The sequence below is a fragment of the Prunus persica genome, chromosome G2 (assembly GCF_000346465.2).
Source record: "Prunus persica cultivar Lovell chromosome G2, Prunus_persica_NCBIv2, whole genome shotgun sequence".
Taxonomy (NCBI): Eukaryota; Viridiplantae; Streptophyta; class Magnoliopsida; order Rosales; family Rosaceae; genus Prunus; species Prunus persica.
Genome location: NC_034010.1, coordinates 23,424,903 through 23,493,653, shown reverse-complemented (window position 1 = coordinate 23,493,653; position 68,751 = coordinate 23,424,903). Strand labels below are relative to the sequence as shown.

Sequence of the window (68,751 nt, the reverse complement as noted above, 5' to 3'; positions counted from 1 at the left end):
ACTAATATCTCTTGAGGTTTGTCGTGTTTTCACAAAATTCTCAGAGGTCTTAGAAATTACATAAACACCCCCTCAGGTTTCAAAATTATTTTACATAACTCCAAAAATTCGAAAAAAAAAACCTAAAATTGGATGTAATAGGACTTTTGCATAGACTAAAATACCCTTCATGATATCAAAACTGTTTGGATACAATCGCACCCTAATCTCTAAACCCTAAGAAAAATAAAATAATTAAAAAAATCATAAGACGCATCGTACTATTCCATGAGAAAAAAAGAAGACATTTCCTCTGTTCCATCTCTTGACAGGACCCGCCCCGGATTCTCCATCGGAATCAGTGACAAACTTTGCTTCCTGTCCGATATCTACTTGACGTCGGACCTACTAAACTAAAAAGCCATGTAACCCCAATTTAAAAGGATAAACCGTTTGACTCCTGCCGAAAATTCGGCAGAGTTTCTTCTGTAATTGGAACGATTCCCACATTTTTAGCCTGAAGAAAAACAATAAAATAACAATTAAGACTCGTTTATAAGGTCATTCTAGTACATTTCGAATGGTGAAACTACCTAGGGAGACTGACGGCCATTCGAGAGGTCAAACTTCTCATGTTGGTCAACCTGGCCAGCGGGGCCCACGACCTTTGATCTCTAATCCGAAAGTTCCTACGGGTTCAACAAAGCCTATTCAACATGTCATGTAAGTTTGGTCTTGATTTAGCGGTCGGATCTAAGCCAATCGTACGATTAGACGGGCGATCGCTTCGCCTAACCCTAGAATCATTGAGTCAGAGTATCTGGGACTCCGATTCTCGATCCACATATTAGGTGCAATACATGTTCGATTGTCAAACGGTAACCCGTTCAAAATCTGAGCATATCGTCGTGCTCAGGACGACAAGAGGAACATTTTAAAATGTAATGGGCCGACACCCAGTGGTCCACCCGCCGCCGGCAGCGCCTAGGTGACTTGAGTAATTTCCGGCGACCAGAAAACTCCAAATCACCAGGCAATACCTATACCATTAGAATCAGATGACCTAGGGAATCAACTTTTGTTCTTAGACCAAGGCGAAAAACCAACCGAAACTAGCTGGAATGAAGCTGAAACTATCGGCCAAAAATGGGTATTTTGAGCTATCTGCAAAACCTCAAAATCGATCTACAATACTACATAAACAGATAGAGCATGATGAGGGGATGAATTTCCATACCTCGCACGACGGAATTGGCCGTCAGAATAGCCTGAAAATGCAAGAACACCGTTGGAAAAACCTAACCCTTTTCTCAGCTTCGAATCGAGCTCACCGACAACAAATCGAATTAGGTTTTGGGTGGGTTTTGTAGAGGAGGACGAGATGAACATTTTTCGGGAAGGTGGTGCTGCCAACCGGTGCATGGCGGCATCGATTAGTGGCCTGGAAGTTGAACAATCACTACTGCTACAGTGACTGCTGCGAATGGTAGAAGGAGGAGAGGAAGAAGTCGCGGGGGAGAAGGAGAATATAAAGAGAATTGACCCGTACTGTAGTAACGGCACTGTAGCGATACTGTTTGCTAAAGTAACAAATTTTAAAAATTCCTTTTTGCCCTTTTCGTTTCTACACCTTTACGCGGTCATTACAACTCGGAATTGAGCGTGCCGCCTATCTACGAACTCGTATGGACGAGCTCCACACAATGGTGTCACTCATTTACCCAAAATCCTTCCGGAACAAAAAGTGACTAAAGTGCCCCTACCATCCAAGGGCAAAATTTTAATTTCACAAATATATAAATTGAATAAAAACGATTAAATTGGGTCGGGGATGTTACATCTCTGCTCCATCATCAAAAATCCTTTGTTGCTTTGAAAAGAGAATTCTCAGATCCTACTATCTCAGTGCACCTTGATCTTTCTGTTTGTAGAGTTAGGATTTAAGTTGGGTGGAGTTAATCCAACAAGCCAAGAAATAGGACGTCAAACCCCTGCACCAAGTCAAGACGTTGGGAGCAAAACCCATGTAGCAAACGAAGAAGCTGGTACTCAGCCATTGTGAAGAAGTTGCTCTAGTTTTATTTTTTTCGTTTCAGTTAGGATTGACCTTTTTTTTTTTTTTTTGTTTTTTGTGTGTGATTGGAAACATATTGATTCCGAATCTGGCATATGGAGAAGGCGTGGAAGAGATGGAGAGGATGAAGGAAAGCGTGTTTTTTTTTCCTTGGAGCAAGCGTACAATCCGTATCTGATGGGTTGGTTTTTTCTGTTTACTATTTTATTTGCAGTATAAAAATGGGTAGAGATTACTGTACAATTCTATCCAAACAGTATTCTAATACCATGAAGGGTATTTTAGTCTATGCAGAAGTATTGTTATATCTGGTTTTAGGTTTTTTTTTGGATTTTTGGAGTTATGTGAAACCAATTTGAGACATGAGGGGGTGTTTGTGTAATTTCTAGGACCTCAAGAAGTTTTTTGAAAACATAAAAAACCTCAAAGAGTTATTAGGATAAATAACTCCCTGAATTTTCACCTATTCTTTTAAATTCTATTGTACTTTGACCATTATACCACAATGACAAAAATTTTGAAATTTAGTGGCCCATTGTTTAGAGACTACAGTACGGCTCAAGTCATGATAGCGTGTGGCAAACTAATCTCTAATTGAACTTGAGGCTCAATGACCCTGGGGGGGGGGGGGGGGAGGGGGGGATGATAATCAAGAACTGAGTCTGTAACGAGAGAGAGGAGGATATTGTTGTAAGCTTTAGATAGAGAAGTTTTTATTCTCTTTGTATTTTTCTTTAGGGGGTAACCATGCTTAGATGGGTTAGAGATCATCATAGAGGTTGCCTTTTTTTCTTTTTCTTTTTGTCAATCTGGTAATATCATCATTAAACCAAGGCGAGGAACGAATACCAGTTACAAAAGCACAAGTCTAAAAGACGAAGGAGAAATAAAAAAAAACAAAAACAAAAGCCTAGAGTAACGATGCGAAAGCAAGCAGCAGACCACAGTGTTTCAGAGTATTGATCTTAACGAAGACAAAAATATCTTAAGTGATTCGAGTCATGATGTTTGATTTTATATTGAATTACGCAAAAAATAAGAAAGGGAATTTCAAATGTAAGATGTGAAATTGAGATGGAATATGAAAAGGAAAAAAGAGACAACAATATGAGAAGTCGAACACATGGATTACTGCGGAGGCGCACAATCCATCTTCTAATGATGCTTTAGCATTTAAAATTTTCACATTAACTAAAGGGAAAAAGTCATTTTTGGGCCTTTTAGTTTATCACTTTTACCACTAAGACCCCTGTAGTTTCAATTTGATCAATTTTGTCCTTGTAGTTTGAATTCTAAGCAATTCAAGGATAATGCCCAATTTTTTGGTCAAATTACTCTAATGTAGAGGGTCATTTTGATCCAATCTTGCATCCCCTCCACAACCATTCCCCAGCTAGAGAGAGAGAGAGAGAGAGAGAGAGAGAGAGAGAGAGAGAGAGAGAGAGAGAGAGAGAGAGAGAGAGAGAGAGAAATGCCCTTTCATATTAGAGTAATTTGACAACAAATTACAAATTGTCCTTGCATTGCTTAGAATTCAAACTACATGGACCTTAACGGTAAACAACAAGGACCAAAATGACTTTTTGCCTTAACAAAATAAATTCATTCTACATGTAGATGCATGTCAAAATTAATAATAGCACTGATTCCATATAAAATTCTAGGAGATTACAAAAAATATTTTAAAAATAATTTCGGACGGTAAGGGGGCGTTTGGTATCCTATTAAAATAGGGAACTCAAAACTTTGATTTTTATTAAAAACAAGGAGTTTTTAAATCTATTTTTATGATTCAAAAACTTGTTTGGTATGAACTTGAAAACTATTTTCAAATCTTAAAAATTTGAGAACTTGTGGGTTGTTAGAAAAAATAGATATTTTTTGTTTTTAATAATTTGGGTGTTTTTTAGTTGTTCTTGAGTTTGAGTTTTTTAAAATAGGGCTACCAAACAGGTTCTCTTTATTTTGGACTCAAATTCTGTTTTTGAATTTAAAAAGTTGAACTCAAGTTGAATACCAAATAGACTCAGTTTCAATTTTAGAGGAAAGAAGAACGTGAAGAAGTGATAATAATTTTCACATGTGCTTGAATAAGTCTGTAGCTAGCATACATGGAAAACTCATCATTTGCATATTTAGAGTCCAATAAGATAAACATGCAGTGATGACTTTTTTAAATAAAATAAAATAAAATTCAAGCCGTTTTTTCTTTTTGCTACTCTTTTGACGTTTTCAAAAGATGATGTACCTTGAATTAGGACATGAAGGGAAATCTCATATAATATTTCGAAGGATTAGAGAAAAGACCCTAATTGCATTGCCATAACTTGAGATGTTTCTTTTTGGTAATCTTGATAAGTATAAGTTGACTCTGGTTGGCATGGTGAAATAAATTTCTTTGCAAAACACATGTGCATGCCATTATAAGGGTGTTGAATATAGAAATTGAGATGGAACATGAAAAGAAAAAAACAGATAAACAAAGAAGCCGAACACTTGGATTACTGCGGAGGCTCACAATCCATCTTTTAACATTTAAAATTTTCACATTAACAAAAGGCAAAAAGTCATTTTTAGACCTTGTAGTTTATCACTTGTATCACTAAGGTCCCTATAGTTTCAATTTGATCAATTTTATCCTTATAGTTTGAATTCTTAGCAATTCAAGGATAATGCCCATTTTGTGTGTGTCAAATTTAGGGTTTAGGGGGGCATTTTGGTACAATCTTGCATCCCCTCCACAACCATTCTCGGAGAGAGAGAGAGACATGCTCTTTCCATTAGGGGGGATACGAACCTGTGACCTCTGGTTTGCAAGTCAATGTCTTTTTTCACTAGGTTAGACCCCGTTAGCATCTTTTTAAATACTCTAAAAGAAGCATTTTTGCTCACCACCATTCTTAACACTTGACACGTGTCCCTGGGCATATAACAATGGTTCTATAAAAGATTTATGTTAAGGATTGGTTAAGGACTTCTACTCTTAGTCATTAAAGATTTATGTGATAGGAATTGGTTTTTAAATGTAATTTCTGTCATTTACAAAATTCCACATATATAAATCTAAACACTGAAATTATTAATTGTCATAAATTTAAATGATGGAGATCTAAATTCCATCATTTTAGAATTCTATGTAAGTATGTGTTTTATAATTTAGTTTTCGACTTTCGATACTGATTTACTAGTTCTATCGTTGCACAATGAATCTGTATTGTAAGTTTGAGTACATGTGGTAAAAAATATAGCAGTTAAATAAAACATTTAGAATAGCTAAAACTAAAAAATAAAACATTCAGAAAGTAAGGCATATTTTTTAATGTAATTTATTTTATTCAGTGGTATTTTGTTGTACATATGAAGTAATGATTTGGCTATGAATATAAATTATTATTTCTTGAAACATAGTGATATTGTGAAGGAATAATGCAACACGCACCAACTTATTTACCTAATTTTGCTCACCAACTGATGTGGAGAATGACATGTAGTCCACATCATGTGCCATGTCATCAGTTTTAATTTATTTCATTTTCTTAATTTCTTCATTGAAATACACAAATCCTACACTTCCTCCCTACCAGAAACTTTCAACATCGCCATGGTTGGACAATTTTCAACTCGAACAGATTTCCCTATCAGAAATTCCCTGATTGCCTTTCACAATTTATCTTAATTCTCTGAATACTTCACATATTCGAAAGTGTTTCAAAGTGCAATTCTGGTGTCGCACCCGTGTTTAATATCTCCGAGGATATGAAACCCAGATGGCCAATTCCTCAAAGTGTTTGAAAATAAATGGAGTTTTTGAATGCTATTGAATAAATGATAATTTTCAGATGCTACTGCTTGAACAAGTCTATGGCTAGCGTAATTGCTATACTCATCCTTATTTATTTATCGTCAAACTTAATTTTCAGATGCTACAGTTCCGCACAATTCCAAGTGGCTTAATTAAAATTTGGTTAACCTGTTGATAATGTCTTGAGTTATTGTTGCTTATTTATTGGAAGTTAGTTAACGGTTGGTGATTATATCTCGGAGATCAATATTGACAAGTTAGTCGGGTATTTGTGTTGAGTCTTTGTTCTTCTTGTTTTATTTTTCGTCTTGTTTTGCTCGAGGACTAGCAAAATCTAAGTTGTGGATATTTGATAATCGATAAATTTACACATTTATGTACTCTTTATACTTAGTTTTTGTAGGATAATTGGATTTTTAAAGGACTTATTACTTTATTTTCTCCATTTTCAGCTTTCCGAAGCAGTTAATTGATTTTCAACGAAAGTACAACATTTTGTTGGATTTTTTAGTAAAGCCAATTGGAGATTGAAGCTAAGACCCTGAAGATGATTGTGAAATTTTTCTAGAATTTTAGGAGCAGCCAATAAGAACAACCTTTGAACTCAAGTCAGCATAAGTGCAATCCCGTCAGATTTGAGTTACTGTACGAAAAAGGAAATTTGAAGGTCTTCCCGATTTTTCCTCAAGATTTGCGATATATGGTTGGATCGATAAGACAAAGATCTACAATTTACATATTTTTTCTGAATTTTCTTAGAGGAGGAACGACCCCAAACGTGCATGCAAAGCAACTGACGTGTTATCCCAATCAAAGTAGGAATATGAGTCAATTACTTACCCATTCTGGATTTATGTTTTAATTAAGTTTTTCTTCATAGCCTAGCTAAGGTAGGAATAGACATGTGGAGTTTTATTTAAGCATGAGAAACAACTCCTTTAGGAAAACGCAAAGACTTGGAGAAATTGGAGACACCGGAATAGTACTGCAATTGGCCAAGTTTTATTATTTCTTTCTTATGTTTTTAGTTATGCCAAATTCTATGATTATGTGTAACTAATTTTCTTTTGCTAGGGCATGATGCAGCCCTAGTATGATAATCTAGTTTTCTTATTTTACCTATCTATTTATTGTCATTTGATGTTGGATTCTTAATCACTGCTTATTAACTTGGTTGATTTTCTTGATGATTGATCACCATCTAGACTTTTAATTGAGTTAATCTTATACAAATTAGAGTAAATACCATACTTATTTTAAGGCTTGCTTCTTGTGATTAGGATTTGTGATTATGCTAGGGTAAATACTATGCTCCTAGGGTTTACATGCTTGTTGGAGGTTTTCATTGACCTTAATGAGTCTATATGTGTTCATATTTGACCTAAATACCATAGGCGAATTGCATGTAGGAATATACGAGTTAGCCTAAATACCATAGGTAATTCATGAAAAAGGAAAACTAAGCGGCACATCGATTGGATAATTAATAGATAGGTGAGTAAGAGGCTACATCGGATTACTAGTGGTGAATTCATTGTCCTAGTGCTTTTATCAATTTGAATTTCTCATCTTTGTATTTCTACTTGTTTTGTCTTTTAATTTCGTTGTTAATTAAATCACTCATTCAAAAACCCTTTTTGTGTTACGTGAGTATGCTATAATAAAAATTATAGTTTTTCTTTTGCATAAAGTCATATGCAAAAACCTTTATATTATAAATAATATATATATAAATAGAAAGCTTTTTAAGGTAAAATAAAACTAAAAAAATAAATAATAGGTAGATAAAAATAATATAAATTAATATTATGAAAGCATGCCTGGTATAGTGAAGCACATCAAAGACGTTGTCCTAAAGCCTTTCTAACCTTCATACTTGCATGTACTGATAGTCTACAAGACTACAAGATATGACCCCCAATACACAGGCTCAAGGTCTCGTATGAGCACGTTCACAGTCGGATATAGGTCTCCAAGTTGCAGAATTGTTGCTAAAAAGTAATAATATAAGTAGACAAAGTATAAAAGGTAGAAGAGGAATCAGATGGTGGTATGTGATATTCTGATAGTATACAAAATTTGAAGGAGGAGTGGCCTTTTATAAGCATCCAAGAACATGTAACCTTCACTACATTAAACAAGAAAATTAAGGCATTCAATATAGAAATAATACCTGAAAATTAAATATGTATAACCCCCATAATAAATAAAATAAAACAACCAAAATAATTAAATAAATCAAAACGGTTAAATTTTTTAAACATTTTAAAAATTCCAACATATGCTACGTGTTTATTGGATACCGGATAAAGATCTTCTCCTAAAATATAAGGAAAAAAGTCGAAACCCTATTTGGGTAGAAAATTTGAAACTTTGAAAATTAGTATTTCAACAATGGATTATAACTAGCCAAGGAAAGAAAAAGTTGTCTGAAAAACGAGCCAATAAAAAGTTGAAGTTGGATCATGTGCCTTTATTTCAATTATGTGAGTACATCCTATTGTTTTGATTCATATATTTATGAGCAACAATACTTAGTCAAATTTCATGTGCTTACATTGGAGTGAACATTTTCGGTGAGATTTGAAGTTAAAGCTTGTTTTTATTTGATTATTTAACTTTTGTGAGACTTAAGTCGTGGGTTGTATATGTTGGCTATTTCACACACGACATTCCAAGTTGGTCGATTAAAATTTGGTTAACCCGTTGATAATGTCTTGAGTTATTGTTGCTTATTTCTTGGAAGTTAGCTAACGATTGGTGATTATATCTCGGAGATCAATATTGGGAAGTTAGTCGGGTGTTTGTGTTGAGTCTTTGTTCTTTTATTTTTATTTTTCGTCTTGTTTTGCTCAAGGACTAGCAAAATCTAAATTGTGGGTATTTGATAATCTATAAATTTACACATATACGTACACTTTATACTTAGTTTTTTGTAGGAGAATTATATTTAAAAAGGACTTATTATTTTATTTTCTCTATTTTCAACTTTTCGGAGCAGTTAATTGATTTTCAATGAAAATATGACTTTTTGGTGGAGTTTTTGTGTAAATCCATCTAGAGATTGAAAGACCCTGAAGATGATTATGAAAATTTTCTAGAATTTTTGGATCATCCAATAAGAACAGTCTTTGAACTCAAGTCAGAGTAAGTGCAATCCCGTCAGATTTGAGTTACTATACGAAAAAGGAAATTTGAAGGTCTTCCCGATTTTTTCTCAAGGCGTGCGATATATGATTAGAACGATAAGACAAAGATCTACAATTTATGTAATTTTTCTGGAATTTTCTTAGAAGTGAAACAACCCCAAACGTGCATTCAAAGAAACTAATGTGTTATCCCAATCAAAGTAGGAAGATGAGTCAATTACTTACCCATTTTGGATTTATGTTTTAATTAAGTTTTTCTTTACAGCCTAGCTAGGGTAGGAATAGACGTGTGGTGTTTTATTTAAGAATGAGAAACAACTCCTTTAGGGGGACGCAAAGACTTGGAGAAATTGGAGACACTGGAAGAGTACTGCAATTGGCTAAGTTTTATTATTTCTTTCTTATGTTTTTACTTATACCGAATTCTATGATTATGTGTAACTAATTTTCTTTTGCTATGGCATGATGTAGCCCTAGTATGATAATCTAGTTTTCTTATTTTACCTATCTATTTATTGTCGTTTGATGTTGGATTCTTAATCACTGCTTAATAACTTGGTTGATTTTCTTAATGCTTGATCACCATCTAGACTTTTAATTGAGTTAATCTGATGCAAATTAGATTAAATACCATACTTAATTTGAGGCTTGCTTCTTGTGATTAGGATTTGTGATTATGCTAGGGCAAATACCATGCTCCTATGGTTTACATGCTTGTTGGAGGTTTTCATTGACCTTAATGAGTTTGTATGTGTTCATATTTGACCTAAATACTATAGGCGAATTGCATGTATAAATATACGAGTTAGCCTTAATGCCATAGGTAATTCATGAAAAAGCAAAACTAAGTGGCACACCGATTGGATAATTAATAGATAGGTGAATAAGAGGCTAGATCGGATTACTAGTGATGAATTCATTGTCCTAGTGCTTTTATCAATTTGAATTTCTCATCTTTGTGTTCCTACTTTTTTTTTGTCTTTTAATTTCGTTGTTAATTAAATCACTCATTCAAAAACTCCTTTTTGTGTTTATCTGAGTATGCTGTTATAAAAATTATAGTTTTTCTTTTCCGTAAAGCCATATGCAAAAACCTTTATATTATAAATAATATATAAAACAAATAGAAAGCTTTTCAAGGTAAAGTAAAACTAAAAAACAAATAATAGGTAGATAAAAATAAAATAAATTAAGATTATGAAAACAGGCTTAGTATGTGAAGCACGTCAAAGACGCTGTTCTAAAGCCTTTGTAACCTCACTACGTGCATGTACTGACGGTTTACAAGACTCTAAGATACGACCCCCAATACACAGGCTCAAGGTCTGCTGTGAGCACGTTGCCCAAAAATAATAATATAAGTAGACAAAGTATAAAAGGTAGAAGAGGAAAGAATCAAATTGTGGTGGTGATTGTGGTATGGGATATTCTGATAGTATATCAATTGTGAAAGAGGAGTGGCCTTTTATATGAGAAATTATAGAATAGTACGATATCACCACATCAACTAATGATACTTCCATTCAAAATTCACCACATGTATTATTTTTTGACAATTGAATTCACCACTCATATTTACTTTGAAAATAAAAAACCCAAAAACCACCCGCTTCATCGACAGCAACCCCGCACCACTGTATTCCATGACTACTGCCTCATTCTTTGTGTGAATTTGATGACATCCCAACACATGGACATTTCCACTTTCATAAACATTAGAAGAAAAAAAAATATTTGATTCGGCTATTGATACATGGAAAGCTATGCTACGTGTTTATCGGATACCGAATAAAGATCTTCTCCTAAAATATAAGGAAAAAAGTCGAAACCCTATTTGGATAGAAAATTTGAAACTTCGAAAATTAGTATTTCAACAATGGATTATAACTAACCAAGGAAAGAAAAACTTGTCCCAAAAACGAGCCAAGAAAGAAATCAATTTGCTCCAATTTGGAGTAAAGTTTGTATATATGATCTATTTGCTCAAACACAGAAAAGAAATCAATTTGAACAATCTACAAATTTACACTGTAAAGAAAACAATTGTGTGTCAAATTTCTTTTCACAGTTTGACCCAAATGGCTATTAGGAGACTCAATCAGACTTAGCGACTACTCACACATATGCATCAAATATTAGATGAAACTTGCCATTTCCCTTTGTACCATGACATTCTACGTAGTTGCCCCCTCTAACCCATTCAATGCCCATGTGTCTTTACCATTCTCATGCGCAGCACGTACTTCCTCCTCTATATAAAGGCCATGCAGCATGCCAGCCAGAGCCAACTTATACTTCTCAAGATTATTACCAACAACAACCAAAAAACCTCAAGTTATGGCAATGCAATTACGTTCTTTTCTCTTAGGCATACTGCTACTAATTGGCTTTGCTTTCACAAATAGCGAAGCTGATATTAGGGCTCCACCCACACATTTTGACACTGCTTCTCTCAATAGGAGCAGTTTTCCAGAAGGGTTCATATTTGGTGTAGGTTCTGGATCTTACCAAGTAAGTCCTTTTCTGGGCTTTAATTTGAGTTTTGATTAGGGTTTTCTTTCAAATTCAGACCACGCATCTATCCATGCAAGAATACTGACATCTTCTTCATTGTGTGTCTTGTGTATTTCAGTATGAAGGTGCTGCAAAAGAAGGTGGTAGAGGACCAAGCATTTGGGATACCTTCACCCACAAATATCCAGGTTTGTCCAATCAAATCATCAATTAGTTAAAATAGCAAAATCGTGCTACTTTTACTCTTATGCTCTAAATAAATAAATTTTCTATGATTAATTGCAGAAAAGATTAGCGATAGAAGCAATGGAGATATCACTGTTGATCAATATCACCGCTATAAGGTTCATGACCCAATGTGCACACGTTAAATTTTGAAGCATGAAAAAAACTCATCACATTGAAGATAAGCTCCCGATAATTTTTATCTGATTTCTTTTTTGTTATGCACTGTAGGAAGATGTGGGGATTATGAAGAATATGGGGTGGGATGCTTATCGATTCTCTATCTCATGGTCAAGATTGTTACCAAGTAAGATTTGTGACCAATCGTCAATATTTCTGCCTTCATGGTTTTCGCTTAAGTAATGTGTCCAAGTTTACTGAATAATATAACAAAAAAATTTGTTTCATACTTAATTGAAATAACTGAAGCAAAAATAAATATGTTTTCAAGGATAAATTAAATAGAAGTCGAAGTTCGAAATATAACATATAGTCCAGCTTTTTAAAGGTTCAGTTTAAATGTTATCGGTGCACTTATTTCTTTATTTTCTTGTTTTGTTTTAATTATTAGATGGAAAATTAAGTGGAGGAGTAAACAAGGAAGGAATCAAATATTACAACAATCTCATCAATGAGCTCTTACGCAATGGTGAGTCATCCCATCTTACATGATCAATAATTTATACAATAAGATTTACATGCACACGTAAAAAAAAATCGTTTTATCGAACTTATAAACTCGCTTTGATGATGCTATTTATAGGTATAACGCCATTTGTGACTCTCTTTCATTGGGATCTTCCCCAAACTTTGGAAGACGAATATGGTGGTTTCTTAAGCCCTCATATTGTGTAAGTGAAGAAATTAATCCTCTAAATCGTATTGATACTTTAATTAATAAATACAATTATGACATTTACATTATGAAATGTGTATATACAGCAATCATTTTCAAGATTACACAGAACTTTGTTATAAGGAATTTGGTGATCGAGTAAAGCATTGGAGCACACTGAATGAGCCGTATACCTTCAGTAACAATGGTTATGCAACCGGGTCCCTTGCGCCGGGACGATGCTCCACTTGGCAGCAGCTAAACTGCACCGGTGGAGATTCATCTACTGAACCATATTTGGTAACATACCACCAGCTCCTTGCTCATGCAGCTGCCGTAAAATTGTACAAAAATAGATACCAGGTGCAATTAATTAGTTTGTTGCAACAAGAGAGCAACTACTTTACCATTTTGTGACTCTAAAACAAACTAACTAAATGTTCTTGTGCAGGCGTCTCAAAATGGAGTGATAGGGATAACACTGAATTCACATTGGTTTGAGCCCCTATCGGAAGAAAAAGAAAATAAAAATGCTGCATTACGAGCTTTGGATTTTATGTTCGGATGGCAAGTGTATTTCAAATTTGCTTTTGAATATAATATTTACTACTTACTAGCGAGCAATACATAATATAATGTCAAGTTAATGATTGAAATTTTTACATTCTTGTAGGTTGGCTGAGCCATTGACAAGTGGTGACTATCCGCAAAGCATGCGATCTCTTGTCGGAAACCGATTACCAAAATTCACGAAAGAACAATCCAAGTTGCTAATTGGTTCATTTGATTTTCTTGGACTAAATTACTATGCTGGTTACTATGCAAGCGATGCACCTCAAAATAACTCTATATACGCAAGCTACACAACAGATGCTGGCGTTAATCTTTCATGTGAGTACAAATTCAAAATTTAACTCAAGCAATTTAAGTTTATAAACTAATTAGATTCTGATATTCATATGTGTTGTGACAGCTAAGCGTAATGGAGTCCCCATTGGTTCAAAGGTACATCAAATTACTAGATTAAGCCTTATGATTTCGACCATTAATTATTTTGCACTTACAAATGTTACTCCTAAAAATCTAAAAATTTTCAAATTTTGGTGCAGGGTGCTTCGGAATGGTTAAATGTTTATCCGCGGGGAATTCAAGATCTTTTACTCTACACAAAGAAAAAGTATCACAATCCAATCATTTACATTACCGAAAATGGTAATTTTTTTTTCTAGCCTTAAGTAATTGCATGATCAATGTTTCACATATTTGGTGTAAAACACACACAAGTGGTACAAAGTCTAAATTTAAAACTACATAATGATATATTATATTGTAGGTTTGGATGAGTTCAATGATCCGAAATTATCACTTGCTGAAGCCCTTAATGATATGCATAGAATTGACTACTACAATCGCCACCTTTATTATGTTCAAAGTTCTATTGAGTAAGTGTATTAACAAATTCATTTATAATATATATATATATGTATATGTATATATGTATATGTATATGTATATGTATATGGTTTAGCTTTAGATTTTGAGTTATTGATTCATATTATTGACATTAATATATTTAATTTCCTCTTCTTCTTCTTTTTAGCAATGGTGTCAAAGTGAAGGGATTCTTTCCGTGGATGTTGCTAGACAACTTTGAATGGAGTTTGGGATTCAGTGTTCGATTTGGTATCACCTATATAGATTACAACAATAGGCTTAAAAGATATCCAAAACTCTCGGCGCATTGGTTTAAAAGTTTCCTTAAGCAGTATTGAAAACTTCATATCATATTCATCATTCAATATTTGTATTTAATTCAATAATGTGAATTTTATGTATGTACAATAATGCTAGAGATTCCAAATTTGTGTACATATAATAATTTCAATTTTAGTCCTTGTCTAAGATTAAATTTCCATTCAACCCTTGTGTAAAATTAAACATTGATTTTTAGTCCTTTGATAAGTGTCAACATACGCATAATTATGAAACTGTTATAAAAGTCTTGATATGGAGCCCACATTACTGTTCATTACTGTTCATCACTGTTCATTTGACGGCTTTGATATTATTCATTACTGTTCATTACTGTTCATTTGGCAGCTTTGATAGAGTTTGTCTGTCACGGGTGAACAGTGATGAATAGTGATGAATAGTGATTATTTCAGCCTATAAATAAGAAGAGAAACGGAAAGAAGAAGAGGAAGAAAAAAAGAGAAAGGAAGAGAAAGAAAGAAAAGAGAGAAAATTCAGTGAGCCACATATGTTGTAAACAATAAGTTTGTAGCCATATTATTTTATAGTGAAAGGTTACTGCTGTTGCTCTCCGAGGACGTAGGCATAGCCGAACCTCGTTAAAAGCTGTGTCTTATCTATTCTACGTGCAGCTCAATATCCGCATATATTCCAGGTTATTTTATAACACGTTATCAGCACGATAATCTCTCCTTTTATTTCTGAAATTTTTCCAACTCAACACTATATATTATACTATATCTATCTGCTTCTCTATTACTAACCATTAACAAAAATGGACCTTTTGTAATACTAAACATATTATCAGTGGGAGACCGTTACTAATACTAATTTTTTCTTATTTTATTCGGTGGTGGTTTTAACCCCACATTTAATTTTATTTATGGTATGGTGTAGGCTTATTACCCATACGGCAATATTTATTTAAAGGGTGGTGCGGGTTTATCGTCCACGCCTTTACTTTTATTTAAATGAATGGAGCAGAATTAGTGCTCATACAAGCACATTTACTTTACCGCACATTTACTAACCATTAACAAAAATGGACCCTTGGTAATACTAAACATATTATCAGTGGGAGACCGTTACTAATACTAACTTTTCTTATTTTATTCGTTGGTGGTTTTAACCCCACATTTAATTTTATTTAAAGTATGGTGCGGGTTTATCGTCCATACCAGCAAATTCATAACACTTTACTTTTATCTTCAATTAATATACCTGAATAATGAGGACCTGAAATTCCTATTAATAAGTGGCTTAATATTCAATTAATATACCTGAATAATGAGGACCTGAAATTCCTATTAACAAGTGGCTTAATATTCAATTAATATACCTGAATAATGAGGACCTGAAATTCCTATTAATAAGTGGCTTAATATTCCAGATCTCGAGCCTAAAGTTTTGGATGGCAAATTTGGCAAAACTAGAGTTTGCTGCCTTGGACCTTTCCGGGGACAACTATTTATCATGGGTCCTGGATGCCAAAATTCATCTACGAGCCAATGGCCTCGGACAAACAATTGTAGATGAGAATGATGCTTCGCCTGAAGAGAATGCGAAGGCCATGATTTTTCTTCGCCGCCACATCCATCAAGCGCTGAAGAGCGAATATGTGGTGGTTGATGAACCGTTGGTTCTGTGGAAAGCTATAGGTGAAAGATACGATCACCAGAAGACGATGACTCTCCCAAGAGCTAGATACGAATGGACCCACTTGAGATTTCAAGATTTCAAGTCAGTGTCCGAGTATAACTCTGCTATGCACAGAATTACCTCATTAATGAGGCTATGTGGGGAAAATATATCTGAGGAGGATATGCTCGAAAAAACTCTGAGCACTTTTCATGCTTCAAATGTCCTCCTTTAACAGCAATACAGACATAGCAGTTTCAAGAAGTACTCGGAACTTGTCTCTTGCCTCTTGTTAGCTGAGCAGAATAATGAGCTCTTATTAAAGAATCACCAATCTCGCCCAACGGGCTCAGCACCACTTCCTGAAATAAATGCTGCATCTCAGGAAGTGAATGCCACTTCATCTCGTGGCAGTATCCACAAACGTGGGCGAGGGGGCAAGCGTGGCCACTGGCAATGGAGTAGAAAAAATCATGGTGCTCGTTCAGAGGGCTTAGGTCCAAGGAGCGGTCCATCCATGAATGGCAAAAATGCATCCCGTAATAAGGGAAAGGCACAGATGAGCCATGTGCCTAGAAATGTTGAAAGCCCTTGTCACAGATGTGGTGCAAGGGGACATTGGATGCGCGCATGTCGTACACCCAGGCATTTGGCGGATCTCTATCAAGCTTCACTTAAGAACAGGAAAGTGGAGATAAATTACATTGATCATGCTCCGCCAGCCACAGATGGCTCATCAGAAATATCACGTAAGCTAAACAAGACGCATCTAGATGTTTCTGATTTTGTTACTGAAAAAGGGAATGAAGGTTATGAGTCCGAATTAGATTAAATTCCTTAATGTACTATTTGTATTAGCTGAAGTGTTGTTTAAATTTCAATCCAATAAAAGTGGTAATGCTGTCTTCTTTATTAAGTCCGAATTAGATTAAATTCCTTAATGTACTATTTGTATTAGCTGAAGTGTTGTTTAAATAAAAGTGGTAATGTTGTCTTCTTTATATATTCCAGCTCATTTTACTTATTTGGTGGCATGGATGTAAATTATGGATGCCCTCAAAACAAAGGCTATGGCAGAGATATTTGTCTCGCAGACAGCGCAACTACTCATACGATCTTTCAAGATCAGAAGTATTTCTCAAAATTAATACTTACAAAAGCAAAGGTAACAACCATATCAGGTCCTGCAGATCTGATCGAAGGTTCAGGAATAGCCCAAATTATGTTACCTAATGGAACAATATTGTCCATTCCAGATGCTTTGTATTCATCTAACTCCAGAAGGAATCTGTTGAGTTTCAAAGATATACGTTTGAATGGCTACCATGTTGAAACAAAGAAAGAGGAAAACATGGAATATCTTTGTATTACCTCCAGTGATACCCAAAAGCGTATACTGGAAAAGCTTTGTGAGCTCTCATCAGGGTTGTATTACACAACCATACGGACAATTGAGGCACATAGTGTCATGGACCAAGAGTCTACTGACTCAAATGCTTTTAAGCTTTGGCATGACAGATTGGGTCATCCTGGATCCACCATGATGCGCAGGATTATCACCAACTCTAAAGGACATCCCTTGTTGACTAAACACATTATGTTATCAAGCGACATCTTTTGCCAAGCTTGTTCACAAGGGAAGTTGGTGATCAGACCATCACAACCAAAGGTTGATGTTGAGTCTCCATCATTTTTGCAGAGAATTCAAGGGGACATTTGTGGACCCATTCATCCCCCATGTGGACCATTTCGGTACTTTATGGTCTTGGTGGACGCATCTACCCGATGGTCACATGTTTGTCTTTTATCTACTCGGAATATGGCATTTGCTAGGCTTTTGGCTCAGATAATTAAATTACGAGCCCAATTCCCAGATTATCCCATTAAGTCAATCAGACTCGATAATGCTGGTGAATTTACATCTCAGACTTTTGATGACTACTGCATGTCATTAGGCATTGATATTGAACATCCTGTTCCCCATGTGCATACTCAAAATGGCTTGGCAGAAGCTTTAATTAAACGCCTTCAATTGATAGCACGCACTTTGCTAATGAAAACAAAGTTGCCAGTTTCTGCTTGGGGATATGCCATTTTACATGCAGCATCGCTTGTGCGATTGAGGCCAATCGCCAATAATCAAGGTTCTCCAATACAACTTGTATTGGGAAATCAACCAAACATTTCACATTTAAGAATCTTTGGGTGTGCGGTATATGTGCCTATTGCACCATCGCAACGTACTAAGATGGGCCCTCAACGCAGATTGGGAATTTATGTTGGTGTTGATTCACCATCTATCATCAGATACTTGGAACCCCTGACGGGTGATATTTTTACCGCACGATTTGCGGATTGTGATTTTGATGAGACAATCTTTCCACCTTTAGGTGGAGAAAAATCTGTGTCTAAAGAACAAGGCAAACTCATTCCTGAAAAACGATATGAATTATCCTGGAATGTATCCACATTGTCTCATCTCGATCCTCATACTGCTCAATGCGAAAACGGAGTGAGAAGGATCGTTCACCTCCAAAGTATTGCAAATCAGATGTCAGATGCATTTAATGATGCAGCACAGGTGACGAAATCTCATATCCCAGCTGCAAATGCACCCGCACGGATTGATGTCCATAATGGACAAAGCAATGTGCCAGCAAATGGTTCATCTGCTGCACGCCTAAAACGTGGCAGACCACTAGGCTCAAAGGATTCAGTTCCTCGAAAGAGGAAGTTGATGGACAAAATGAATCCACATGAAATAAATAGAGAGCCCACAATTCATAATTCAAATGCCCCCAAAGAGGGACAGGTACTTCTTGACAAGGAAAAAGTCATTGGTGAAACAAGTGCCCCTGGAGTGGCAACCGTACCTGAAAGTCAAGAAATCTCCATAAATTATACGTCCACTAATGAATTGTGGAGTAGAAATGAGATGATCATCGATGATATATTTGCATTCTCAGTGGCTGCTGAAATCATAAAAAATGATGATATTGAACCACGCTCTATTAATGAATGTACACAGAGGCAAGATTGGCCCAAGTGGAAGGATGCAATCCAGGCAGAATTAAATTCTTTGGAAAAGAGGAGTGTTTTTGGACATATTAGTCCAACTCCACCCAATGTAAACCCTGTAGGTTACAAGTGGGTATTTACAAGAAAACGCAATGAGAAAAATGAGATCTCAAGGTATAAAGCGCGACTCGTTGCGCAAGGTTTTTCACAAAGGCCTGGAATTGATTATGTGGAAACGTACTCTCCAGTAATGGACACAATTACATTCCGTTACCTAATAAGTTTGGCGGTTTCAGAAAAACTTGAAATGAGACTCATGGATGTTATTACCGCATATTTGTATGGAGAATTGGATACAGATATATATATATGAAAGTTCCAGAAGGATTCAGGTTGCCTGAAGCAGCCAGAAACACACCACGGGGCATGTTCTCAGTTAAATTGAGAAGATCATTATATGGGCTAAAACAATCTGGACGAATGTGGTACAATCGTCTCAGTAAGTATTTACTGAAGGAAGGATACACAAATGATCCTGTTTGCCCATGTGTGTTTATTAAGAAATCAAAGTCTGGATTTGCGATAGTGGCAGTATATGTCGACGACATGAATCTAATTGGAACTTCTGCAGAGCTTCAAAAGACTGTTGATTATCTCAAACGTGAGTTTGAGATGAAGGATCTTGGAAAGACAAAATATTGTCTTGGCTTGCAGATTGAACACAGTGCTAATGGAATTTTGGTGCATCAATCAACTTATACTGAGAAAGTATTGAAACGGTTTGGCATGGATAAAGCCCATCCACTTAGCACTCCAATGGTCGTTCGATCGCTTGACACTAAGAAAGACCCATATCGTCCAAAAGGGAATGATGAAATGGTCCTTGGTCCAGAAGTACCATATCTTAGTGCAATAGGTGCTTTATTGTACCTCGCACAATGTACCAGACCAGACATATCATTCTCAGTAAATCTGTTAGCAAGGTACAGTTCTGCTCCAACAAGGCGACACTGGACCGGCATCAAACATGTTCTACGATACCTTCGTGGGACAACAGACATGGGGTTATTCTATTCCAGTGAATCGACCAACGCCCAGAGTATTATTGGTTATGCTGATGCAGGATATCTCTCTGATCCACATCAAGGACGATCACAGACTGGGTATGTATTTACATGTGGAGGAACTGCGATCTCATGGCGTTCAACAAAACAAACATTAGTGGCCACATCTTCCAATCACTCGGAAATACTTGCCCTCCATGAAGCCAGTCGTGAATGCGTTTGGTTAAGATCGGTAATCCATCACATCCGAAGCACATGTGCCCTACCCTCAACAACAGACACTCCAACAATTCTGAATGAGGACAATGCCACTTGTATTGCTCAGATTACAGGAGGATATATCAAGGGCGACAGGACCAAACACATATCACCAAAGTTTTTCTATACACATGAGCTCCAGAAGAGTCAAGAAATCAAAGTCAGACAAATCCGCTCAAGTGATAACCTGGCAGATCTCTTCACTAAATCATTGCTGAAATATACATTCCAAAAGTTAGTACATGGCATCGGATTACGACAACTCTGCAAGCAATCAAGTTGGAGCATGCAAAATCAGGGGGAGCATTCAAGAGTCCTCTAACATAGGACATATGCACGTTGTACTCTTTTTCCTTCGCTTAGATTTTCCCACTGGGTTTTTCCAAGCAAGGTTTTAATGAGGCAACCAATCTAGGGTCATGTGGTCTCCAAGGGGGAGTGTTATAAAAGTCTTGATGTGGAGCCCACATTACTGTTCATTACTGTTCATCACTGTTCATTTGACGGCTTTGATACTGTTCATTACTGTTCATTACTGTTCATTTGGCGGCTTTGATAGAGTTTGTCTGTCACGGGTGAACAGTGATGAATAGTGATGAATAGTGATTATTTCAGCCTATAAATAAGAAGAGAAACGGAAAGAAGAAGAGGAAGAAAAAAAGAGAAAGGAAGAGAAAGAAAGAAAAGAGAGAAAATTCAGTGAGCCACATATGTTGTAAACAATAAGTTTGTAGCCATATTATTTTATAGTGAAAGGTTACTGCTGTTGCTCTCCGAGGACGTAGGCATAGCCGAACCTCGTTAAAAGCTGTGTCTTATCTATTCTACGTGCAGCTCAATATCCGCATATATTCCAGGTTATTTTATAACAGAAACTCATTTGTTTATAGTCATTTGATTGATTGTCCCGAATTTGAGTTATTTATACTAATACTCCATGATGTTTTTTTGTAATTTTACAAAATTCTCTGAGATTCTAGAAATTACACTAATGCCCACTCTAATTGTAAGATTCACATTTTTTTTAATTTAAATTTTTTATCAATGGAGGAAGGGAAAATTCACAAAAAGTCAGCACATAGGCATGACACTTCGTAAGAATTTTATGTTAAGTGGACGACGAGGACTAGAAGTCCTTAATTAATTCTTAAGAAAAATCTAAAATTGATCAAAGATTAAAATAGAGTGTTGCTAAACGAACCTTAAAATTAACTGAGTATATCCTACTATCAAATTATTTATTGAATTACTAATTTACCCTAATATAAAATGACCAAAAATGATATATTGAATTGTAAAACAATTGTAATTTTAATAAATACACCTTGCTTACCATATTCAACCCTAATCAAATGTAAACCAAAAACCGTACTTTCAAAAACTTTAGTATTAACTCCAACAATTTGTTGATAATTTCTAGAGTAATGACGACTTGGTTATAGGCTTTCACAGGCCCTACTGATCCTATCACAACCATGTAATTGGGGAATATGCATTTTTTTTTTTTTGGACCTGCTATTGTTTGCACTCATGAGTATGTGAACAATTTTCAGGTGTTGGTTTACCCTAGCAAACCCTTTGGCCTCTTTATAAGACGATCCATATTTTTCGATACGATTTTAGTGGTGAAGATCTTGAAGGTTATCCAGGTGTAGGCCTTTATGACAAATAGACTCCCATACAACTATCCCAGGCAATAAGCTTCCATCAATAGATGATCGACTAATTGTAAACTAATCAATACACTCAGCCAGATTCATTGTCGGGCATTTTAAGTTTGCAATTAAGAAATCACTTGAATATTTATATTATCTAATATCGTTGCATGCTATTGACAGTGTGCCTATGGATGAGGAAGAGAAAGGTGTGCTTGACTATTCATCTGAACCACTGATGGTTGATGGAAACTTTTGCAAGTCAAAACTCTCTAGTATTGCTCGTGGCGAAAGTGCAATTAATAAGCTGTATGGGTTTAGTGTTGTGTGAGAGTGTATTAGGGTGTACGGGGTATTTTTTATAGTTAAATAGGGTGTACTTAGTTAATTTTACATTTTGATTTAAATATTATGATGTTAGATCATATGGTGTCCTCAGTTAATTTTAGAATTTGTTTTAGGGGTGGTTGCGGTTCGGTAACCGCGAATTTTTGCTCAAACCGCAAACCAACTGCTTTTTGCGGTTTACCGCAAAAGCAATCGGTTACCGTGAATTAGTGGTTTAAAACCGCAAATTCTTTTTGTGTCATAAAAATCCAATTTTCCACATTTTAGGCCTAATTTTGATGCTTCTTTTGAAGCCTTTTGATTTCAAGCATACTTTAACCAAAAAATATAAATTCACAACCTTAACTTCTCAAGCATATATAAATTCACAACCTCCTCCTTAACTTTTCAAGTATTCCAATTTCAAATCTTTTAAAGTTACAAACCAAAAGAAAAATGCAATGCAAAATGAATTAAAATTACAACATAAAAGAAAAATCATATTCAAAGTTAATTAAGGTTACAAACTAAAAGAAAAATGCAATGCACCAATGTTACAAATTAAAGTTACAAACTCAAGTGTTGGTGGTGGTGAGTGGATTTAAAGGACCTCGTTGTGTTGTTTGAGTATCAATGCTATCTACAAAATGCAATTTTTTAAAATAAAAAAATATAGTCTCGGTTTGCAATAACTGCAAGTTTTGAAAATCAAATATCGTAACCGCAACTGCAAATGCGATGCAGTTCTTCATACTGCAAATACAGTTTGGTTTCCCGCGATTGCAGTTCCATTGCGGTAAATTGTCGATTGATTTTTGCGGTTTTCGGTCTAAAATGCCACCCCTAGTTTGTTTAGCAACACTCTTAAAATAAGAATCTTGGTAAAATTGGAGCGAAATTACAGGGACATATTTGTAATTTCATTTTGTATTTTTGTGCTTTCCTCCTCTTCTCCAGCTCCGACAGTCCAACTGAACCACCGGCGCACACAGATCTTCAAACCGGCGAGAGAGAGAGAGAGAGAGAGAGAGAGAGGCAATGGAGCCGGATCAACCGTCGATAAAATTCGGGACCCAAGAGGCGCTCTCGCACGTGCGAGCCCTGACGGACGTGGGGGCAATGACTCGCCTCCTCCACGAGTGCATAGCCTACCAGCGATCCTTAGATCTGGACCTCGACAACCTCCTCTCCCAGCGCACCGACCTCGACAAGCAGCTCCTGAGCCTCCACAGGTCCTCGACGGTCCTCGACATCGTCAAAGCTGACTCCGATCACGTGCTCGCCAACGTCACCTCCACGTGCGACCTCGCCGACCACGTCAGCGCCAAGGTCCGCGAGCTCGACCTCGCCCAATCGCGCGTCAAATCCACGCTCCTCCGCCTGGACGCCATCGTCGAGCTCGGAAACTGCATCGACGGCGTCAAGCAAGCCCTCGACACCCAGGACTACGAGTCTGCCGCCAAGTACGTGCAGCGGTTTATTCAGATTGACTCGGAGTACAGGGACTCGGGCTCCGAGCAGCGAGAGCAGCTCATGGAGTCGATGCGGCAGCTCGAATCGATAGTCAGGAAGAAGCTCTCTGAGGCCGTGGACCAGAGGGAGCATCCTACGGTGTTGAGATTTATCAGGCTTTACACTCCGCTGGGTTTGGAGACGGAGGGCTTGCAGGTTTACGTGGGGTATTTGAGGAAGGTAATTGGGATGAGATCCAGGCTGGAATTCGAGCACTTGGTGGAGCTTATGGAGCAGAACAATCCAATCCAGACGGTCAATTTTGTTGGGTGTTTGACCAATTTGTTCAAGGACATTGTTTTAGCTGTTGAAGATAATGATGAGATTCTGAGAGGGCTTTGTGGGGAAGATGGGGTTGTTTACGCCATTTGTGAACTTCAAGAGGAGTGTGATACGAGGGGTAGTTTGATTTTAAAGAAGTACATGGAGTATAGGAGATTGCCAAAGTTGAGCTCTGAGATTAATGCCCAGAACAAGAATTTGCTTAATGTTGGTGGTGTTGGTGTTGGGTCTGAGGGGCCTGATCCTAGAGAGGTTGAGCTCTTCTTGGAAGAGATACTGTCTTTGATGCAATTGGGTGAGGATTATACTGAGTTCATGGTGTCTAAGATCAAGGGATTTACGAATGTTGACCCGGATTTAGGACCAAGAGCCACTAAGGCTTTTAGGAGTGGAAGTTTTAGCAAGGTGGTTCAGGAAATTACTGGGTTTTATGTCATATTAGAGGGTTTCTTTATGGTGGAGAATGTGAGGAAGGCTATAAGAATTGATGAGCATGTGCCTGACAGTCTCATGACTTCGATGGTGGACGATGTTTTCTATGTCTTGCAGAGTTGCTTACGGAGGGCAATATCCACTTTGAATATCAGCTCTGTGATCGCTGTGTTGAGTGGCGCGAGTAGCTTGTTGAGCAATGAGTACCATGAGGCTTTGCAACAGAAGATGAGAGAGCCTAATCTTGGTGCAAAGCTGTTTTTGGGTGGTGTTGGTGTGCAACAGACTGGGACGGAGATTGCCACTGTTTTGAATAATTTGGATGTCAGTAGTGAGTATGTCCTCAAATTGAAACACGAGATTGAAGAGCAATGCTTAGAGGTAACTGAAATGCTGTAGTTTACTCTGTGCTTTACTTTTCAAGATTTGTGACATGAATAACAACTACACTGTTTAGGCAAGTCTTTGGCTTACATTCTTTGCATTAGGTCGAAGCCCCAAATCCCCATAACCTTGCATAATTAGTTTTATACAATCCTCCATTTAACTTAAGTTTGTGCCCCTCTAGTGATCTGATTTCCTATAGTGTGAGTTTCGTTTTCCAATTGCTTTGTCAATCTTTGCTAACATGATTAGAACCTACTTACCATAACACTTTACAGTGAGAACAGAACATTTATCCCTAATACTAATAGGATGTGAAGCTTGATGTGGTGCAGACTTAATTTTGAAGAAAGATATGTGGTTTGTATGATCACTTGAAGTGCTGCTTAGTACTATATATATATATATATATATATATTTCAAGATTGCTTTGGTAAATTTCATTTTGGATGCTGCCATCACAGGCTTCTTTATATGGTGGAACTTTATAGTTAGGGTTTTCTTATCTATTGTCCACTAAGTTGATGGATCATGCCGCTGTTGTATTTTATTTATTGTGCATGATCTGTTGATGTAGCTGTTGCCTTTACTTTCTTAATTCTTTGTATTTTGTAATTTTTTTTATTTTTTATAACCAAAATTCGAGTGCATGGAAATGAAGAGTCAAGAGAGCATTGTAACTCAGTGAGACAGATTAGCATTTCTCCAAGCCCCCATTTGTTACTTGTTGCCTATTGGTTATTAAATTCAGTAGATATGGAAATAGTCATTAAGAGCTACGTTTTGGTTGTCCAGAACCATAAAATGGCTTCGACGACATGTATAGTAAAAAGTTTTAGTTTCAAGATATATATCATGCTTGTGTCACCTTCTTGGCTGTAAACTCTAAGTATTTTATTGTCCTTGGTAGGTCATATCTGCCTTGGTGGTTGCTTTAATATGATGTCGTATACACTAGCAAATGCACTGGCTATTAATGTTTGGGCTTCTTTTATATCCATCTTGGTCTCTTGGATTCATGTTAGATGTTATCATCTGATGTGATCATTCTTTTTGTTGGATTGTAATGTTTTTTTCCCTACATATTATTTGCTTCTTTATAAAAAGTAATTCCATTATCAGGTATTAACAAAAATGATATCATGTTTATCAGGTATTTCCTGCACCAGTTGATAGAGAAAAAGTTAAGTCCTGTCTGTCTGAATTAGGGGATATGAGCAACACATTCAAGCAAGCTTTGAATGCTGGCCTGGAACAACTTGTGGCAACGGTGGCACCCCGCCTCCGTCCGGTGCTAGATCATGTGGGGACCATTAGCTATGAGCTGTCAGAGGCTCAATATGCCGACAATGAGGTTAATGACCCTTGGGTCCAAAGGCTTCTTCATGCTGTTGAGATGAACGTAGCGTGGCTCCAGCCACTAATGACTGCCAACAATTATGACTCATTCATACATTTGGTACTTGACTTCATTGTGAAGAGGCTTGAAGCAACTATGATACAGAAGAGATTCAGTCAACTTGGAGGCCTTCAGCTGGACAGAGATGCTAGAGCATTGGTAAGCCACTTCTCTAGTATGACTCAAAGGACTGTTAGAGACAAGTTTGCTCGTCTCACTCAAATGGCGACAATCCTCAACTTAGAAAAGGTCTCGGAGATTTTAGATTTCTGGGGTGAGAACTCAGGACCTATGACCTGGAGACTGACGCCAGCCGAGGTCAGGCGAGTATTGAGTCTGAGAGTTGATTTTAAACCTGAAGCAATTTCCGCCCTTAAGTTGTAATCCCCGTCTGAATTGACACTTACCTGCACATTCTTTTGTTGTTTCTCCTTCGTAAATATCATATCTTCATTCTTATTTTTACCATTTCTTACAATTTTTGTACCAGATGTTTCAGTACTATTTTACCCTGAACATGTACATTTTATTTTGGAACTCATACAGTGTAGAAGAGTACTTCGATTATGAGTTTTTACCATTCATGCTTCCATTGCCAGCTTTGTAAATAATTATGTGTAGATATAATAAAATTGGAAACAAAGAGCCAACATCCCAACAGGGTTTTGCTTGCCAATACAAAAAAACAAGGATAATTTTAAAATGAGCGGTATAACGACCAAAACTGAAACAACTAACAAACATATTCCTGCTTACAGTAGATAAAGCTGATACAATCTTCTTACGTGACAAAGTAACTGCTAGCAGTAACTAAAAATTAACACCATGCATATATCTAGGAACAGAGAGCTAGCACACGTTGATTGCTAGAGGTCCAACATAGATTAGACATGAGCAGTGCCCTGAGTGAACTTAGGATCTTCACATCTGTAGCTGCCATCAGGGCCGATTCCAAAACCCTTTGGATCGGCAAACACATTCTCGAGCAGCTGGCTGCGAGGTGGAAGTGGGCTCTCATCTGCGAACTCAACGGCATCCTCAACCAACTCATCAATCTTCTTATGTATGGCCTTCAACTCTTGTTCAGTGGCCAAATTGTTCTCAAGTATGTATTTCTTTAAGGCTGTGATGGGGTCTCTGGCAGCATAGTGTGCCTTCTCAGCTGCCAAAATGGAACCAAGCATCGTGGTTAATATTTAGCAACTTCAACTCAAAGGAATGAAATGATATGAAAACTAAGAAGTGAACATGCTGGCTGCGAAATGAGATAATTATTTTCTCCAATAGAGTGGGGAACTCCATAATCCAACACAAGTAAATTAAAAATCAGGATATTAGTACTGAAAAGATAAAAATCTAACACAGAAGAAACTATCCACTAAATAGTTCATACAGGGGCTTAAGTCCACAATCCAACGAACAACAAAAAAAATCACGATATTAAAACTCAGCACAGAAGAAACTATGTGCAGAAACAGAACCAAAAGGAGTAGGAGATGGAAGCATAGACAAATTTTAATTCGTAAAATGCATACAAGCAGAAGCATTAACATCTCTCCAAGAATTGAATAAAAAGTCAAAAACAAGGACACATCTAAAAGAAGAAAGACATAATTCAAATACTCACCAGGGTCACGAAGCTCATCGGGATCAGCCAATGAATGTCCTCTGAACCTGTATGTTTCACATTCCACCAATGTTGGCCCTTCTCCTCTCCTGGCCCTTCCAATCGCCTCCTTTGCCACCTCCCTCACCTTCAAAACATCCATCCCATCCACATGAACACCAGGCATACCAAATGCAGGGCCCTTCTTCCAAATTTCTGGATCAGAAGTAGCCCTCAAATGTGACATTCCAATAGCCCACAAATTGTTCTCCACAACAAAAACAATTGGCAATTTCCACAATGCTGCCATGTTCAAACACTCAAAGAACTGGCCATTATTAGCAGTCCCATCTCCGAAAAAGGCCAATGTCACGTGATCACAGTCTGCTTGTTTCAGCACTTCCCTCCTGTATCTAGAGGAGAATGCTGCACCTGTTGCTACTGGTATCCCTTCACCAATAAATGCAAACCCACCAAGCACATTGTACTCTTTTGAAAACATGTGCATTGAACCACCTTGGCCTCGGCAACAACCAGTGGCCTTTCCAAAGAGCTCACTCATCACCTCACGAGCAGGTACACCCTTACTCAAGGAGTGTACGTGATCACGATAAGTGCTCACCACTGAATCTTCCTTCTTTGTAAGCTTGATAAACCCAGTTGACACAGCTTCTTGGCCATTGTAAAGATGAACAAACCCGAACATCTTGCCTCTATAATACATCTGAGCACACATGTCCTCAAAAGACCTACCCAATACCATGTCTTCATACAGCTCCAAGCCTTCCTCTTTTGTTATAAGCTAAATGCACAAAGATTGAAAAGGATAGTCTTAGACACTCTTTCATTTCATGAGATAACTAAATCTTTGGGAAACAAAGAAAAAGCTCAGCTGTGTACTTCTAAATCTCTTCAAACTTAATTAGATAGATATACTGATGTTCCATGAACTTGAAAAATAAGACACAAATCAAACTGAATTAAAGCCACCGAGAAACAAAGCTGAAAGTTGGAAGCTTGGGATTTATCTGTTCTGGGTTTTCAATTGTTGGATAAAAAAACTTAAATTAAGCTTGATTAAGTGGAATTGCTCGTAAATCTCAGCTACCCAGTACTTAAAAACCCAAGAAAAACAAAATTTGAAATCCAATTCTCTTCTCCTTCCCTTGGCTTACCATGCACGAGAAAAACAAAACTTACCCAGAAAACTAAATCAAGCAATGAACTTTCAGGACTAAAACATTACCAGATTGGTGGATGCATGGAGCTTCTTCTCCTTCACAGCTTCGGAGACAGCAACGACAGCGGATCGACGGTGGGCATTCGAGTGACTGGGGTTAGCAGATAAGGAAGTGGGTCGGAAGTTGCGGGTGGATCCGAGAAAAGATGAGGTCTTGGGCAACAACAAGGAGGGCTTGTCATTGGATCTGGGGGTGGCGGTGTTGAGTTGGAGGGGCTGGGCCAAATTGGTGGCAGAGAAGGACATCTCTCCCCTTGTTTCAGTGGCTCTGTCTTTGTTTGGGAAATGATAAAATTTGGGTATTGAGAGAGAGAGAAGAAATGGGGGAGATGGAAATTGAGGGAGTGAGGGAGAGAAAGTATAAGAGGAGAAGAAGGGGCGGAGAAAACGAAGGAAGGAGGCTTGGAAATAACCGACTGATCAAATGGGAGGCCAACCAACAACTCAACCAACTACTTCTTGTGTTGTTCTTACTTCTACAATTACTTCTAGTTTTTGGCCTTGTAAACTCCTCCGACCCAAACATTTTGTCTCCAAATTATTTTTCTTAGACAGTTGGGTTTATCTTTCATTCATTTATTAATGGTTTTAAATGGATTTTCTTTGTGTTTACAATGCCACATATTGAATTGGGTTGTGCTTCATACAATATGATTCTCACGGAAATGCAATTTGATGTTTTAATCAATTCCATTGGTTAATGATGAATATGGCTCTCATGCATTTTATTTTTTATCTTTTAAAGGCATATATGCATTCTATTATATATATATATATATATAAACTATGGAGAGGGGGATTCGAACTCGAGTGTAGAATGAGGAGCACATCTATTCTAATCAATTTGACCAAGTCCATATATGCATCCTATTTGATACACTAGATTATGCGCACAAGCATTTTAGCGGAATTAGCATGCATATCTCATAAGAAAGGTGCTTCATTTATGATTTCTTCACCTATGTAAAGAGGTGGAATGTGACCAAAATAAAGCGACATTTCAAAATAATAATAAATGTCACACTTTTTTGGTGTCAAACATAATACAAGTCACTTTGTTTTTGCCAATTTTTGTGAAATTATAAGGTAATAATATTGAGTATGCCCGACCAAAACAAACAAAATTTGAGCTTGACTTGGGTTGTATAGAGTGGCATTATTTTACTTCACATCATCACTACTAATTTTAACGAACAAATAAATATTACCTTTCCTTTTTGAGTTTACGATGCGAAAAATAAAATTTAAAGAAAATAAACATGAACAAAGCAGTTTTGTCTTTTTTATGTTTCATTATTTCTGTCGTCACCCAAGTCCCTCCTTGTGACCATGTGGGCAAGGATGAGTTCAACGCATCATAGGATGAGGACTGCAAACCCTTTTTTGGTCATTTCAGTTGATATTCATTTTATTTTAAATTATATATTTGAAAACCTTTAGCACCAAAGGGTCCATAGCTCAGTGGTAGAGCATTTGACTGCAGATCAAGAGGTCACCGGTTCGAACCCGGTTGGGCCCTCCCAATTTCGAAGTTTTTTTATACTTTTTTTCTTCATTTTTCATAACATTAAAACTAAGTTGGGCCCATTCATCCCACCCCAAGCCCATCCATAGTCAGCCCACTTTCGGTCCATTTGTTATTTATTCTCCTCAAAATTGCAAACCATCTCGACTCTTCAGTCCCAATTTTCTGCGCTCTTCCCTCCCTGTCAGTGCTGTCACTCTGTCTCTCACGAAACCAGCTGAGGTATAATCCGACTCTCTTTCTCATTCTCCATTGCTGATTGACCTGTTTCTCTTAGTCACAATTTTTCTGTTTTTGATTTTATGATGAAAGATTTGGGTAGCTTTGGTTTAGTCTGACTTGGGTGGTCTATTTCGGATGTGGGCGAGTTCGATTTAGGGTTACCCAGAAATTTTTCCCGGTTTATAATTTTGTTTGATCTTGGCATCTCGTTGTTTTCCCAGTTTTGGGTTGGATCAACTTCGTTAAACGATTGCTTCAACAAATTTTATTTATAAATTCAGAGGGCCTGTTTATGTTTCTAAGAAAGTGTAGATTTTGCAGCTTTTTGAGCAGCTGAAAACAAAGAAAACGGGATGGCCCTGTAGCAAAGCAACATTGGGGCTCCTTCATACAGCAGCCTCTAGCTCGCTACTTTTATTTCTGAATTCTGTTGGTGAGTGTATTTTTTCTTTTAATTAATTTTGGTTCTCCATGCTGTGAACGTTTGCCCTTTGGCTTATATGGTATTTCTGTTATTTATCAAGTGTGTAATTTGTTCAATTTCTTGTTGGTAGAATGCTTTGAGGAAACAAGTGAATCCCAAAATGCTGCAACCCCAAATTGTACAATCCCCAGCTAGGTTAGGCCTAACAAACCCCACTTCACCCTCTCTTCAAAACCCTACCCCTCCGAAACTCCCTTCGCAGCAACCCAGTCTCTCCCCAACCCTTCTCTCTCTCCTCGCACCCCTCCCTAGAGCCCAATCCCTTCTCATCCAAATGGCCTCCCTTGCCTCTAAACTCTTTGAAGTCTCGCCGAATCGATCCCTTTGGCTCAATGCATTCCGTGGGAACTTTCCGACCTTTCTTTCTTCCCAATCCCAATCACTGCCCTCAACCGCACCTGACTCTTCTCCTTCCTCCACCAAAGAGATCCTGTCCCAGTTCACTGCCCTTCAAACCCAACTCTTTGAGGCTGTTGCTGAACTCCAAGAAATTCTTGATCTTCAGGACGCTAAGCTGAAAATTGCACGCGAAGTGCGGTCCAAGGATGCTGCACTTCTTTCTTTTTCCAAGAAACTCAAGGATGTCGAGCAGGTTCTTGATAATCTTGTTGATGATTACTCTGATTTTAGCCGCCCCAAACGGACAAAACAGGAGGATGGTGCAGAAGATGATTCTTCATGCACCACCACCACTGTTGCATCTCAGTTGAATTTATCAGATATTTTATCATATGCCCACCGGATAAGCTACACAACCTTTGCACCACCAGAATTTGGGGCTGGACAAGCTCCTCTTCGTGGGGCACTCCCGCCTGCCCCACAGGATGAGCAAATGCGTGCTTCTCAGCTATACAATTTTGCAAACCTTGATGTTGGTTTACCTAAGACAGTCGAGAGGGAGGAGGAAACAATTCACACAATATTAGAGGCCCCGCGTCCTGAGCCAACAGAAGCCAATCAACTTCCCAAGCTGGGTGCACTCCAGGGTCTACTTCCTCCAAATATCACAGTTCCGTCAGGTTGGATACCAGGGATGCCTGTGGAGTTGCCTAGCGATGTACCTGTGCCCCCACCTGGATGGAAGCCTGGGGACCCAGTGCCTTTGCCCCCACTTGGATCTGCTCCAGCTCCCAGGGTCGAAGAGCAACAATTACGGCCTAATGCTCATCAACCATTACCTAAAGCACCAGCGACAATACAGGTTCAGCATGTTCAGCTGGATATTCCGGACCAAGACGATGATAGTAGTGATTATACTAGCGATGATGCAAGCTCAGAAGATGAGGATTGACAGTCAGCTATGGTAGTGCGGAGAATTTTACGTGATTCCCTTTCTGTCTTGATGTATATGCAGCAACTTTCTAGTATCTACTTGCATTTCCTTTGAATCTCAATGCGGGCATTTCCTTTGAATCTCAATGCGGGCATTTCCTTCTCATTTCTAAGTTGGTGAATTTTGTTTGCCTTTACGTTTCAACAAGTTGATTGGTAAATCTAATTGTGCATTGGCAATCTTTGAACTTGAAGGAGCGAAAGCAGCACATTTTCTGATGGTAGAAATGTCATAAGCTTTTACAAATACCATTAAGCATTTACAAATACCATTAAGCATATGATTTCTACATGACATGCACTCTTCTCTAGAATCCATCTTAATGAAGTATTAAAAAACACGAAGGAAAACTGGTGGATTGTGTTGGCAAATGTGTAAAATCCGATGTTTTTGCAGCACCAGATTTTTGTGCCTTAAGCTTATAACTCAAACAGCAAATCTGGTAATCACATGAGTTGATAAGGTTTCAACAGGATTACACTTGAACATGTATGTCTGAGAACTTCAGCTAAGGCTCACAGACAAGTTTGTGTTTGCAATAACTCAATTTAGTATATGATCCATTTGTTGTGGATGAACAAATTAGGCAAATGCTACTCCGGTTTGTCAAGGCATCTTGAAATTGTTATTTGGTGTTTGCTACTTGCTACTTCTTTCAAAATAATATTCAAACAGTCCTGAATGAATCCTAGCAAAGTTGAAAATCGAGAATAGGTTGCCATTTTAAGATACACAAGGACGCGTTTATATAATCAAAATGAAGCAATTAGAACCAATCAGGGTCCATAGCTCAGTGGTAGAGCATTTGACTGCAGATCAAGAGGTCACCGGTTCGAACCCGGTTGGGCCCTCTATAACTTGTTTTTTAAAATTTACGTTATTTTTTGTTTAGTTGATTTGGTTGTTTAGCCTGTGAGTTTTGAAATTTCAACACCATATTCTTGTTCTACCTTCTCTACGTCTTAAAACCTTTTTGGCTTTCTCCCTTAAGAAAAAGAATTTCGTTGATCTGCGTTGGTAAGAAAATAATATATATATAATTTTATTTTTTTCCTAAAAACGACCACTAAAAGTTAGCTTATTTTAGGCCTAAAGAGAAAAAAGAGCATTCTCCATGACAGACCAAATCAACCATCCAAGATAAAATACTGCTTCATTACTGATGGATTGTATTTTGATTTCACTACAAATGCCAAGTGCCTTTCTATGAATCATATACAAAACTGGGACTACTTTACGAAGTAATTACAAGTTTACAACAGCTTTAAGCACAGACACAAATTAACATAGAAAGAATTACATGTAACAGAGGAAAACGAACTGGGGGGGTTAAAAACTCAGATAAAACGGTATTTAAAGATATCAGTTATTGTATAGCCTCCGCAGAATTCCAACTCTAGTGTTTTTGTTAGTTGTGTGCATGACGATAATGTCACCGCTTGCTGGTTTTCTCCTTGCCTGGAAAATGAATCCACGTGTTAAAACTGGACACCTTCACAAATTTGAGAACAATTACACAAGAATGAATGACATAAGTACCATTACCGAATATGTTTGACTTTAAGGGAAACCGAAGAGATGACCCCTTTACTTTTAGCTCCCTGAGTTGCTTGGTTTTACTTTGTTTCCCTATTGTCGCAAGATCACTGCTACTTTCTGCTGGTGAAAGAACAGTTCCTTTCTGAACCTTTTCATGATACACAGCTGGAGGTGCAAGCCTCAGTTGAGGCATGTTTTCAATCTCGACCAATCCTCGGTCTCTCTGCAAATTGGTCAACATCTCAAACTGCAATATTCAATTCCAGTTTTTCATTGGTTTTCAATGTAAGACCAGTCCACAAAATAGAAATGACAATGACAACAACAATGATAAAACAAAATGACGATCATGACAAAAATGATATGACATTGCCATACTCGTGATATTTGGTGAAGCCCATAGGTATTCTCTGATGCATTGCTTTCATGTGGGTGGACAGTTGTTCCGTGTATCTGTTGGGTTCTTGAAGAAAACCCCTTCACTAAACTCTTCTCTGGAAGGACAGATTTGTTTCTGGACCTCTGAGATTTCTTCTTAGGCATACAAACAGGGCATCCGGAGGACGAGCTACTACTTGATGTGCCATTCTCCAAAACTTCGCATTGAAGATGTGTTGCATGACCGCAATTGAAAATGCGAATGTAGCTAGAAGAGTTCTTGTCAAGAAGACAATCACATATACAACATATTTGACTCCGAGGGGCATACCCATGAGAGGCCCCTTTCTTGAGTATGCTCATAGTGTAGAATGTATCATCTTCTATCAGGGACTTGGCAGTATCCTACATAACAGATGAAATTATTTAAATGCAATGAGAAGAATGAAGAGGAAGTTGACTGAACAACAATAGAAAACTTCCCAAGAGAAAAGGAAAAGTCACATATCCACCAAGTCATATGAGATATAAAGATGATATACCAGAATTCTTCTTTCGAAGCCATATGTGCTAAGCATCCCCAATATTGTGAATTTAAAATCACCAAATTCCTGGCTACCATTATCAGAAAGGAGTTTGGACATGATGGTTGGAAGGCGAACATAACCTATCATGCCCTCAACAATCTCCTTGATGAACCGAGAGAACACTTTTCTTAAGATATGAGCGCCTTTATGGAGCTTTGAGATTCTCCACTCTATAATAAACGCCACCTCATCCTCTTCAGATTCCAATGACTCAGCTACCACTGTTTTAAGATCGTCTCCTTTAGATACTCTTCCAGCATTAAGGGAATCCGTTAAAGGCTCACAAAACCTGCATTGAAATTTGGAGGATTATTAGTCTTCAAAATATGCACGACCATGTACTTTAAGACTACAATAATGCTGAAATCGGGGAGTATAAAATAGTCAGACAATCGTATGCAAGGAAAACTTGGTGGGAAAGAAAATTGAAAATTTGATTTTGAACTTACGAGTCCAGTAATCTAAACCAGAGTGCCTCTGATTCATCAGGATTTAAACGATGGGTGTTCCGTTGGCACAATCCAATACAGGCATGCAATATACTGTTAATGTCGCTCACCTACATGAGAAAGATTACGAATAATATATAACTATTAAGTGAATCTATAGAAACATAAAAATTAAAACTTAATCACATGCTCTGATTCAAATAATCACGGACCTCCTCCAATTTTAAAGCATTGCTGAAATGCTCAGTACGTGCAGAACCACTTGATACCAGACTTCCCACAGCAGTATCAAGCTTGATAAATTTTTCATTGAGGGTGGAAAGTGTAAGTAAAAGAGCACTGCCAACATCACCAACCCTTTCCAACAAGAATGATGCAGCATCTGTTATCCCATATTTCTGGCACAGCCGTAAACAGTGTTCCACGCGATAGCTATCAAAAGTCTCTAGGAATTTGAGAACTGAATTGCGCTCATACTGACATAACAGCTGCAAAAGCAAAAAGTAAAACATTTAGAACCTGAGGTGGTATCATTGTGATTTCATCATAAGTAGTTGCTGAACATAATCAAATTGGAAGTAACACACTAAGAGGGCAATGTCATGGACAAGCTTTATGGTACAGAAACCAGGGTAGCCACGAAACACACTCGCTCAACTCTTTCAAGTCTTGTATTCCAAAATGAATATACTGACACAATAAGAACAATATTATCTCCCTAGCCAGAACGAATAATCGTTCAACTGAGCACTTGACTTGACAATATCCAGGAAAACAAATGAATCACAAAGAGAATATGATGCAATTGAGACACAGGTTCATTCAATAAAATCAAATTAGAAAGGAAATTAAAAATAAAAAAAACAAGATGTAATTGTACAAACAAGGTGCTCACCTCCAGATAAAGTTCAATCATATCATCAGTCACATTAACAGGATTGTTACGCAAAAGCTTTGGGAAATCACAGATCCTTTCCAAGTAAGCCTCAACTGCTTTTGATTGATCCTTCACCCTCACAAGATCATCTTTTCTTAAACTTGAAAAGTCGAGTGTGCCAGATAAGTGAACCTCAATCACCGTTTTTAAGTAAAGGAATAGGCTTTTTGGATGGGAACGAAGTTCAGAGAGGATATGTGAACCTTCTTCACTAGTAAAATGGTCGATAACCAAGACGAATGTGCCTTCTCTGCATAGAATAAGAAAATATTTGTGATCGAATAACTGAGAAGGAAGACCTCCACTGAAGAAAATAACCAAAATATTACTTAACATGTGAAAAAGGAAAAAGAAAAGAGAAATTCAAGATAACTAAGGGATAACCTGTTTAAGTCAAAAAGCTCTGGAATTCGAGAAATTACTTCTGATCGAAAAGCGGCAGATTCATTGTCAGTCAACTGTAATAATGTTTTGTTGATAAAGGAGAAGGCATGAATGGGTTCATCTACATCTTTCATGTAGCAATCCAGAGCAGCAAGATACTGATGCCTGCTGTTATGAATTAGGCCACAAACCTAAAAAACTCCAAGAGACCTTCTAGTGAGTAATCTCAAACTGAATGAACTGTAACAACATGATATTGACAACATCATAAGATATTGGTAAATTTACCTGATAAAATCGTGCTTTCTCACATAGCTGTAACACATAAGATGAATCCCAATCAGTCTCAGGCACTACCTCAAGAAGACCAAGAACCTGCTTCTCTCTTTTTTTTGAAGTTATGGTATCTCCAGAAACCCATGATGGAAAGTTATTATCTGACGTCAAGTACTCCAAAATTTGAGACAGTACATGTTTCGAGACATTAGCTCTTCCACATGCAACATAGTACGCAATAAACTCAAACAGATCACCAATGTCTTTCTTTGAAGGCCACTCTACTGTTGATGCAGTCTCATCATTGCTAGGAGATCCATCTGTTTGGGAGATGCCCTTACTAACAATATGAATGAGAGTATCTACTGTATTTTGAACCATTGAATTCTGACTTTGAGCCATCGAATTATTCCCATCTGGCAGCTCCATATTTGCATCAGCTGAATCATGAGAAGAAACGTCGGGTTTTGAGATTTCATCTTCAATGAACGCACATCTCAGAACGTCTAAAGTAGCTTCAGTATCTAGCTCCAAGAGAAGATACAGGTTAAGATATTCTCCTCCTCCTGCTCTTGAATTAGGAGCATCAGAACCCTCTAACAAAAATTGCAGAAGTTCTGTTCTGAGAGATGGCAAGCGTGGAGCAGGAATTGTTCCCTGTCCTGCAAATAGAGATAATTAATGCAAACTCTCTTAATCAGATTACTTGAGTTAACATCCAGCAAGAAATGAAGCTATGCAAGTGATTCAAACATGTGTTCCAGTAGAAAAGAATGTTAGTCTTCCTTCACCACTTCATATACTGTAAGTTTTATATCTCTTTTCTATGAATTACTTATTTCAAGACCCACACAGCCACTTCTAGATGGGATTATTACACAGAGGGATATACTTTGACATTCCAATTGAACAACTCCAATAAGTGAAGTCCATACCTGGTGGAAAAGCAAGGCCTGAAAAACAGTACTTCAAATAAACTAGCATCCGGTAACTGTAAACAAGAACAAAATAAAATAAGAACACTTAAAAGCCTCATTGGAAAACTGACAAAATGCAGCCAAGAAGTAACATGAAATAATGTGATACGACTCATTATATTCTTTCAGTAGGATAATAATAAAGGAGTAGGGATGATGCATAATCAAAGGAGAAGCAAACTAAAATCCCACTTTAAACTACATATAAATTTTTCAAACTCAATAGAACACAAAGGAAACATATCAAGACAATCATACCCAAGGGCAGTAGCACCTTCTTTTTTACTATTTTGCAAGACCACCAACAGTTCCTCTAAAGGTGACCTGAAATCATCCAAACCTTTATTGAAGAGATACACCAGAGCACTATACAATCCATGCTCCCGGCATAACCTAACAACCTACAAGAAAACATAATACATTATCTGTGAGTCAAGGAGAAAACTACAACAAACAAAACCAACGCAACATTAAAATAAAAAATAAAAAATTATAAGCAAAAATCTGAGAAGTACAGACCTGATTGAAATCCAAGGATGAAATATCCATGTGGAGAACACATTGTTCAACACGCTGTAACCATCCTTTGCGGCTATAATGCTCTACCAGTGCTTGCATAATCTTCAGAAAAGGGAGAAGGGAAAGAACATTATTATGTATAACATAGCTGCCAATACAGCCAAAATGATTGAACATTATGCAATACCTCAGGTGGAAGAGAACCAAGCATGTCCTTCAATATATATGGCTCCAACAGCTCCAAAAATGTGTCTAAGAAAATTTTAAAAGAAAAATATTGGTACCATGCAATGATGGATAAAACTTATACGTGTATGTAGCTTCAAGCTATGAAACAATCCTGCAAAACAACAGCTGACAGAAGCCAAAAAGAGATACACCATTCTTAAAACTTAATTGCATTGATCCATCATATGTCAAAGTATTAATCCAGACACCCTCAAAACATGAAAGAAAGTTAACATGCGTGGTTCTGAATACTTCCAATAAAATTATTCTAAAAGAAGAAAAGTTCAAGCCTATAATGGCAGGACATATGTTATTCACTTCATCCCTCTTTCAGAAAAGAATAAAAAATGTCATTCACTTCAGTGTTGAGCATGACACTTATTATGAGTTGTGGTAAGACAATTTATTTCATGTCTTGTTGATGCAACACAGTTACACGTTTTAAAAGGTCATTCTGACTCAACCATATGTGTTTAGCAACATGAAGTTTCCCTCTTCATAAGCTTATGAACACCAAAGGATGACTCTCATATTTATTTTTTTCATTTCAATAGAAAAAATTTGTAATCCAGAAACCCAAACTTCGGCTACAAAAACGCATGAAGTTAACAGAAGGATCAAATGCAAAAACACACTGGATTGAGAATACCTCTCTGTTGAACAGCTACAAACTTGGAAAAGATTTCATCAAAAAGTATGTCAGTCCTCTTGATATGGACACAGAATTCAACTGCAACTCCACCGACACGGGTGTATTGCTCTTTTATTTCAGAATGCACAGAACTGCTTTTGCTGTTTAAGTCGTCAACTTGATCCATAATTCCAATTTGGTTGCCTAATGCTACTGATATATATGAAAATACTTCCTCTACATATGACAAAAGTAACTCAACCAGGTAGGACATTATGGCCTCCTGTACAGCAACCAGAGTTCTAGGAAGGTCAACAACACCATGAGCTTGGCCATCATAAATTGTCATTGCCATGTTCAAGGCACCCATCCAATCACCTGCACTCCTTAAAACTTGAATTCGTTCCTTCCATGGGAGAAGCCGGGAAACAATAAGATGCATAGGTCCAAGTACATATACAGAAGCTCCTCTTACAGCTACACAATTGTGATAAGCTTTTTCAGGATTCCCAAATATATTAACAAAGTGAGTATGATAAGCAATAAGATCGTCCCCTCCAAAACCGTCTACAGAAAAACTTGTTTGGTGAATTACAGTTCCATCCTTCGCAAACAAACAAAGTTGTCCAGTCATCATAAGAACCACCAGCATCTGAAGCCATAAAACCTCAAATTATGCTCATTATATTGTGAAGTAAACAAGACTCCTCAACCATTTCAAGGGCAGAAAAACAAAAATTCAGTATCACAGAAAACGAATAGACAAGAGCATACCTGATCATCCAGCCATGCCACACCTATGGCTGCACTTTCAAGAGACCATTTACCATATACTTTCAGCTCTGATTTGACCAACTTGGCCACCTGAACTTTTCGATCCCAAGCAATTGCAAGTAGCGAAACTCTTTCAACTACTTCAGCGGGCATATTTTCTACCCAAAAAAAAAAAAAAAAACCCCATCTTAGGAAGCCGTCAACAGGAAATTTAACAAAGAAAGTCAATCCTTACCAGTATTAGCAGGTAAACGGCGTGATTGCGTTGTACATTTCCAAGCAGTAGAAGGCATGGCACCCTCCCGAACCCCCTCTGGTTTTGAAAGTTGTGCATAGACTTCCAAATTGGGAGTTAGTCTTACCTGCAACAAAGACACATGGAATTAACAAACTGTGAAAGAAAGTCTTTTACAAAGAGGCAAGCATTAATTCCCAAAATAAAAGGTACATGGAATTCACGCTATCATCTGAGGGCTTCATACCACCAGAGCAGTTTGATGGGTGACAAATACGACCACACCTTCTTCAACCAAAGAAGATCCCTCATTGAAGAGTTTCCAACTTGCATCTCCACCCACCACTCCCCCCATCATACCACCAATACTGCTACCTGTAACTGTCCCATTTCCCTGAGCAGATTGTGAAGCCCCTCCAGAGAATTCATCAAAGAGGAGGGGTGAAGCTGACAGCACTGTGCCCGTTCTTTGTCCATCAAGAAGGCACTGTTCCAATCAACATCCACAAGATCAGCAAGTTTGATAGAATTGCATTGTTGAATATCACACATCAGCTCAAAAGCAAGCAATTTTAAACACAATGCTACAGGAATATATCTAAAAACAATGCAAATAAAAAGGTTTACCTGTGTTTTAATGGAGAACCTATTAAGCAGGGGAACCACAGAGAAAGAATGTAACAGTACCAGACCCTTACTATCACCGGTAACTGCCTTGAATTGACGTGTAACTTGAGAATCCTGCCCCAAAAACAGTGTATGTACAACTGGAGCTGTATGTTCTCCAGTAATTACTTTAGCAACCGATGACCTCTGTACGTCCCAAACTGTAATGTGACCATCAGCATAACCCGCTAAGAGCAGGTCCCCTTGCTGATTGAAGCATATAGAAGTCACTGCAGCATAAGATCGTTCTCCTTGCAATCCAAGAATTAGCATCTGGAACATATATAGCATAGTTTGTTAACATGTAGTCACCTATCTCTCTATCATAGGAAGTTAAAACTAAAACATAGGAATGGAAGGTAACCTTTGCATCCATGATATCAGCATTATGAGCAGAGTATTTGCTAGGGATAACAAGAATAGCACCTCTTGCCATTCCTATTGCAATGTAATTACTATGAACCGCCAAGACTTGTGGTGAACCATGATCACGCCGTAATGCTGGAGCTGAAAGGGTCCTGGTAATGGGATTGTTAGCATCGACATTGAAGTATCCCAATGTGGTGGAGCCTCTCCGAACACCCTCAAGCCTCATGGGTTGAGCAGCAGCACCTTCTTCCCAATGCAAAGCAGTAGAAGCTTGCTTCTTCTCTAGCTCTTCAGCAATTTCGAGAGGCTTCTGCAATTTCTTTTCAGCTTTTTTACTAATCCTCCTGCTCTCCAACTGCCCAATTCTCTCCTCCACAAGTTGAGTGATTGAACTTCCCAATTCACCATCATCATTACTATCACGATCATTATTATTGTCATCATCACCACCACCACCCTCACCGTCATTATCATTACCGCCACCACCACCATCACCAAGACGCTCCTCCTCACTATCACTATGTTTGGAACCAGGACTGTTTTCATCTATATCTTGTATTTCTGGTTGACATTCCTCTACAACCTCAACATTATTGTTAAATTCATTATCTTCAACATCATTTGCATCTAAATTTGTCAAATTCTCATCAAAACTAACATTTTTCACTTCTTCCGGAGCATTCCCAGCACTTACTTCAATACCTTGAGACGTTTCCTCTAACTCCCTCTCCCTCTCCCAAGCCCTACCTTTTCTCAACAATTCATCACCAAAATCCACTTCTCCTTCATTCGAATTTGACTCAGTCACTTCAGAACTTCCTACATTCGTATCATTATTAGAATTGGACCCTACCTCGGATTTATCATCCAATTCCGTACTCTCCAGAACCTTCTGGAAAATTCCACTCCCGGCACTCCTCTTCGATTTGATCGCGGCCGCGTGCGGCGTAGGCATCGACCTCGAGGCCGCCGCAGCAGCCGCGAGCGCCGCCCCTGGCTTCGCATTTGTTCTCATGCCTCCAAGCAACCATGGCGACGGCTTCGAAACCTTTCCGACCGGATCGTCCGATAACTCGCCGGACTTGACCCGAGTGTACAAATTGGGCCTCGGCCGGACTTGACTGGACTCGTCGGATTTAGCGCTGGAGACTGATACGGCGTCGGTGGGCGGATGTGGTGGTTTGGGATCAGATGCGAGGCGGTGGATAGTGGAGGGAGGGGACGATGACGCGGACGAATCGGAGTCGTTGAGGATTTCGTCGATCGTACGGTGAGGGACGGAATTAAGGTTGTCGTCGTCGTCTTCATCGGAGAGGGAAAGGTGTGAGTTGAGGAAGGAGTCGAGGTCGAGTTCCATGGCAAGTTGTGGTTCGAATTGAGTCAGCTTCTTGGTCATGCTGGTGCAGCCAAGCTGCTGCTACTAAAATAGTCACCGGAAGAAGAGCCACAGACAGAGAGTTCGACTGGAGAGGGGGAAAAAAGAAAGTATCTTTGTTTTTTGTTTTTTTTTTTCGGAAGGCCTATTTTGCTTTGAAAACACCATAAAAATAATATTAAAAGTATTAAAGTGGGGGACGTTAACAACAGCAAATATATGTAGTATTTTTTTATTTTTTTTTTTAAAAAGAAAATGAGAGGTTTTTTTTTTTTTTAAATTTTCTTTTTCAAAGTTGGGGTTGGGTTTGTTTCATTTAAAATTTTTTTATAAAGATAATTGTAGTCTCTATACATTATCATTTTATTATTTATTAAAAATAATATTCTTTTTTAGGCCAGATATAAACAAAAGTGCCTAAAATTATTAAAAAATAAATTATTTATAAAATTATAATGCAAAGTTTTTAAAAGAGAACTCGTCGTGTACAATTGAAATTTGGATGGAAACTATTATTCTGTTTTTCTAGTGTTATTAAAAAAATTTCATCTCTTCTTCTTCTTCCTTCTTCTCTTGTTTTGACTTGTAAGTCGGCGAGTATGTCTGCCATGTCGTTTCGTCAAACAAAATTGGGAAGGAGAGTAAAATGACGACATGTCGTTTTATTTGGAACAACGTGTCTGCTGCCTAAATAATTGCCGTCACTTCGGTAACGATGCGCGGTTGTTGTCGAGATAGGCTTCAATTGACAATAACCACAAAACTATATCTTTACGCATAGATATTGGACCATTAACACGCGTATCAGGTATACATATGCAAAAATACTATGTCCAATGCGGCTAAGTAGTGAGATAGGAGACAAATTAAAGCTGTTTCCTCGTCTTCTTGTTGGACTTTAATCCAAAGGTGGATTTGAGAATTGAGAGCAATTTGCAGATGACAAAAACAAATATCTTTACGCATATTCTGCTCTGTTCTCTTATTATTTGCAGCTGGTTGGTCCCATGAGTCCTAGTCTCTCGCACTCTGTACACCGCTAATGAATCTTGAGGTTCTGGGCATTTCAAACCCCCCAACCATGAGTTCAGTGACCTTTTGCAAACTGGAAAGTACAACTACACCCTCTGGCTTAATTGCTTAAAAACCACCACAAAGTGCAAGTGCAGCTCCTTCCTTCCTCATCATTTTCAGAAGAAGAAAGAACACACTCACTGCAGCTTGTGGCTGGCTAGGTACTCAGTTTTGCTTTGTTTATTGCTTGCTTCTAATCTTGTTATTGGATTTGATTTGTTATGCATTTTGTGTTTTATGTTCACTCTTTTACAGAACATAACATCGCCAATAATTAATAATGGCAACTGTCACTGCTTCAAGCTTTGCCTCAACAAGTTCCAATGTCAGCTATGGCGCTGTATCTTCTGTATCAGAGCCTAAAACGGGATATAAGAAAATGGGTTTTGGAAAACAGGCCATGACTCACAATGGGTTAAGAGCTTTGAACACAGTGGACGAGCTCCGCGTCAAAATCATGGGAAATTCAATTGCAAGGCAAGCAAGGAGCAAATCTTTCAACAGTACTAGGACTGGTTCAAGACCGGCAGGAACCATTGTTTGTGGAAGTGGGATGAATTTAGTGTTTCTGGGAACAGAAGTTGGCCCATGGAGCAAAACTGGTGGACTTGGAGATGTTCTTGGAGGCCTGCCACCAGCTATGGCAGTAAGCTTCTGCTTCCTCTCTTGCCTTATAATTCATTTCTTATAATCAATGATACTATAACAAGCAAATTAATTCTTCTTCAGGCAAATGGCCATCGAGTGATGACTGTTTCTCCGCGATACGACCAGTACAAAGATGCATGGGATACAGAAGTTACAATTGAGGTTGTGTATATTATAAATGGTATAACGTTCATATTTAAATGGGAGGACAATGAATTTTGTTTGGTTATGGTGAAATGACTTATTTCTCTGCTATTTAGGTTAAAGTGGGAGAAAAAACTGAAAAGGTTCGCTTCTTTCATTGCTACAAAAGAGGAGTTGATCGTGTGTTTGTGGATCACCCACTGTTTCTTGAAAAGGTTGGTCTTGTGAATCAATCAATGTTCTTCCTTTCCAATAGTTTTTATTAGCTGGAAAAGAGGAAAGTTATCCGCTTGATGACTGGTGTTTCAGGTTTGGGGAAAAACTGCATCCAAAATCTACGGACCCATTGCTGGAGAGGATTTCAAGGACAACCAACTTAGATTCAGCCTGCTATGCCGGGTTAGTAATCTCCATCTTCTGGGTTGCTTCTTTTTTTTTTCTTTTTTCTTTTTTGATGAGATAGGAGGACAAAACCCCAAAAAGAAACGACAACTAACTAATACAGATCAAGCGCGGCCTGAAGTTCGGGTTGCTTTTTCTATTCAAGTTAACCCCCTGGAAATTATTCTGTAAATTAAGTCTTGGATCAAATGTGCACTTAGTTTCCATGTAATCTTCATTTGTACATCAGTCGGTCCTTGCATCGTATATTCTTATATCCTTGCATCAGTCTAACTGTATTTACTGATTCTTCTCTCTTTTTTGACCCCCAACAATTTTATGCTTATATTCTCATGATTGTATAAATTGTATGTTTTAGGCAGCTCTAGAAGCACCAAGAGTTCTGAACCTTAACAGCAGCAAATATTTTTCGGGACCATATGGTAGGCAATCTAATCTGCAGTTCTCCAAACCAACACTACTGTTTAAAATATTTGTTACATTGGTACTATGGCATTTCTGCACGCAGGAGAAGAAGTCGTTTTCATTGCCAACGATTGGCACACTGCCCTCCTCCCATGCTACCTGAAAGCCATATACCAACCTAAAGGCATATACAGAAGTGCTAAAGTAGGTGACCAGTTCATTTGTTTTGAAACTAATAAGTATTCCAGTCAGCTGTGAGTCCTTAAAAACCAGTTATTTTGCCAATCTTGTTGATAGGTAGCCTTTTGCATTCACAACATTGCTTATCAAGGCAGATTCGCATCCGCAGACTTCGCACTTCTCAATCTACCAGATGAATTCAAAAGCTCCTTTGATTTCATTGATGGGTAGGGTTTCTTTGTACAGAATATAGCATAGACTGCATACTATTATATGATGGAGCCTTGAGCATGATTGGTCCAATTCCACAGCTATGACAAGCCAGTGAAGGGGAGGAAAATTAACTGGATGAAAGCTGGAATTTTAGAATCAGACAAGGTCTTGACTGTTAGCCCATACTATGCTGAAGAACTAGTTTCTACAGTTGAAAAAGGAGTCGAATTGGACAACGTTATTCGGAAAGCTGGAATTCTTGGAATTGTGAATGGCATGGACGTCCAGGAGTGGAATCCATTAACTGACAAGTATACAGCTGCCAAATATGATGCTTCAACTGTAAGAACATTAGTTATCATGCATTAACTTCCATGACCAGCAAGCACTCTGTATAACTTCTTTGATTTTAAGATGCAATATCGTTTGAAAAATTTGGCTTTGCTTAGGTGACTGATGCAAAGCCTCTGTTGAAAGAAGCCCTCCAAGCAGAAGTGGGATTGCCAGTGGACAGAGACATCCCTGTCATAGGTTTCATTGGTCGGCTTGAAGAGCAGAAAGGTTCAGATATTCTGATAGAAGCCATTCCCCATTTTATCAAAGAGAATGTTCAGATCATAGTCCTCGTAAGTACTGAACATGGAAGTTGTTTCTCTCATTTTCTTGCATAATGCTTGTTGTATCACTAAAACCAACGTGTATACTATCCTCATGTGCATTCTGCAATTTCCTCAGGGGACTGGCAAAAAGCCGATGGAGAAGCAGCTTGAACAGTTGGAGATAAAATACCCTGACAAAGCCCGGGGAGTAGCAAAGTTCAATGTTCCTCTGGCTCATATGATAACAGCCGGAGCTGATTTTATGTTGGTTCCAAGCAGATTTGAGCCTTGCGGTCTCATTCAGTTGCATGCCATGCGTTACGGAACTGTAAGATGCCTGCCTCCAACAATTTCTTCCTTCCAAAATATTCATCTTCTTGCAATAATACTAACTCACTGCTGTGCTTGTGCTTGTGCAGGTGCCAATTGTTGCCTCAACTGGTGGGTTGGTAGACACTGTTAAAGAAGGATTCACTGGATTTCAAATGGGAGGTTTCAATGTGGAAGTAAATAAATCGATTTCAACCCTTTTTTTCTTACACAAGAACTTCTCTACTTTTGTGTGAGTTCAAGTTTCCAAAATTTCCTTTCAGTGTGAAGTTGTTGATCCTGCGGATGTACAAGCGATTGCAACTACTGTCACAAGAGCCCTTGGAACTTATGGAACCCCAGCTTTTACTGAGATCATAGGCAACTGCATGGCTCAAGATTTATCATGGAAGGTAAGAAACCTTTCTTAACATGATAATCCTTTTAACAATGAATCACATTCGCATATTCTTGAACCATTTGAATCGTAATGGCATAGGGGCCTGCCAAGAAATGGGAGGAAGTGCTGCTAAATTTGGGTGTTGTTGACAGCGAACCCGGGATCGATGGTGAGGAAATTGCACCACTCGCCAAGGAAAACATCGCAACGCCATGAAAGACGCAAGTTCAACCTGCAGTTGATCAGTTTTGTGAACTAACATAAAAGACATTTACTGCACACCCAAAACAGACCGCCTTGTGTGCATCATATGAACGTAAAAATTCTCGACCAAAATAAGTGAAACCTTCTGTGCAATCTTGTTCATAGGCCAATTGTGAAGACCTTCGGTGATGGTTGATTTGAAAAAAAAAAAAAAAGAGCGGCCTAGTAGGGCAAACAAAATCAATAGAAGATTGATAAGCGCTTGTGCCATTTTCTGCCCTTCCAATGATGATAAAATCCTGCCCATGTAACCAAACTCTCATTTTAAAATGAGCAAAATGAAAGTATCATCCACACCACTCACCCCAACAACCCTTCTGCACCAGAGAGAAGCATTCACCTCACAATCTCTTCTTCATTCTCAAAGGTTGCTCCAAACAGAAGGCAAAAGAAGTTTCTTCTAAAAAAATTTAATGGCATTTCTAAGTGACCAAACAAGATCTCGGTGATCAAACAAGGCCCAGGTTCGCAATCGATGCCAAGAAACTCAGACAGTTATACCATCATCCGACACCAAACAAGCATAACACATTGAACAAAAGAAATTTCAAAAACCATTGCAAACCATTCAAATTAAGATCAAATGGGGAACATACTTTTATATCCAGAAGCTCAAAATGAGATTGTTCAAAATTATAGTGCTCAGCAGGACACCCCAGACTCTGAACAATTTGTCCATCAGAAATACATAACAAAAAGCCAAAAATGAAGAAAGCCCTACTACATTGATAAGGTTAACTAGTCTCAAAAGTACTAAAAACCAGCAAGCTGAAAAGTGGACTATATCTTGTTTGGAGGAAGCTCCTAATCAAACAAGCTGAATCCCATATCGTCATCACTTTCTTCCTTGGGTTCCTCCTGTAAAATCAAATTAGAAAACAACAAAACGAAAATAACAAATCAGATAACCACTAAACGATCAATAGAAACGCAATTGATGAAAAACAATATGATGATGCAATACCTTCTTCTCCTCTGCTGCGGGAGCAGCAGCAGGGGCAGCGGCACCTGCACCTGGGGCGGCAACAGCAACTGCACCACCACCCCCTCCGGCACCGACATTCAGAATAAGGTCCTCAATGTTTCGCTTCTCGGCGAGCTTAGCGAACAATCCAGGCCAGTAGGACTCAACTGTGACATTGGCAGCTTTCACCAATGTTGCAATCTTCTCAGCCTATTACAAACCAATTAAGGAGAACCACAGCTTCCCAAAACAACATTTCTACCCTTAACACAAGTGATTCAAACAAAATCAAACTCATATTAATTTAACACATAATAAGACTAAACATGAACACACACATAAAACTTTTATTTTTTCCAGCTTAAAATAAAATGCTAAATATGAGAGGAAGCTAAACACAAATACATAAAAACAATAATAAACGAAGGATACAGTGATGGGGATGCCATCGTCATGGAGGACTAGGGCGGCGTAAGTGCAAGCAAGCTCTGAGACTGACATCGTTTTTCACTATAACCAGCAAACAACAACTAAAATTATTTCTTTTGTCATGAAAATTGAATATTGTTATTCATCAGAGTTAACAGTGGGTTCCAGTTGAAGGTACATGGCGGTACAGAGGGAGGGAGGTACAGAGAGAGGGAGAGAGTTACCTGAGAGAGATGAGATCTGAGATGGACGGGTTTCTCTCTGTGCTTAGAGTGCTGCGCGGCTGCAAAACCTCGACACTTCTCTTCTAGGGTTCCTGATTTTCTAGCGAGGCAGAGCTTTTAAAGGTACACTGAAATGGGCTCGCCTGATTATTTGGAAGCCCAAGAGTGGGCTCCACCACGACCAAGGCCCACAAATTCAGTAGCAAACTGATATGGGTCAAGCAAGCCCAGCCCAGCCCAATTCTTCTTATGGAGAACCCAAGAAGATATCTGGATCAGACCCAAAAAAAAGATGATATCTGGACACCCACTTAATTTTGTTGTAGAATGACTTAAAAGCCCTTCAACACAAACAATAACTCGTCTTTAAAAATTTAGAAGGGTAAAGATGGGCTAACTTATAGTGGGGAAATGAAAATATTAAAACGAAAAAATTTGGGCTGAGCTTTACTCCACTATGAACCTTTTATTTGGAAAATATTTGTCTTGCTTTCCAATCAGTCGGAGTTTAATATGAGTGCAGAAATTGTTGTTTTTATGTTTCTGATAAATATTAATCATATGAAGTCAAAGAAGTGTCTCCTTTGTACACCCCTTTGGTAAAGTCTGCAAGTTTTTTTTTTGTTTTTTTGCCAATGGTAAAGTCTGGAAGTTGAGAGTAGAAGTTATTATAAAGAGAGTGAACTTTTGGACCAAAAAAAAAAAGAGTGAACTTTGGTTTATTGAATCAAAAATGGCTTCAAAGGAGCCGAATGTAGATTTGCCAAGCCATCTTTGGAAGGTGGCTTAAGTTTCATGGTTAAGGAGGACGATTTGTGCTAACGGGGTTTAGTCTAGTGGAAAAGAACTAGTGGTTTCAGATTCGTACCCCATATAGCACATTAGTAGTGAAGTGTGTGAGTAACCCCCATTTCCTTGTAGTTTAGAATATCGTTTGCTTTTTTTGTTTTTGTTTTAGAGGAGGATTTGTTGACAACAGTTGTATATGCCAATGCCATTAGCTACCCCTTTTGAAGCATGTTCATGTAATTTGGGGCAAGCAACGAAACATATCATCATGATTCCTATTATATAATGTGAGTGATTTTGTGTGGTACATGAAACTTGTTCTTGAGAAGGTTTAAATCTTCTCCTCCTTTCATTTTCCTCCAAATCAAATCATGCACAACCAACCAGCATGACAAACTTACACACAGTAAAGTTACTAGAGCTCAATGCTTATTAGACCCCCTTTTTCTGTAAGATGATCCCCTTGGATTCCAAGCGCATTATTCAAGGGCCAAAAGTGATTTGAATTTGATCATGCAAAAGAAGAATCATAATAAGAAAACAATGCCAAGTTGCCAAACTGAAAGCGAAAGTATCTGCGAAGGAAAAAAAAAAGTAATAAATGAGAGAGACAGACAATCTTCTATTTTTTCCAACTAATTCTATCTTGAAAAGTATCAATCATGAACAATGACCAAAACGAAAAAAATTACAGGTTAATGGCCAGCTAAAGCTATCCGAGAGCTTTGACCAAACTGGGTTTCAAAGATACAAAACCAATCTTTTGAAACCCGATTGCTTTCCAATATAAACAAGCGGTATTATGTCATTGGATGCTCTATGCATCCGAGGCACATAACCCAACTGGTAATTAGTGTGTGAGGCAGAATCCAAAGCCCAATATTTAGCTTCCACCCCATGATGCCAATACATGAATGATTAAATTATGACTCTTAATTCTCCTAATGCTAACAACTACTTGAAAATAAGACTCCCCTATTTGTCTTAACCCACCCATGTAAGATGAAGATGAGGAAGTTAGTGTGGAGCAAGCGATGAACCGTCCAATGCTGATCACTTGGATGCCCTTTTGATCTCTTCTCATGGCAGCTGATATGTATTCTGCAGCAGGCTAGGCACCCTTTTGAAATTGATAGCTTATTATGGTTTTGTTATTGACATTTTCCCTTCCCTTTTGCACTTTGACTCTGTAACCCATTATCAATGTGGTTAGCCTTGTAAAGAAGACATTGTTTTTTTTTTCTCTCTCTGTAGACATTTAAGTTGAAGAATTCTGTTCAGAATTGGCTGCAGAGGCTTGTGAAGAAGCACCAGCACCAGTTGCTGCTGCTGTTGTTGTACCTGTGACATTTTGCATGTAATTTGTAAATTCTCTGGAGCTTAATGTTTGCCTTGTTACTCTGAAGTAATTTTCTAGGTATGGTTAAAAAAAATAACATTTACCTGTGGTGGTAGTTGTGGTGGTGGTAATTGGCATTGAAGAAGGAAGAGAGAGAATCCCAGCTGTGGAACCAGCAGCATAAGGCTGATGAGGCAAATATGGGTACTGTACCATTTGGGGATATTGAACTCCAAGACCATGAGCCTGGCTACTGCTCTGTGCATACTGAGCATATAATGGGTAGACATTTTGGTACATGCCAGTTGGCCCTGATGCCCCAGTTGTGGTGTAATAAGGTGAGAATTGTTGACCACCATAAACACTATAATAATTCTGCAGCAAGCAACAAGATGCATTGCCATCAAAGTCAGCTTAAGCAACTCAATTCAATGAAATTGTTTATGCATTGGTAACATGAATCAACATTGCAACATTGAGCTCCCCAAAAAGAAATAAAAATAAAGTAAAATCTATGCAATGTCACTTAAATGAAAGAAAATTACCATGGGATACATGGAATCTTGTGAATATCCAGTGTACCTGTAAATTGTAATTTCATACACACACACACACCAAAAAAAAAAAAATCAGACATTGAACAGAAAAGAAAAGGGGATTTTGCCCATCTTTTATTCCTATGATGATTTTGAATCTTACCCATAAGCTGAATAAGGAAATGTGTATTGACCAGTTGGTTGATGGAAGTATGGTGATGAAGAGCCATGATAAGCAGGTGGAGCCACCAACCCATGTGCTGGTCTGAACCTTCCTGCACCTGCATTAGCATAATAAATGAGTACATACATTATTTTCTTTTCAATTCCTACCCCATATTTAGATCCACATTTCAATTTGGTATAAAATGAAAATGGGTTTTAACATATGATCAATTCAATTTCATAAAAGTGGATATTGGAAGGGATTTATCAAAGAAAAAAAGCAATAGTATGAGACAGAGAGAGAGAGAGACATACCATGCTGCTGATGAGGAGTTGGGGGACGAGTCTTTTGTGCACCAAGAGATGCAAGATTGCAATTTGCCCTCCTTCCATCAATCACAGGGGATGGATTTTGACATGCTCTCATGGCTGCCTCTGAATCCTTAAATGTAACCTAAGAAATTGAAGGATTGAAAACAACCATAAAAACCAGCAGAAAACCCAAGAAACAAATGAACAAATAAGCTTCTGAAAATGAGAGGCAAAAATGGGCTTACAAATCCATAACCCTTGGACCTCCCAGTGTTCTTATCTGTAATCACAACAGCCTCTAAGATCTCTCCAAACTGTTCAAAATACCTTCTCATAGTCTCCCTCTGAGTCTCCCAAGCCAACCCACCAACAAAGATTTTGGTGAAAGTTGTGTCATTGTATTGGCCAGGATTATTAATGTTACTACCCACCATCTGAAATTGCCTTGGTTGAGACATCAGAACAAACAAACCAACAAAGACAAACACCCCAAACAAAAGCAAGAAAAGGGAAATAAAAAAGATGGCTAATCAAACAAAAAGAGAAAAACCCAGAACCCAAATACGGAGAAATAAAGAAAGATTTAGTCTTTTATTTCCAAAGATCACATCAATGAAAACACAAACACACTCGTGCACTTGGGATTCTGTTTGTTCCTCTTCTTCTAATCCTCCTCCTTTCTACGACTTGTTTTTCAACCAAGGCTACTTGTATAACTGCCTCTTTTTCACAACCAGGACAAGTAGCTCTCCTCAGATTCCTCAACAACGATACCCGTAACGAGAAAATCATTACTGTTGAGGGTGGAAAGGGGAAATGAGAGGAGAGAGAGAGAGAGAGAGAGAGAGAGAGAGGAAAAAGAAGATTACTACCCTATCAAAATATTTATATGCAAAACAATAACACACACAGAAACATAGCCAGAGAGGCAGATAGGAAAAAAAACAGAGGAGAAACAGAGCAATATTGAAATTTTAAAAGAAAAATGAGAGAAGGGATCGAAAAAAAGGAGAAGACAAAAAAGCTGCTAGTGGGCACCCACGACAATAGTAGGCAGAGGTGGTGTCCAATGAAAAATGGAAGACCAGAGACCATAGGACCAACCTTTCTTGCTGTATCACCACTTTCTCTCTCAGCTATAAGCAATTATATATATATATATACACAATATCAAACAAGAATATAAATATTATAAACAAACAAAAAATATTGGTTTAATAATATTTACATTTGTGGGGGGTGGGTCTGCATGAACATTTGCTTCGCTGTATTCAACCTTCCATTTCCTATTCTCTCTCTTTCTCTGTTCCACCCCTCTTGATATTGCTTGCTCTGTTTATGGCATTTGGTGGGTCTCTGAGATATGATACCTTGAGAGACTCTCTCTCTCTCTCTCTCTCTGTTCAACTTCAAAACCCTCTCTTTCTCTCTCTCTAAAGCTGCAGCTATTCTCTTAACCGAAAAAGTACAGGAAATGGGATTGTTTTTTGGTGGGCCAAAACTTTCTGGCACAACCTTCTAAATCTTTTCTTTGAAAATTATTAAGGGTAATCAATAATAATAAATTTGGACACTAATTAAATAAATGTGGGCACCTCTGTTTTTGTTAACAACACCCAGCTCTTCTTCCTAATTGGAGTCTCATGAAAACCCATTTTTGCCCACCATTCCATTTCTGCATCAATGCATGGACAGATTTATTTGCAGTCTATAATTCCACTTCCACTCTCTTGCTCTTTTGGCTTCCCATTTTGACAATTTTGGGTCCCCTTTTTTTATGGATCAAATATGGCAGAAGAAATAAGGGGCACCCCATGTCATTATTTATTCTTAATTTGGTGTTGAGTATCATTAAAAAGGATTTTATTATTTGTAAAATAATTACAATGATTAAAAAAAGAAGAAGAACCAGTGGTATGCGTGGTAAGCGGCGTCTATGATGGTCAAATGGGATATAAGAGAGAGAGAGAGAGAGAGAGAGAGGGTAATATAGTGGGGGTAATTAGATCCACCAGATATATAATTAAAACTCTGGAAACGAAATCATGACTGTCTTCTACCACACAACGGCTTTGGACTCTCGAAGAGATCGCGGTCAAACCTCTGTGTTTTTTTTTTTCTTTTTAATTTTTTTTAGTTGGGAACAAATACTTTATTTATTTAAGTTCATTTTTCTTCTCATGTTTGGTTTCACTGTCGGCTCTGTTGGCGGCTAGTTCTAATAAAGCTGTGGGCTTGAGAGAGAAGTGGGTGAGCTGAGCAAATATTTGATTGGGTAACATTCATGGCCATGCACATACACATTCACAGAGAGCTTAAGATGATAAGATCTTCAGTATCCTATAAAAGGAGCTAGAAAACGACATCTACTTGCCCCATTATTTGTTCATTGGAAAAGATTCTTGCTTTGCCTACTTAATTATCATCCAACTGCGTTACAGCTTGTGCATTGTCTATGATCGAGTAAATAGCTCTACGAACAAATTGATCGGATCAAATTGGGGGAATAGAAAGATTTGTACAAGTTATATCTTTCATCATCTTTTTGTGGAAAATTATTAGGCATAAATATGTTAGACACCTATAACTCGATTTATGAAATAGTGTCTCTCTTCAAAAAAATCATTATTTTTTTACCGCTGCACAAGAAAATATTTTCTTACAAATAAACAAGATATTAAAGAATTATCCATACATACAATTGTAATTATTGATACGGGCCTACTGATAACTTTTACCATTAAGCAATCACTAGATTTGTTGTGATATAAGAAAAATGTATTAGAAGCATGTGGTTTGTTGATTAATCAAATCGCTTTAGAAGTCAACAACGCATATATATACACCTAGCTAGCTGATGATGTTGATACAAGTGGCAATTTATTGCTTTGCTTGTTTGTGAGCTTAGGCCGGTTTCAACATGTAGTACTTGAAGTAGATCATGTTTGCTTAAATTCAATATATTGGAGATTTTGGGTGGTTTATTATATTATGTATTGTCATTGTGGATCACATGATTGTCACAATGCAAACAAACATTGACACCAGCTCTCGCTCGGGTAGGGAGTTTGATGTGAAGGATTTGGCAGCTGTAAGTCAAAAACTTGGGATCCAGGGGCGGATCTACACGAAGGCCTGCCGTGGTCCTGCCTTTCGTATTTTGTTCTCAATCCCGTGTAATGTATTACTATTCATATAATAATACGATTTCTTCAATTAACTTAGTGTTGATCTTCTAGTTGACGATGAGAAAGCTATGTGGAAGTGATTTTTAAAATTTTGGTCCCCCCACACTGAGAATCCTAACCTCGACCCTGTTGGGATCACAGCAGAAAGGGAAAAAAAATACTGCTGAGGAAATAAAGATGTCTATGCTGAAAAGGGTTACATGCTGCATTAAGAAATTATAGTGCCTCAGCACATGCAGGATTCAAAATGTGTTTCGACTCATGTTCTTGTTTGCTTGCAATTTGCAAACTATATCTTTTAATTTGAATCCTACCAAATGAAAAATATTAAACTAGCTAGTAACTTACACAAAGCCTTTGAATTGAAAATGATGCGCATGCATGTTCTCGGCAAAAAGATAGAGAAAAGTAAAACCACATGTTACCAACTAATTACCATAACATCTCACAGTTTTTAATTATTAGTATCCAGAGAAGTAAAAACCAGAAAGTAAAAAACAAAAACAGCCATAAAAATTCGAGTCAGAGAGGGAATGAAGAAGGTGACAAAGCTAGCTAGGCTGGCTTGAAGACAAGAAGCAAAGCAAGCCGAGCTGAGGAGATTGAGAAAACCCATGAAAAGAAAAAGAGAGAAAGGGAAGGGAAGGAGGAGGGCGGGGGCGGGCATGAGAAAATGTGGAGTGTGTCGTACTATCCACATGAAGGCTGCAAAACCAGGCAGGCAAGCAGCAACCCGTCAGAGCCAAAGCACATGCCTCTTGCCAGTGCCTTCCTTTCCATTATTATCCTCAAAACCCTAAACCCTCTTTAGGCAACTTGTGTATGAGGTATCAAATAAGCCATCATCAAATCCCAGCCTTTGGATTGCGCTTGCACACTCTTATTGGGGCATCCAACGGTGGAGAGACGAAGAAGACCTAGTCAAACGTAGGGTTTGTGAAATTTTTTGAGACAATTTTGTTGTCTTTTTGACTGTTTCCTTAACACATTGGGCATCTATATCATCGAGTATCAAGCTCATCAGAGCTTGGCATTCTCTCACTCAGTCGGCTCCTCCTTACAACGTGGCAAGGCAGAAATTCTGAGGTTCTGGCATGGCACGCACTGCACGAACCTCCTAATTTGTTTTCTTTAAAAAAAAAAAACAGAGAAAAAGAAAAAGAGACCCCACAAACAACTAACCCACTTTCTCCACCTTCCCATCCCCATCCCAACTCACATCATCACATGAATGTAATAGGAATTTTCTACTATACTTTTGTTTGTTTTTGTTTTTGTTTTGTTTTTGTTTTTATGTTTTTATGTTTTTATTTTTATTTTGCTAACATTGGATCCATGCCTTGTCATTCTTTGGGATTGCTATAGCGGCCCAGTAATGTTAGAAAAGATTTAAGTCTTGCACTTCTAGAAGATATGAAGAGCCTTGAAACCCAAGAAGGCAACAAAGAATGGGCATATCTGTTAATGAGGCCCAAATAAATATTAATGATTTTTTCACAATTAATCAAATTAGTCGTGAAAGAGTTCTTATAATATACGTTATCTTAAGACGAGGTCGCAAGAGGTTTGTAGTTCAAGTGGTTAAAAGTATTTATCTTTATCTCTTATGTTTTAGGTTTGACTTTCCACTCCCCTAATATCACTCTATAAAAAAACAAAACAAAATAAAAAACCTAGTTTTTTGCAAATTTCTTTTTTAAGAAAATTTGGGATAAGTCCAAAATGGAGAACATAAGTTAGGTTTAATCCTCGCATTTATTGTCATTGATATAAATTCTTTGACTTTTCTGCCAATTAGAATTACATTTCTTTTTTGTATTTTATGATGTAGATATATTATTAGTATTATTTTTATATAATCTAGTTGTTCCTATTATACCCCTGAAGTATAAATCGTGTAAAAATTAATTTATAGCACAATAATTAAGGCATCTACAATAATTATGTAGATATATTATTATTACTAGCCTCTCTGCACGCGCTTGTGAGAGGTTTTTTTAAAAAAAATAAGTAAATTTATTTTAGAATTAAAAAAGATAATGGGTAGTTGTGTTCCATAAAAATAGGATCCATTATCTGCTTTTTCTTTTTCTTTTAATTTTTTTAAATATGAAAAAGTGTGAATTTATCATATTATCCTCATTTAATTAATAATTTAAATTCTTAATGTTTGCATTAACTAAAGGCATTTTCTGGTATTTTGAATGTTTCACCATTCTCTGCCTTTTACTTTATATATAACTAGCCTCTCTGCACGCGCTTCTGCGCATGCGAGAGATTTTTTTTAGAAAATTTAAATTTATTTTAGAATTAAAAAAGATAATGGATAGTTGTGTTCCATAAAAATAGGATCCATTATCTGAATTTTCTTTTAATTTTTAATTTTTTTAATATGAAAAATTGTGAATTTACCATATTATCCTCATTTAATTAATAATTTTAATTCTTAATGTTTGCATTAACCAAGGGCATTTTCTGGTATTTTGAATGTTTCACCATTCTCTGCCTTTTGCTTTATATATATAGATTATAATATACTTTTTACATATATTATCCTATGGTGGTAAGTATATTGTCCTATTGCCCATTGCATGGGTATATATATTTGTGTGGGTTTGTGTGTGTGTGCATTTTTTCATATTTTCAATAATGTGTAATAGTATTTTATGTACCTTTTTTTATATAGGTAACATACAATTTTATTTGACTATTTTTGTATATGACTTATAGGTAGTCTTCTAATTTATGTTCCTAACTTATAAGTAACACAATTTATCACTAAATTTTTTTCATTGCTAATAATAACACTATTTACCTGCATGTTAAGTACATAATTTCATGTGGGTGCTTGTCTGATCGATTGGTATAATATGTGGGTCCTTACTTATCATTGATTAAAATAGGTAAATATTATCAAGAAAAGAATTCAAAATTTAAATTCTGAAATTTAATTATAAGGAAATAATGCATTAAATTTAGATTTTCAAAATGTTTTCCTTATTGACCTCAAAGGGTAAAATTGATACAACAAAAAAGTAATAAATGTCAAATGACTTACCTTTAAAACCAAAAACGCGTGGACTAAACTCAATGACAACTAATCGTTTTGGACATAGATCTAAGATACCCTTGTTTTTTTCTTAGCCTGAGACATGGATCATATGGTGAATAGATGCTAGCCAGAGATTTACTGGTTTTTCATAGTCTTGTCCAGCTAGTAGCAGTAGTAGTACTAATTGCACTTGCTATAGCTAGTGAATCTAAGTAAGGGAAGGCCTCTGGCTTTTTCCCCCTTTATACCTTCTAATTGAAGTCTCAAAGTCTCTATCTAACTTTAGTTCAAAGACTCCATTGATATATGTACATATCTACTATCAACAACTGAAATTTCAACTCATTTTATTCTATACATATCCATCTGTCTGATTTTGTTTTGGTTCAAACTGTACTATTGAAATGAAAACAAAGAAGATTTGCAACAAACTTTATATTTTTAGTAGCTTACAAACTATGCTCATGTTGTTCTTCTTTTCCTTCACAAATTGTGCTTAACATCCAATTGCTCCTTGCATATTTTGATACCTGATCACCATGATGCTCAGCGGCAGCAGCAACAATACAAGCAGTAAGCCTACCTTCCAAGCATTCTTGCAGGATCACCCGGCCTAGCTCCTCCGAATTTCGATCTTTCGCCATGTTCATCATGTCCACCTGCGCCATCAACTCCTTGAGTTGCGTGGTAGTCATTCTCACCTTAACACTCAAGCTGTTTGGTGATGTTCTGTGACGAATTTCTTTATGATCTTCACTTGGACGCACTAAATCTTTGTACCTCCCAACCCAATTCCCCATTTTTGCTCTCGAGCTCTAACCCTTGTAACAAATTATTAATTAAACCTTCCTATGAGTTTGAGTACAAACTAGTGGAAGTGGGAGTCTTTTTATATTTGTTTGAAAATTAAAGAAACATGATTCGCATTAAAAACACATTCCATGTCACCACAAGATATGCATGGTTTTTATTTTTTTCTCTGGGTGACGTACCTAGAAGAATAATAATAATATAGATACCAAAGCTATAGTCAATTAGCAACAGCACAACTTGGAAAATTGTATTGGTCTTTACGTATATAAATATACTTCTGGCTTCTAGCTAAATAATTATCAATTAATTTAGATTCTTTTTTTAGGATCTTTTCTGTTGAGAGAGGCGATAATATACTAAATTCACCATACACAACACAGATACTAGGACTCAAACCTATAATCTTGTCCAAAAGAGCAACTATTCCAAACTACTACATACACTAGTAGATCTTTTACAATTAATTTAGTAAATCACTGCAACATATGTCTCATGCGCGTGAAATGGTCCCACACGTCCTATGATTGAAGAATATTGACTGGGATTTAGTTTGACATTCTGTTTACGATTTCACACGTAAAATTAGAATATCTGCATCACATACAGAAAGAAATGGCACCGTAGGTTTGTTTAGGATGTGAATGGCTTTGTCTCAGGTCGACATACAATTTGTTGAAATTTTAGGTTGAAATTACAGATTATCAAATATGTTGCATGTGAACATTAAATAGATCAAATATTTACAAACAACGTGAATTTTAGTATTGTATGTATAGAAAACTGAATTTTAGATAAAATAGAAGTCCCTTTTTGGATCGTATTTGATTCACAATTCTTTTATTTTCGATCAAATCATAATTAATTCACAGACCCATCTAAGTGTGAAAGTTTTAATTCAAAAGACGTCACTGTAATTTAAGAAAAAACCCATCTAAGCTTCACAAGTAGCTGCTGCACTGCATGCTTGCTTGTTGAACCTCGTTTCTAGATGTTTATTTTAGTGTTTGTGATCAGTTTTTATTTGGTGAGTCGCTTCTAAATTCTAATAATTGTTTGCTTTATTTGCAAATTAATATCTATTGGAAACGGTGTGCCAAAGCAAGATAAAACCTCAGGCATCTACATGAACCAGCTATGCTTTTGGCACACGTATTGGTGGTCAGAGACACAGCCGGATCCACACTCAATCCGTCCAACCCAAATATAAGTTGTTTAAACGAAAATTAATTTTTTTAATCTTCTAAAAATGGGAATTCAATTCTAATGTTACCGAAGAGATACCTGTTTGAGAGTGCTTTTGGAATGACTAAAAGCGCTTTCTCACAATCAAACACGCTTCTAAATGCATGCATGTCAACTACCAATAAAAAGATCCATTGATTTGTCTCCATAGTTTGCTTGCTAATCCAAACTCACATAAGTTGAAGCAAAAAGTAAAAAGGCACTCCTCAAGTTTTTCCCACAAGTGATATATACTCTCTCAATAACTGATAATCATAAATAATAATAATAATAATAATCGTAACAGTACTTATTTTACTTCTAGTAGCTTAATTTACGAACTATGATCATGAATGGTGCTCAACTTCCAACCCCTTGCATGTTGCTCATGATTCTCAGCAGCAGCAACAACACGAGCGCAGGACCTACCTTCCAAGCATTCCCGGAGGATCAAGCGGCCTAGCTCCGAATTCGAATTGGGGATTTTGGTCGCGTCCACCTCCGCCATCAACTCCTTGAATTGCTTGGCAGTCATACGAACCTTAATTCTCAGACTGTTTGATGACGATGACGATGAAGTTCTATGTCTTGCTTGATCTTCAGTTGGGTGAACACCTTTGTACCTCCCAACCCAATTTCCCATTTTCCCTTTGAAGCTAGCGCTCTAACATTCCTTTCTATCAATCCCTCTTTGTGGGCGTGGATACAAATGACTGAAAAGAATCCGTACGTACATATGTATCGCTTAGAATTGGTTGGCCAGGCAACGTTTTCATTAAATACACACATCTATTTTCACCACAAGAAATGTATGGTTTATATTAGAACAAGTTCTTCGTCAAGGATCAATAGCAGCAGCCGCACGACTTGGGAATTAAATTGAGATATTTAGTCATATACCCATTCTTAGCACTAAAATTATAAACAAATCCTACACTATTTAATTTCTATAAACAAACCCAAAAAAAACTCAAAAAATAAAAACTGGCCATATTGAATTTAATTTTGATTATTAAATTACTTTGATGTCCTATTAAGTATTTTGGGCTTTTTTATGAGGTTTTGGGGTTGGGTTTGTTTTAAGAAATCAATAGCAGTTTTATAATTTAAAAGAAGTTAAAAGCCTTTTTGTTATGTTGTAAATGGGCTTTGGGTGTGTTTCTAAAGTCCATTTCATATCAGGGTTTTTTTTATATAATTTGGGCTCTGTTGAGTATAATAGTGAATCTCCCAATTTAATTTGTGTTAGTCTTTTTATTCTGGCTTTATTCTAATTAATGTGTCATCGTCCTATTATTCATTGACTATTAGTTATAATTACTGTGGCATGTAATCATGCCTTTTGACAAAAGAAAAGGAAAAAAAAATTTGATGCAGGACAATTAGAGGAGCAGTTCATGGAATGGAACCGCAATAGGCGTTGATTAAGTTGAATTGGGAAAATACCATAGGAAACTTCTAAAACAAACCACCATTTGTTAACGAGTTACATAAAACTCTGCGGTAGCAGTTTAGATATGACAGAAATCATAGAGCCCATGGAATGGATCAACGTCAAGATTAGTAAGGATCCATGGCGGCTCATCTCTGGTCAATTAGATTGATGGGCACACAGAACTACATTTCAAGTTGACATGGAGATGGAGGGGAGGGAACTTAGTCAATCAACCAATACTCATCTACAATAATAATTGAGAGTTTCCGTTTGCTATAGCTAAATGCAAAGTTTAATTGTATAAATAATATTAAAAATAATAGCCGTCGGCTTTGGTATGCCTTGATCCTGAAATGAGGTAGCCTCCCTTCTCCCTAAACATTTTTTAACCAAAAAAATAATAATAATAGCCATCAAAATATTCCTATGAAATACAAAATCTTGTGTGAATATTATATCCAGGATTTCCAAGTTATTTATAATACCAAACAAAGAACATCTAAGATTCGATATCACATTCACATTGAAGGTGCACAATCAACTATCTAAACCAAAAAATAAAAAATGGAAACTCAACCTAGAAGGCTATGCAAAGAACGCAAGAAAGGAAAAGGAAGCGTATGCTTAGGGAAACGGATATGATATAATCGTGGCAAAATAGGCTAAATGCATGCACCTCACCAGAGTTTGCTTGGTAATATGAAAATTACTCACATGAATTCAAGAAAAATAAAAGTATTCCAGAAATCCAGTATCTCTGGATCTACTTCAACAATATCCCACAATTCCGATCTAAATTCTATGTGAAGTAAAACCATGGATATGCACTATCAATAACTGAAAGGATACTCTTGCCTCCTTTCTTGAAAAAGAGATATTCCTCATTCCTGCAAATCACCGTTTAACATAAGTGTAAAAATAATTCATCTAAAATACAAAATAAAAAACTTCTATACGCATGTTAAACTGTTATTAGCATTAGCGTACAATTATTTTCCTAGCTGAAAACAAAAATAATGTTGCAACATTTATTTTACTCACATGAAAACAATGCAAGTATTCTACATTTTTAATGAGTTCTTATTACAAAATATGCCCATGTTCTTCTCCTCCTCCTTCACAAATGGTGCTTAACTTCCAACCACTTCCATATTTTGATACCTGATCACGATTCCCAAAAACAGCAGCAACAACACGAACTGGCGGCAAGCCTACCTTCCAAGCAATCTTGGAGGATCACGAAGCCTAGCTCTGAATCGGGGCCTTTGGTTATGTGCAGTTCCGCCATCAACTCCTCCAGTTGCTTGCTAGTCATACGCACCTTGATTCTCACTGTTTGTTGACGTTTTGTTTTTACTTCCTTGATCCTCAATTTGGTGCAACCCTTTGTCCCTTCCCACCCAATTTTTCATTTTCCCTATAAAGCTCCAATCCTTCTATCAGTCCGTCGCCAAATTTGTGCATATACTTACCATGCATATACCTGTTTTACCTTCTTTTTTTTTTAAAAAAAATTTTATTATTTAATTTGGGGATTTAATTTCTGGGGATTTGTTTGATTCAGGTTTAATCGGGCCCAGTCAATTAACCTACTCTAATACCATGTTCAAATTTTAAAGAGACGGACTTGCACCTCACTACTAGCAACATCGATAATATTAGTAGTTAAACCATTCACTATATTATGTATTTAATTTTGTCAAGTTTTCGATGTGAGACTTCATATTCTTCAACAACAACGACTTGAAAATTAATTAATCTGTGTTGGTCTTTTTATATTGGGATTTATTGCAGTTATCATCCTCATATTATTCATTGACTTTTTTTTAATCATTGTAATATGTCTCCTTCATTTTAACAAAACAAAACAAAAAATCAATTATAATAATTTTTTTATGACTAATTTAACATAAATTCAAAATATTTCATTGAATCATTGATAAAAAGATTTGGCGTACTAATTTCGGGATTGGGCACAATATCAAAAATATTTTAGAAGCACATATTCCCCTAGGGGAGCGATTGGGTCGTGGACATAAGGGTCTTCATGACACAATCAATAATTCAGACTTAACCATAACTAAAAAAACAAGGGTTCAGGCAATTTTGCCCCCTTCATTTTGGCTTAAGTAAAGGGTATTTTTTGCCAAAGTTAGGAAGGGGGAGGAGGAAAAACTCACATACATGGGGACCACGAGAGTTTGAATCTAAGATCACTTAAAAACACACCAAAGACCTGGATTAATCCAACTAACACCCCGTTATTCATAATCAATTTTCATATTGAAGTTATATATTTTGAGTAAAGATTATAACATATATATCATATTGGTCTTCAATATAGGCTACAGAAAATGCCAATTTGTTGAGTGTTGATACCAGAATCAGCGATCAATAAGAGCTGAATACGTGGATAAATCCGATCATCGGCAGGGAAGCCCTCGGCACCCAAGGCGTGCCAATTGCAGCATAAAAGCACAAGTGCCGACCGGACACGTGACGTATCCATAACGAAGATCCACAGTCCCACATCGAAATTCTACACAATCCGCACACCTCCCAAGATTTATAAAGGGAGCACAATTCCCCAAAATGGAGGTAATCCGAACTTTCGACATATTACCTTTAGACTTGTTAAATCACTTGCCTAATCCGTACTTACTTAAGCATCGGAGAGCCTTCGGCTGGTACCACACCAGTACCTAAAGGTCTTACTGAGCGTTCGTTGTCTTGCAGATCACATGCTCTACCGAGACCCGAAGCATACCGAAAGCCCAATATCACTAAGTTGAGCCCAAAACTGCCGAACCACTTTTTTGCATCAACAATTTGGCGTCGTCTGTGGGAAGCGATATGAATCGACCCATTATCCCTAGTCGCATGGGGACCTCTTCAGTATCTGTATTCTTGCCCAAGGAAGGATTACCATTCGGAAGGCAGAGTGGAGCTAGCCCAGCGCTACCCCTTACATTCCCTTTGGCAGCTCATCTGTAATACAAATGACTGCTGAAGCCGAACTTTTGGCCCAAATCACTTCCCTTTGGCAGGATATGGCTAAACTACAGGAGCATAACAACCTCCTTTCATCCAAAGTAGATGAAACCCAAAAGTTGCTAAACCAGCAGCAAACGCAAAACATTCAGACTACTCAGTCGTCCCAGAGCCTGCGAACTCCGAGTCGGCAGAGGAAAGATAAGAAGGGGACAAAGGCAACGCCTGCACCCTCCAAACAGCTAGTAATCCTGGCACCTAAAGACAAGCCCCACGTACCAAAGAAGGTTTACTCCGATTGCCGCCATCGGATTAACGATAGGGAAGCCAAAAGGTAAAAATCTCCAATCATGATTAATGCACACCCCAGAGACTCACGAATGAGGGTTTTAGGAAATAAATCCCCCATCCGGAAGGTGCGGGGTCTAGAATCCATGGCAGAATCCGACCACGAGTATGTCCCTTCCCAAACACGAGAATCGACCTACTGTTTGGCAACGTCGACACGATATTCCGAAGTCAACCTAAGGAGGTCGCAAAGGTAGTTGTAGGACTTCAAATCCGAAGAAGTCCCCAGTCGAGACTCGGTCATCCGACTCATTTTCCAGAAAGTTCAGAAGATGGAGGATGACTGAACTCGCTCACAGGAGCCCGACTTGGGGAAGCTTCGACCGGGACCATTCACCTACCTTATCAAGCATTCCAGGCAGGGTCGGGATGTACAACCACTTCGCATACCGTTCTACATCGAGGTAGAAGATCCCCTAACACATCTCCACTCCTTCCAATCGGCCATAGGATGCAAAGGTCTCAGCGACGAGGGGCAATTCCTGCTATTCCCATCAGCGCTTACCGGAGCGACCTTGAATTGGTTCTACCGTTTTGAACCAAGGACGATAGACTCATTCGACGAGTTAAAGCAGATTTTTCTCAATCATTTTATGATCCAGACAGACCGTCTATACTCTGCCGATGATCTGTACACAATTCGGCAAAGGGAGAACGAGCTTTTAAGGGAATACGCTGCGCGTTTTAGTCATGAGTACTTAAGGTGTCCGGAAACGGATGACAGGGTAGCCTACGGCGCCTTCAAGAGTGGTCTTCGGTCCTCACACTTTCAGTACCTAGTGCACAGTAGTAACTGGTGCACCTATTACGAGCTAATGAAGCACGCAGCAATCCACGCTAAGGCTGAATACTTCAACTTAAAGTCCCGGCCCTCGGCTCGGCAGGAAGAGCCGGCTCTGAAGAGTTATTCGACGCAGGGATCACCATATGCCCCGGTCAAAAGAATCGATAAGTATTCGACAGGTCACAAACAAAAAGACAACCATGACGCTCGGCAAGGGCACTCAAAGAAGGGAAAGGGGAAATACAGTCGCAACAAGCATCGGGCGCCCTTACCGAATCAAGACCGTAGTCAGGAAGTCTTCACCTTGCTAAATACCACTTAAGAGGCTGTTTTAATGAACGAACATGAGATAATACCAAAGCTCGTCAACCGGAAACCCAATCGGCAGGACCATCGGAACACTGGCAAATTCTGCCGATACCACCAGCACAATAGCCATAATATCGAAGAATGCATAAGCCTGAGGAAAATCGTCAAACCTTTGATTCGGGAAGGAAAACTGGATCAATATATTGCCAGACCACCGCAAGCGCCAGTACCAAAAGCGAATCGACAAATCAACATGATTAGCATCATCAGCGGTGGCCCCACTCTGGTGAGGTTATCCAATCGTTCGATGAAGCAATATGTTCGGGCCGCCCATTACCCACAAGTCTTCTGCATAGAGGTTAATTGGCATTGCAAAACGCCGAAGGTTCGATGGGAACCCATCACATTTTGCGAGGAAGAGGAAGAGGGGATCCTCTACCCCCACAATGACCCGATGATCATCCGAGCTGAAATCGCCGACTGCTACGTAGGGCGGGTGCTGATCGACACGGGAAGTTCGATAAACGTAATCTTTGCCGATGCCTTCAGAGGAATGGGAATAGATGATAGCCAGGTCAATCGGCAGCTAACGCCCCTACTCAATTTCTCCGGGGACCTGGTCCAGCCAGTCGGCAGTATTAGTCTACCCATCGCCTTCGGCGTCGCCCCACGAAAAATGATGATCTATGACCAATTTCTCATTGTCGACTGCCCAACGGCATATAACGTCATAGTAGGATGAACGACACTCACTAGAATCAGGGCACACCTATCCCCCCACATAGTGCTGATGAAATTCACGGGTATGGTCCGAGGAGACCAACTCAGTGCACAAACATGCTATACGACAGCGCTAAAATTGATAGCTTTCAAATCTCCGAGGGAGACCATGTCGGTCCAAGGGGCGCCGAACGGTAATGATCACATTGAAGACCAAAATGACAAGTTACAATTTCTGAAGTAGGTCTAAGTACACTTGAATAATAATGGTTGGAGGAAATTTCTAAGATATATATACCAATCTTTTTGTCTTATTTTTGTTTTGTTTTTTAGAGTTGGAGGTCTATTCCCTTTCTATTTATGATTTTAATGTATAAGAGAACCACAAGTTAAAGATTAACTAGTATAACTCATTAAAAAAAAAGGTGAAAAAAAATATAACTTGGGTAAATCATCCCAATCCACGCTTTGAAACTTCAAAATATTTAAAATATTTTGCCACCCCTAGGTTAAATCATTACCATGCCGTTATCTGCATAAAAAGTCATTTGATGGCCATGTAATGATCCCTTGTTTCAAAATTGAAATTACTGCCTCTTCAAAGTGACCTGGGCAGGCAAGGTCTCCACTTGCTACATATATTATGCAAGCCCACATGAATTCATGTTTTGAGTTGTGTCTGAGATCCTTTGAATTGGGCAACCCGTGCTGAGCAGAGTAAAGTAAGCTTAGCTAGCTAGGTGCAATCACAGCTCAGCTAAAAGAGGGGCATAACATAATTAGTGTTTTCTTTGTTGTTGTTATTGTCACTAAAAAACACCACCCTTTGTAGGAAATGATGTCTTTCTCACCCCCTAGCTAGCATTTTAAGTTTAGGCATCTTGTGCTGAAATTGAATCCCAAATTAACATAAATCTCACCTTAAGTTTTTGGCCAAAACTCCCATTCCACTTTCTTTTTGGCTGCTTGCTTAGAATACCAAACCACTTAAAAGTTATAATGCAATCATCACCAAGGAAAACCAAATTTCAAAATGCAATTGAGTGAAAACCGAAAGCTGTATGTGCATGGTGGTGGACAAAAAAAGCCTTCTATCTAACTGGATCAACTTATATCACGCGTCGAATCAAAGAAACCGATAAGAATTAATGCCACCAATTACATTGCTGCTGACCAAATGTACTCTAACGGTTAAGTAAGGAGAAACACTTGTGTGCAACGGGAATAACACTGTTTTTTTATTTTTGATCAGTTACGTTATGTCACGCGCGATAACTTTTCTATTTGATATAACGTGATTGGTCGGAAATAACAAAACAGTGCTATCTCCGTTTTATATAAGGTTTTCTACTATAAATCAAAGTGCATGAAATTTTTTTTCTAGTTCAGAAGATGAGATAGGGTTTTCTCACACATTGACAATGTCTTATTAGAGTACTCAAACTTTAGATTATGAATCTA

General features: G+C 37.7%; 8 protein-coding genes and 2 non-coding genes across 15 annotated transcripts; 6 read left to right on the top strand and 4 right to left on the bottom strand.

The window, feature by feature from the left end:
* Positions 9,337-14,493, top strand: LOC18786782 (beta-glucosidase 12). 3 transcript variants are annotated; one of them, XM_020557718.1, is made up of 14 exons: positions 9,337-9,371; positions 11,241-11,515; positions 11,637-11,706; positions 11,804-11,862; positions 11,975-12,050; positions 12,315-12,392; positions 12,507-12,594; positions 12,686-12,878; positions 13,030-13,145; positions 13,252-13,469; positions 13,552-13,583; positions 13,688-13,790; positions 13,912-14,020; positions 14,179-14,493. In XM_020557718.1, the coding sequence occupies exons 2-14, from the start codon at positions 11,276-11,278 to the stop codon at positions 14,348-14,350; spliced, it is 1,554 nt and encodes a 517-aa protein (XP_020413307.1). In that variant the 5' UTR covers positions 9,337-9,371; positions 11,241-11,275; the 3' UTR covers positions 14,351-14,493. The 3 variants fall into 3 exon arrangements, with proteins under 3 accessions (XP_020413307.1, XP_007220362.2, XP_020413305.1); XM_007220300.2 differs by having other exon boundaries at positions 12,686-12,941; XM_020557716.1 differs by having other exon boundaries at positions 9,345-9,388; positions 12,686-12,941.
* LOC18784656 (conserved oligomeric Golgi complex subunit 4) lies at positions 23,329-26,866 on the top strand. Its single transcript, XM_007220172.2, has 2 exons — positions 23,329-24,897; positions 26,054-26,866. The coding sequence occupies exons 1-2, from the start codon at positions 23,329-23,331 to the stop codon at positions 26,681-26,683; spliced, it is 2,199 nt and encodes a 732-aa protein (XP_007220234.1). The 3' UTR covers positions 26,684-26,866.
* LOC18784724 (pyruvate dehydrogenase E1 component subunit alpha-3, chloroplastic) lies at positions 26,908-29,675 on the bottom strand. Its single transcript, XM_007217972.2, has 3 exons — positions 29,152-29,675; positions 27,927-28,707; positions 26,908-27,461 (listed from the first exon to the last, which is right to left on the bottom strand). The coding sequence occupies exons 1-3, from the start codon at positions 29,389-29,391 to the stop codon at positions 27,184-27,186; spliced, it is 1,299 nt and encodes a 432-aa protein (XP_007218034.1). The 5' UTR covers positions 29,392-29,675; the 3' UTR covers positions 26,908-27,183.
* TRNAC-GCA lies at positions 30,593-30,664 on the top strand. Its single transcript has one exon. It is a non-coding gene; the product is annotated as a tRNA-Cys (tRNA).
* LOC18787115 (mediator of RNA polymerase II transcription subunit 4) lies at positions 30,815-32,896 on the top strand. Of its 2 annotated transcripts, none has more exons than XM_007218047.2 (3): positions 30,815-30,892; positions 31,214-31,325; positions 31,447-32,896. In XM_007218047.2, the coding sequence occupies exon 3, from the start codon at positions 31,477-31,479 to the stop codon at positions 32,665-32,667; it is 1,191 nt and encodes a 396-aa protein (XP_007218109.1). In that variant the 5' UTR covers positions 30,815-30,892; positions 31,214-31,325; positions 31,447-31,476; the 3' UTR covers positions 32,668-32,896. The 2 variants fall into 2 exon arrangements, with proteins under 2 accessions (XP_007218109.1, XP_020413654.1); XM_020558065.1 differs by having other exon boundaries at positions 30,831-30,892; positions 31,205-31,325.
* TRNAC-GCA lies at positions 33,489-33,560 on the top strand. Its single transcript has one exon. It is a non-coding gene; the product is annotated as a tRNA-Cys (tRNA).
* On the bottom strand, positions 33,837-43,591 carry LOC18785420 (vacuolar protein sorting-associated protein 8 homolog). Of its 2 annotated transcripts, none has more exons than XM_020556890.1 (19): positions 41,654-43,591; positions 41,251-41,562; positions 40,871-41,110; positions 40,624-40,750; positions 40,389-40,546; positions 39,633-40,266; positions 38,943-39,007; positions 38,756-38,857; positions 38,495-38,637; positions 38,195-38,250; positions 37,272-37,921; positions 36,984-37,174; positions 36,558-36,849; positions 35,875-36,150; positions 35,663-35,772; positions 35,169-35,502; positions 34,627-35,031; positions 34,255-34,471; positions 33,837-34,167 (listed from the first exon to the last, which is right to left on the bottom strand). In XM_020556890.1, the coding sequence occupies exons 1-19, from the start codon at positions 43,052-43,054 to the stop codon at positions 34,142-34,144; spliced, it is 5,739 nt and encodes a 1,912-aa protein (XP_020412479.1). In that variant the 5' UTR covers positions 43,055-43,591; the 3' UTR covers positions 33,837-34,141. The 2 variants fall into 2 exon arrangements, with proteins under 2 accessions (XP_020412479.1, XP_020412478.1); XM_020556889.1 differs by having other exon boundaries at positions 34,255-34,495; positions 41,654-43,589.
* On the top strand, positions 43,831-47,851 carry LOC18785206 (granule-bound starch synthase 1, chloroplastic/amyloplastic). The gene is made up of 14 exons (XM_007218802.2): positions 43,831-44,268; positions 44,363-44,753; positions 44,837-44,917; positions 45,016-45,114; positions 45,209-45,298; positions 45,660-45,723; positions 45,810-45,910; positions 46,004-46,113; positions 46,198-46,441; positions 46,549-46,725; positions 46,835-47,026; positions 47,118-47,204; positions 47,292-47,420; positions 47,507-47,851. Exons 2-14 carry the CDS (start codon positions 44,388-44,390, stop codon positions 47,621-47,623), a joined length of 1,857 nt encoding a protein of 618 aa, XP_007218864.1. The 5' UTR covers positions 43,831-44,268; positions 44,363-44,387; the 3' UTR covers positions 47,624-47,851.
* On the bottom strand, positions 48,217-49,402 carry LOC18787594 (60S acidic ribosomal protein P1). Its single transcript, XM_007218571.2, has 4 exons — positions 49,289-49,402; positions 49,068-49,145; positions 48,636-48,845; positions 48,217-48,529 (listed from the first exon to the last, which is right to left on the bottom strand). Exons 2-4 carry the CDS (start codon positions 49,134-49,136, stop codon positions 48,476-48,478), a joined length of 333 nt encoding a protein of 110 aa, XP_007218633.1. The 5' UTR covers positions 49,137-49,145; positions 49,289-49,402; the 3' UTR covers positions 48,217-48,475.
* On the bottom strand, positions 51,238-53,538 carry LOC18787474 (RNA-binding protein 24-B). Of its 2 annotated transcripts, XM_007220997.2 has the most exons (6): positions 52,675-53,537; positions 52,433-52,571; positions 52,116-52,233; positions 51,962-51,998; positions 51,521-51,791; positions 51,238-51,418 (listed from the first exon to the last, which is right to left on the bottom strand). In XM_007220997.2, the coding sequence occupies exons 1-6, from the start codon at positions 52,885-52,887 to the stop codon at positions 51,336-51,338; spliced, it is 861 nt and encodes a 286-aa protein (XP_007221059.1). In that variant the 5' UTR covers positions 52,888-53,537; the 3' UTR covers positions 51,238-51,335. The 2 variants fall into 2 exon arrangements, with proteins under 2 accessions (XP_007221059.1, XP_020412319.1); XM_020556730.1 differs by lacking the exon at positions 51,962-51,998 and having other exon boundaries at positions 52,675-53,538.

Excerpts from the sequence above, each read along its gene's own strand:
- LOC18786782 (XM_007220300.2), top strand. The coding sequence starts at position 11,276 with ATGCCAGCCAGAGCCAACTTATACTTCTCAAGATTATTACCAACAACA. Across the intron at positions 11,863-11,974 it reads ATCAATATCACCGCTATAAG|GAAGATGTGGGGATTATGAA; the intron begins GTTCATGACCCA and ends TATGCACTGTAG. Across the intron at positions 13,146-13,251 it reads TTGGATTTTATGTTCGGATG|GTTGGCTGAGCCATTGACAA; the intron begins GCAAGTGTATTT and ends ACATTCTTGTAG.
- LOC18784656 (XM_007220172.2), top strand. The coding sequence starts at position 23,329 with ATGGAGCCGGATCAACCGTCGATAAAATTCGGGACCCAAGAGGCGCTC. Across the intron at positions 24,898-26,053 it reads TTGAAGAGCAATGCTTAGAG|GTATTTCCTGCACCAGTTGA; the intron begins GTAACTGAAATG and ends CATGTTTATCAG.
- LOC18784724 (XM_007217972.2), bottom strand. The coding sequence starts at position 29,391 with ATGTCCTTCTCTGCCACCAATTTGGCCCAGCCCCTCCAACTCAACACC. Across the intron at positions 28,708-29,151 it reads TCCATGCATCCACCAATCTG|CTTATAACAAAAGAGGAAGG; the intron begins GTAATGTTTTAG and ends TTGTGCATTTAG. Across the intron at positions 27,462-27,926 it reads CGATGAGCTTCGTGACCCTG|CTGAGAAGGCACACTATGCT; the intron begins GTGAGTATTTGA and ends CCATTTTGGCAG.
- LOC18787115 (XM_007218047.2), top strand. The coding sequence starts at position 31,477 with ATGCTGCAACCCCAAATTGTACAATCCCCAGCTAGGTTAGGCCTAACA.
- LOC18785420 (XM_020556889.1), bottom strand. The coding sequence starts at position 43,054 with ATGACCAAGAAGCTGACTCAATTCGAACCACAACTTGCCATGGAACTC. Across the intron at positions 40,267-40,388 it reads TGGCATGGCTGGATGATCAG|ATGCTGGTGGTTCTTATGAT; the intron begins GTATGCTCTTGT and ends TTATGGCTTCAG. Across the intron at positions 39,008-39,632 it reads TGTAGCTGTTCAACAGAGAG|ACACATTTTTGGAGCTGTTG; the intron begins GTATTCTCAATC and ends AAATTTTCTTAG.
- LOC18785206 (XM_007218802.2), top strand. The coding sequence starts at position 44,388 with ATGGCAACTGTCACTGCTTCAAGCTTTGCCTCAACAAGTTCCAATGTC. Across the intron at positions 44,918-45,015 it reads ATACAGAAGTTACAATTGAG|GTTAAAGTGGGAGAAAAAAC; the intron begins GTTGTGTATATT and ends TCTGCTATTTAG. Across the intron at positions 45,115-45,208 it reads ACCCACTGTTTCTTGAAAAG|GTTTGGGGAAAAACTGCATC; the intron begins GTTGGTCTTGTG and ends CTGGTGTTTCAG.
- LOC18787594 (XM_007218571.2), bottom strand. The coding sequence starts at position 49,136 with ATGTCAGTCTCAGAGCTTGCTTGCACTTACGCCGCCCTAGTCCTCCAT. Across the intron at positions 48,846-49,067 it reads ACGATGGCATCCCCATCACT|GCTGAGAAGATTGCAACATT; the intron begins GTATCCTTCGTT and ends GGTTTGTAATAG. Across the intron at positions 48,530-48,635 it reads CCGCAGCAGAGGAGAAGAAG|GAGGAACCCAAGGAAGAAAG; the intron begins GTATTGCATCAT and ends TTGATTTTACAG.
- LOC18787474 (XM_020556730.1), bottom strand. The coding sequence starts at position 52,887 with ATGTCTCAACCAAGGCAATTTCAGATGGTGGGTAGTAACATTAATAAT. Across the intron at positions 52,572-52,674 it reads GGTCCAAGGGTTATGGATTT|GTTACATTTAAGGATTCAGA; the intron begins GTAAGCCCATTT and ends TCAATTTCTTAG. Across the intron at positions 52,234-52,432 it reads AACTCCTCATCAGCAGCATG|GTGCAGGAAGGTTCAGACCA; the intron begins GTATGTCTCTCT and ends ATGCTAATGCAG.